This window comes from Bufo gargarizans, chromosome 6 (assembly GCF_014858855.1).
Source record: "Bufo gargarizans isolate SCDJY-AF-19 chromosome 6, ASM1485885v1, whole genome shotgun sequence".
NCBI classification, from domain to species: domain Eukaryota; kingdom Metazoa; phylum Chordata; class Amphibia; order Anura; family Bufonidae; genus Bufo; species Bufo gargarizans.
Genome location: NC_058085.1, coordinates 41,872,344 through 41,944,432, shown reverse-complemented (window position 1 = coordinate 41,944,432; position 72,089 = coordinate 41,872,344). Strand labels below are relative to the sequence as shown.

At 44.9% G+C, this 72,089-nt stretch overlaps 1 protein-coding gene across 1 annotated transcript; it reads left to right on the top strand.

The window, feature by feature from the left end:
* Nucleotides 1–15,806: 15,806 nt before the first annotated feature.
* LOC122941305 (F-box/WD repeat-containing protein 10-like) lies at nt 15,807–45,077 on the top strand. Its single transcript, XM_044298428.1, has 13 exons — nt 15,807–16,437; nt 20,819–20,995; nt 21,387–21,514; nt 23,776–23,895; nt 25,350–25,459; nt 25,537–25,740; nt 31,499–31,620; nt 32,707–32,855; nt 34,107–34,249; nt 34,461–34,619; nt 41,115–41,407; nt 41,558–41,743; nt 43,577–45,077. Exons 1-13 carry the CDS (start codon nt 15,927–15,929, stop codon nt 44,449–44,451), a joined length of 3,177 nt encoding a protein of 1,058 aa, XP_044154363.1. The 5' UTR covers nt 15,807–15,926; the 3' UTR covers nt 44,452–45,077.
* The last annotated feature ends 27,012 nt before the right edge of the window (nt 45,078–72,089 follow it).

Here is a 72,089-nt window from a genome sequence, read left to right as displayed (position 1 = left end):
CAGTAGAAAGAGGGAGGTGCTCATGCCGCTCTACAGAGCACTAGTGAGACCTCATTTGGAGTATTGTGCTCAGTACTGGAGACCATATCTCCAGAAGGATATAGATACTCTAGAGAGAGTTCAGAGAAGAGCTACTAAACTGGTACATGGATTGCAGGATAAAACTTACCAGGAAAGATTAAAGGACCTTAACATGTATAGCTTGGAAGAAAGACGAGACAGAGGGGATATGATAGAAACTTTTAAATACATAAAGGGAATCAACACGGTAAAAGAAGGAAAACTGCTACAAGAGGACATAGTTTTAAATTATAGGGGCAAAGGTTTAAAAGTAATATCAGGAAGTATTACTTTACTGAGAGAGTAGTGGATGTGCAATGAGCAGGACCGTGGTACGGTTAGGCGGACGCCAAAATATGCAGTGGGTCCGGATATGGGTATATGTCTATAGTTTTTTTGTTCGTGACGCCAATTGCAGTGTGCGCAGGGCCCTTTAAGGTGTTACAACTCCCGTACCAGGTTAGGAATGCCAGAGTGGTGTAATGTCTCTGTATAGTAGTAGGTATAGTGTCAACGGTGTCTCCTACCTGGGTACGGCTGGACTCCTGGATCTTGGCTCACTTGCAATAAATGAGTGTGTTGCTAATAGCAGTAATTGAGGAACTTGGTAGTAATGAATGAGATCCAGACTTGGAATATAATTCAACTTTCCTTTACTGGAGGTAGCATTAATCCACATGAGGTACAGCAATAGTCTTGGGTCCCAGCAGGTATTGGCAATATATGGCAGGGATCAATATCTCTTCTGCTGCTATCATGTGCCTGGAGCTCTCTTGCAGGATTAGTTGTCTGCTTATGGCTCTGTAATATGTGGCAGGTATCTATCTTCCGCTCTGTCTATCTTCTGCTGTGTATGGGACTGACTAGCTGAGGAGGAATTTGGCTTCTCCTGGTCTCTGAATGGTTACTCACAGTTGGCTCACAGGGAATGGCTCTCCCTGGAGGGCTGGAGGTGCTGCTTACTTGTCACCAGTTGAGGCTGAAGGCTCAGACTGGGAATGGTGATCTTTGGTCTCAGCCGAGACTCGATCCTGGGTTGGTGTAACGGCACCGTTTCAGCAGACAAGGGGCTAAAATCCGTTTAGGCGATATGCCCCTTTCCGAGAGACAGGCACAGCTACTGCAGAACACCAACCTCCCGAACTGGATACAAAATAGCAATCCAAACTGGAACCTCACAAATAGCTGTCAGTCAGACGAACAGGAAAAGCGTATCCGTCAGCTTACACTCCTGGCAATCAGTCTCCAACAGCATACAGGGAATGCCCCCAATAACGAGACAAGGCTCCGTCTTGAGGGTCAGCAGTGATCTCACGTGCTGGCACACCCAGCCTGGTTTTTATTACAGTTTTTCAAATACAGAACAGATACAACATATCCCCACAATGCATCATGGTTTCCTCCTCTCTGCCTGGGAGACGACCGAAGACAATCCAATTATCTCTCAGGACAAAGGGGAGATCACCAATACACATGTGGAGACAACAGGACAGGAATCACCACCCAAACACACAATGGCACACCCCCACAGCAAACACAGACATTTAACATATCCCCAGATAGCTCAAGTCTGAGTGCATATCATTAGGTGAATGGCACTCAGAATACACGAATACAATAATATTAGCTATCTGGGTGCCCTCACATAACATACAATTTAACCGAACGCATAATAACATAAAATACAATTCTACAGACAGATTTAAGCTGTGCGGCCGGTCTGTTTTCTCCTTTAAAGTTACTATGGGCCATAATCCTGAGGCAAGAGGCTTTTAAACAGCCCTCTCCAAAACCCAGTGGCGAGGTTGGTTTCGCCACACATCTCCCCCCCCAGGGAAGACTAACCAGATACCTGACCTCACGCCGGTCGGTACCTGAGTTAGTCTGGCAGGCCACCCACAACCCAATACTGGACCTGTAGAATTTAGTAGGCTGTCTCTGTCCAGTGAATCCACCAAGGTTATATTGGTAGCTGGTACTCCCGGTCTCTGAGTTGCTCCCTGGCTTGGAGTGGAGGTTGCTTTGTGGGCAGGGATCAGCGGTACTCTGCCCTGGTGCCAGCGTTACCACGGAAGAAGCCTGGTTGGAGTCTGGTTGTTGGAGGGGGAAACCGACTGTCTCCCCTTTGGCTAAACTGCCCTGTTGCTGGGGGACAGGAACAACTGTCCCTACCCCCTGTGCTGTAAGTGCAGAGACCACGGTCCCATCTGCACAGTTGTGGGGCTTACTGTCTCCCCCTGGTGCGTTAATCTGCCGCTGGGGAGAGGGGGTAACTAGCTCCTCTCCCATACATACTTCCAGCCGCTGGGGAGGGCGACCGACCGCCTCCGCTCCCAATACAGTGTCCTGCTGCTGGGGAAAGGAGACTGGGCTCTCTATTCCCTGTAGGACACTCTGCCGCTGGGGGACAGGACCGACTGTCTCTGCCCCCTGTAACTCCACCTGCCGCTGGGGAATGGAGACTAGGCTCCCAATTCCCAAAAAATCATGCTGCTGCTGGGGGGCAGGAACAACTACCTCTGCCCCCTGTAACTCAGCCTGCCGCTGGGGAATGGAGACTAGGCTCCCAATTCCCTGCAGGACCGGTGGAGAGACCTCGGTCCCATCTCCACCGGCCACCTGGGGTTCTTCCCAGTAAACATCAACAATATCCTCCCAGCTGAAGGGCTCTGGACCTGGGTCTGACTTCTTGCTGTCCTGCTGAGCCTTCCCAATGGAGTGGAAGAGATCTCGGTAGTCCTGCTCCAGTTCCCACTCCAGGGTTGCTAGGTGAGCCAGGTCTTGCTCTACCTCATGGGGGTCATCCCACTCATGCCTAGCCTCCCTCTCATAGAAAATGTCCTGAAGTCTGGACTGTGCAGGGCTCCCGAAGTCAGGCTCTGCAAAGGACTCCCATAACAAGCCAGGACCATCAAACTCCTCTCCCTCTGGCTTGTCATGCTCAGCTGTCCAGGGTATAAACTGTGCCACATACCACCAAAGCGCCTGGTATGCATCCTCCAGCCATAGCTCCTGCCATACCCGGTGCTGTAGTTCTATCACCCATTCCTCCAGGGGCTGCTCTCCCAGGAAGGACATCCGCAGGGCCACTTGCTTCTGCAACCGCTGCTCTTCACTGGGGAGACTCTCACCTCGCTGGTATTGTACATTATCCAGGGCCTGGTACCAGATGCCTTTTCTTAATGCATCCCGGCCATCCAGGTCCTCCTCCTCGTATAACACTGCTGGTTCCATCCTGGTGCTTTTAGGGTCGCTGTACTGGGACATGCGTTGCCCTTTGTCACAACCAGACAGCTGAGAAGCTCTGACAGAGGCCTTTCAGAACCTCCTCCTTGAATTTCTGTGTTGTGGTATTCAGCTCCTCCTCTCGTCAGCCTCTCTCAGCTGTCATGTCTTAATTGCTTCCCTTTAAATGCCTCCTCAGAATGCTTTTCTGAGCGGCTTATATTTCCTCCTGGAGTGTGTGTGCACGCTGATCTGTCCTCCTCTTTGCTTCAAAGCTAAGTGTACTTTTATATGTTTATATCTGTTTGCTGGATCCCAGATGACCCTGACTCCCTCCGTGTCTTGTGTAGGGAGCCGGTGGTCGTGTCCCCTCACTATTGTAGGGTGCTCAGGGCTTTATAGTCAAGGTTCGTGGATATGCAAACCTCCACCATTAGGATCTTTGCATAGGCTGAGCAGCCAGGGAAAGTGCCAGGTCTTCTGCAGGGGTCTCCCTTGGTTCCTTAGTTTTTGGATCCAGCGAGTCGTTTATACATGTTGCTTTGCCTTGTTACCTGTACACATTCCGTGACATTATAAGCCGCCAAAACCGTCTTAAGCATGGATCCGGTTTCACTTTTGGCTGAACGCTTCCAGGGTCTTTCATTGGAGGTAGCTGACCTCCGTAAGACTTTGTCTCAGCTTCAAGTGACCGGTTCAGCTTGCGTTCATGGAGCTTGTTCTGAGCCTAAGATCTCGCTCCCGGATACGTTCTCCGGGGGTAGTGAGAATTTTGTGCGTTTTAGAGAGGCTTGCAAACTCCATTTTCGCCTTCTTCCCCATTCTTCTGGTGATGAGGAACGAAGGGTGGGGATCATTATATCGCTGCTCAGGGTAACGCTCAGTCCTGGGCCTTTTCGCTGCCGGAGGGGGCACGGCCCCTCCGTTCAGTGGATGAATTCTTTTTAGCCCTGGGTCAGATATATGATGATCCGGATCGTATTGCTCTGGCGGAGTCTAGACTACGTCTCCTATGCCAGGGTAAACAATCCGCAGAAATATACTGCTCAGAATTTCGGAGTTGGGCAGCTGATACTGGTTGGAATGATGCTGCACTCCGAAGTCAATTTTGCCATGGTCTTTCAGAGGGATTGAAAGATGCATTTGCCTTTCATGAAAGGCCTATTTCTTTGGACTCTGCTATGTCTCAGGCCGTTCGTATTGACAGGCGTCTTAGAGAGAGAGGAGAGATCTCTCCTTCCTGTCATACTCGGTCCCAGGACTGTGCAGCGGTCCCATTCTCTGCGCAGGGGTCTCAGTCGCTGTCAGCCCCTTCTGAGCAGGAGCCCATGCAGCTGGGGTTGATTGCTTCTGACAATAGAAGATTCAGCCCGCATGAGAGGGTTTGTTTTTGTTGTGGAGGTATTAATCATTTGGCAAATATTTGTCCCTCTAGGAGATTCAGGCAGTTCTCTGGGTATAATAAAGAAACAAAGAGGAAAAAATCTTTGAAAAATGTTCCGTCTGTTACTATTGGCAGGATTGAGGCGGAAATTGAAGATTTTCCGTTTGCTTGTAGTTCCCGTTTTGTCCTGCCGGCTAGGGTGGCGCTAGAGAGCAAGAACATTTTTTGTGAGATTTTTGTGGATAGTGGAGCAGCGGTTAATCTCATTGATAATCACTTTGCGATAACTCATGGTTTCCAGGTGTGCGCTTTGAGAAAGGATATTCCTGTGTTTTCTATCGATTCCGCTCCACTTTCTCAGAAGTCATTAAAGGGCATAGTTCACAATATCCGTTTAATTGTGAGTGATGCTCATGTTGAGGATGTGTCATGTTTCGTCCTTAGCGGTTTGCCGACTCCTCTAGTGTTGGGGCTACCCTGGCTCACTAAACATAACCCCACCATTGATTGGCAAGCAAGGCAAATAAATGGTTGGAGTGACTTTTGCAGAGAGAATTGCCTCACGACATCTGTTTCTGAGGTTGCTACTAAGACTGTACCATCTTTTCTCTCTGAATTTTCGGATGTCTTCTCTGAGAGTGGAGTTCAGGATTTGCCCCCGCACAGGGAGTACGATTGCCCTATTAATCTCATCCCAGACGCCAAGCTGCCTAAATCTCGTTTATACAATCTTTCCCAACCTGAGAGGATCGCTATGCGTACTTATATCTCTGAGAGTCTGAGAAGGGGACACATACGACCCTCAAAGTCACCTGTTGCCGCTGGTTTTTTCTTTGTTAAGAAAAAAGATGGTTCTTTAAGACCTTGTCTGGATTTCAGGGAGCTGAACAATATCACAATTCGTGACCCTTATCCGCTTCCTCTGATCCCGGACCTGTTTAACCAGGTTGTTGGGGCTAAAGTCTTTTCCAAATTAGATTTAAGAGGGGCATACAACCTGGTCAGGGTCAGAGAAGGGGACGAATGGAAGACGGCCTTCAATACCCCTGAGGGCCATTTTGAGAATTTGGTTATGCCTTTTGGGTTGATGAATGCCCCAGCCGTTTTTCAGCATTTCGTGAACAGCATTTTTTATCATTTGATGGGAAAATTTGTATTGGTGTATTTGGATGACATTTTGATTTTTTCTCCCGATTTCAAAACTCATAAGGAACATTTACGTCAGGTCTTGCTCATCCTGCGGGAGAATAAACTATATGCGAAACTGGAAAAATGTGTGTTTGCGGTTCCAGAAATTCAATTTCTGGGGTTTCTTCTCTCCGCTTCTGGTTTTCGCATGGACCCCGAGAAGGTCCGCGCTGTGCTTGAGTGGGAGCTTCCTGAGAATCAAAAGGCGCTGATGCGTTTTTTGGGCTTTGCCAATTATTACAGGAAGTTCATTTTGAATTATTCTTCTATTGTTAAACCACTCACTGATATGACCAGAAAGGGGGTAGATTTTTCTTCTTGGTCAGTAGAGGCGCGTAAGGCCTTTTCTGATATCAAGGAGAGTTTTGCTTCCGCTCCCATCTTGGTGCAACCTGATGTTTCATTACCCTTCATAGTTGAGGTTGATGCTTCTGAGGTGGGTGTGGGGGCGGTCTTGTCTCAGGGTTCCTCTCCTGCCAATTGGCGACCGTGTGCCTTTTTCTCAAGAAAACTCTCCTCCGCAGAGAGAAATTACGATGTGGGAGATAGGGAATTGTTGGCCATCAAGTTGGCTTTTGAGGAATGGCGCCATTGGCTAGAGGGGGCCAGACACCCTATTACCGTATTTACCGACCATAAAAATCTGGCCTACTTGGAGTCAGCCAAGCGTCTGAACCCGAGACAGGCCAGATGGTCGTTGTTCTTTTCTAGGTTTAATTTTGTTGTCACGTTCCGCCCTGGAGTTAAGAATGTGAAGGCAGATGCCCTGTCACGTTGTTTTCCGGGAGGCGGGAATTTTGAAGACCCGGGTCCCATTTTGGCTGAAGGTGTGGTGGTCTCTGCTCTTTTTCCTGAATTGGAGGCAGAGGTGCAGGCAGCCCAGTCAGAGGCTCCTGATCTTTGTCCTCCTGGGAGGTTGTTTGTGCCTCTCGCTTTAAGACACAAGATTTTTAAAGAACACCACGATACGGTCCTTGCTGGGCACCCGGGGGTAAGAGCCACACTGGATCTCATCGCTCGGAGATTCTGGTGGCCTGCGCTTCGTAAGTCGGTTGAGGGTTTTGTGGCAGCCTGCGAGACTTGCGCTCGTGCCAAGGTCCCTCATTCACGGCCATCAGGTCCTCTCCTTCCCTTACCCATTCCTTCCCGTCCTTGGACACATCTGTCCATGGACTTTATCACGGACCTGCCTCGTTCCTCGGGGAAGACTGTGATTCTGGTGGTGGTGGACCGTTTTAGCAAAATGGTGCATTTCATCCCTTTTCCTGGTTTGCCCAATGCTAAGACGCTGGCGCAGGCATTTGTTGATCACATTGTCAAGTTGCACGGTATTCCTTCAGACATAGTCTCTGATAGGGGCACGCAGTTTGTTTCCAGATTCTGGAAGGCTTTCTGTTCTCGCTTGGGGGTTCGGTTGTCATTCTCTTCTGCTTTCCACCCGCAGTCGAATGGCCAGACAGAGCGCGTCAATCAGAATCTGGAGACATATCTGCGTTGTTTTGTGGCGGAGAATCAAGAGGATTGGTGTTCTTTTTTGTCCCTTGCTGAGTTTGCTTTAAATAACCGTCGTCAGGAGTCCTCTGATAAGTCACCATTTTTTGGTGCATATGGGTTTCATCCACAGTTTGGGACTTTCTCGGGAGAGGGGTCTTCTGGTTTACCTGATGAGGACAGATTCTCCTCGTCTTTGTCATCTATTTGGCAAAAGATTCAAGAGAATCTAAAGAGCATGAGTGAGAGATATAAGCGTGTGGCTGATAAGAGACGTGTGCTTGGTCCGGACCTGAATGTTGGTGATCTGGTGTGGTTGTCTACCAAGAATATCAAATTGAAGGTTCCCTCCTGGAAGTTGGGTCCTAGGTTTATTGGGCCTTACAAAATCCTGTCTGTCATCAATCCTGTTGCATACCGTCTTGATCTTCCTCAGACTTGGAAGATCCATAATGTTTTTCATAAGTCCTTATTGAAACCTTATGTTCAACCCATTGTACCCTCGCCTTTGCCTCCTCCTCCGATTATGGTTGATGGGAATCTTGAATTCCAGGTCTCTAGGATTGTGGATTCTCGTCTTGTCCGCGGTTCTCTTCAGTACCTTGTTCAGTGGGAGGGGTATGGTCCTGAGGAGAGGATGTGGGTCCCAGTGACGGACATTAAGGCCTCTCGTCTCATCAGGGCATTCCATAGGTCCCATCCTGAGAAGGTGGGCTCTGAGTGTCCGGAGTCCACTCGTAGAGGGAGGGGTACTGTCACAACCAGACAGCTGAGAAGCTCTGACAGAGGCCTTTCAGAACCTCCTCCTTGAATTTCTGTGTTGTGGTATTCAGCTCCTCCTCTCGTCAGCCTCTCTCAGCTGTCATGTCTTAATTGCTTCCCTTTAAATGCCTCCTCAGAATGCTTTTCTGAGCGGCTTATATTTCCTCCTGGAGTGTGTGTGCACGCTGATCTGTCCTCCTCTTTGCTTCAAAGCTAAGTGTACTTTTATATGTTTATATCTGTTTGCTGGATCCCAGATGACCCTGACTCCCTCCGTGTCTTGTGTAGGGAGCCGGTGGTCGTGTCCCCTCACTATTGTAGGGTGCTCAGGGCTTTATAGTCAAGGTTCGTGGATATGCAAACCTCCACCATTAGGATCTTTGCATAGGCTGAGCAGCCAGGGAAAGTGCCAGGTCTTCTGCAGGGGTCTCCCTTGGTTCCTTAGTTTTTGGATCCAGCGAGTCGTTTATACATGTTGCTTTGCCTTGTTACCTGTACACATTCCGTGACACCCTTAAATTGTAGAATCCAAAGAAATGGTGTCTCCTGTAGCTGTCCTTCTGGCTGTAGGAACGATCCCGCTGCTTGCCACCAATGTAACGGCACCGTTTCAGCAGACAAGGGGCTAAAATCCGTTTAGGCGATATGCCCCTTTCCGAGAGACAGGCACAGCTACTGCAGAACACCAACCTCCCGAACTGGATACAAAATAGCAATCCAAACTGGAACCTCACAAATAGCTGTCAGTCAGACGAACAGGAAAAGCATATCCGTCAGCTTACACTCCTGGCAATCAGTCTCCAACAGCATACAGGGAATCCCCCCAATAACGAGACAAGGCTCCGTGTTGAGGGTCAGCAGTGCTCTGATGTGCTGGCACACCCAGCCTGGTTTTTATTACAGTTTTTCAAATACAGAACAGATACAACATATCCCCACAATGCATCATGGTTTCCTCCCCTCTGTCCCGGAGACGACCGAAGACAATCCAATTATCTCTCAGGACAAAGGGGAGATCACCAATACACATGTGGAGACAACAGGACAGGAATCACCACCCAAACACACAATGGCACACCCCCACAGCAAACACAGACATTTAACATATCCCCAGATAGCTCAAGTCTGAGTGCATATCATTAGGTGAATGGCACTCAGAATACACGAATACAATAATATTAGCTATCTGGGTGCCCTCACATAACATACAATTTAACCGAACGCATAATAACATAAAATACAATTCTACAGACAGATTTAAGCTGTGCGGCCGGTCTGTTTTCTCCTTTAAAGTTACTATGGGCCATAATCCTGAGGCAAGAGGCTTTTAAACAGCCCTCTCCAAAACCCAGTGGCGAGGTTGGTTTCGCCACAGTTGGGATCCCTAGAACTGGGAGCTCCTACCAGCACAGCCTTCCCCAAGCAGGGGTAGTTGGCACACACTCTAACTTCCTTTCCTCCCCATGAGGCAGGATGTGGGAACATTCCACACCTCCTCAAAGAGGGGGAAGATAAACTGGAATAAACTATTCAGGTTTAGAAACACTAAACTGACACTAAGGTCCTGCTGACATTGCTGCCACCTGCTGGTGTACATGGAAATTACAGCAAATACATGAAACAGGCTTAGAAAATGCACATTATTGAGGATGTGATATTAAATTACACAGGATGACAATACAAATACACTTAACAGGTTGTAGCGGGGTAAAAGAGTGTAGTAACATAACTCTGGGATGTTACAGATGCATGGAATAGCCTTCCTGCAGAAGTGGTAGCTGCAAATACAGTGAAGGAGTTTAAGCATGCATGGGATAGGCATAAAGCCATCCTTCATATAAGATAGGGCCAGGGGCTATCCATAGTATTCAGTATATTGGGCAGACTAGATGGGCCAAATGGTTCTTATCTGCCGACACATTCTATGTTTCTATGTTTTCCCATTAGGTGGATGCTTGTCTTGTCCGGTAGGTGAAGGAAGATGTCCTCTGGCTCCTGATGCAGACGATTGACGGTCCCAACGCGTGGTCTTTACCTCGCTCTCTCAGAGATGCAGCTGCAAAACTTCACTTTAGAGTTCCCTGTAACTCTGTGTCAGGAACAGTCAGTGTTCAGAACATAATCAGCCAGGCTCTGTGTCTCCTCACCAGTCTCTGCTTGTCCTTCTCACATGACAAACAGACCCTCTCTCCTTCTCAGGGGACACACGTGCTGTCCCTGGAGCTTCCTGCCCCCCTCATTCTTCTGAAAAACCAACAAGACTTCAGCTGCTTTTGCCAAAGACACAGCAACATCTGGTGGCTGGAAGTAGTCATCGCACTCCATTAAACCTTATTATTGCAAATGTCTGTGAAATTCAAAGTATTCTAGGGGCTGGTCCTTACACAGTTATCATTTGCAGAGGCAATAATTCGCTGGATCACAATTTTTTTTTTAGGAGCCGTTCTATTGCCTTGTACACAAAGCAATTATTGTGCACACTTACCAGTTTGCATTAGAATTGGAGCCATTATTTCAAGGAAGAGGGAAAAATACATGTATTTATGTAAGTATTAAATGAAAGACAAGATACAGGTAGGTCAGACAGAAAAGAATAGAAAGGCAGGAGTGACAAAAGAAAAAAAGAGAAAGAAAAAAAAAGGAGACAACAAAAAAGAGGAGGGTGGAGGAGATAGAAAAAAAGAAAGGCAGGAGAGACAAAAAAAAAAAGAATGGTGGAGGAGATAGGAAAATAGAAAGGCAGGATAGACATGAAAAAAGAGAAAGGTAGGGGAGACAAGAAAAATAGAGAAAGGCAGGGGAGACCAAAGAAACAACAGAAAGGCAGGAAAGACAAGAAAAAAATGAGAAAGGCAGGGGAGACAAGAAAAGCGGATAGACAAGGAGTTATAAAAAAAGAGAAGGGAAGGGGTGGCAGAAATGAAAGTGGCAGCAGAGGTAGAAAAAAAGGGAAAGACATGGAAGACTAGAAAAAAAGAGGAAGGTAGAAGGTTTAGGATAAAGAGAAACACAGGAGAGATAGGAAGACAAGAAAAAAGGCAGGAGAGACAAAAAATTAAGGCAAGGAGACAGAAAAAAAGAGAAAGGCAAGATAGACAAGAAAAAAATCGTGAGGCAGAAGAGACAAGAAAAAAAAAGAGAAAGACAGGGCCTAGTGGAGAAAATACAAATGTAGGGGAGATGTGTACAGTGATTTGGCCAAGGAGCAAAGAGGAAATGAAAATAGGGCAGGGCTGACAGGAAGGCAAAAAAGGGCTACAGATAGAAGATCGGGGGATACAGCACTATCAATATACAGAAAACACATGACAGGGATATATGGAGGACATCAGAGGGTTAGAAAGTGGATGTGAATGTGCTGTGTCCACTGAACAGACGTGACTTGGGACTACTCTTAAAGGGGTTCTTTGGGTTCAGAGCCTGGATATAACCTCTTCTTTACTCATTTACTTTGTATGAGAGGAGCTTCGGAGCATTTCCTTGCTCCGATGCTCCCCCTTGCCTTTCATATGAATTGCGCAGCGCAAGGTATTTTTACAGCCGGTGACGTACAGTACCAGGCTTCACATCACTATACTCGGCGGAGACTTCAACTGTAGAGCTTCCCTAGGCTGTTTTAGAGGTGGGTACCACTAGTATACAGTAAAATAGCCCTGCATTGCCTGTAGTGAGTGCTTACCGCTCACACAGGAATCGCTGCTAGCGGCTGGTTCATTACTTGGCATGCCGGGAGTAGAGGGGGAGAGCTCACTGACAGCGCCGACGATATTTATTTCTATATTTCATCTCTTATAACTGTATTGGCCCCACTATATGAGGGAGCAGTGAGGGCAGATGCCCGCCAGCTCACAGCCTGTCTTCCTAGTCAGTGCAGCACTGCAGGATGTCCCTTAGGAGCGGCTGTGAAATCGCTGCTAAGGGACATTTCAGCCAAAGTTTTCTATGAATAAACGTTTTCCCTAAATAAAGTATATTAGAAAAATGTTCCTTATCCCTGTCACACAGTTACAGTTTAAGGGCGCTATCTAAGTTGCTCCGTGGTCTTTGCCCTTCAGCACTTATCTGTCTCATATCTATTGTCTATCTATCTAAAATAGCAAAAAGGCAGCACTCATATATCTATACAAAAAAAAAAAAAAAAGCAGCACAGCAGAAAAAAAGGGTAGATGGTGTGCCAGCGGCTATGGAAACAATCCTATATCCAAAGATTACGTATAACTAGAAATTCCACGGCACTCCCGCAGATTGTAGTTTAAAAAAAGTGTTCTTTAATCACCAACGCAACGTTTCAGTCCTCTCACTGGGACTTTTCTCAGGCAGTGATACATACAAATGGTGCTGGGTACATATATATATATATACAGTGCCTTGCAAAAGTATTCACCCCCTTGACTTTTTTTCGTATTTTGTTACATTACAGCCTTAAATTCAATGTTTTGTTAATCTGAATTGTATGTGATGGATCAGAACACAATAGTCTAAGTCGGTGAAGTGAAATGAGAAAAATATGTAAATAAAACTATTGTTTAGAAATAGAAAACAGATAATTGGCATGTGTGTATGTATTCACCCCCTTTGTTAGGAAGCCCATAAAAAGCTCTGGTGCAACCAATTACCTTCAGAAGTCACATAATTAGTGAAATGATGTCCACCTGTGTGCAATATAAGTGTCCCATGATCTGTCATTACATACACACACCTTTTTTGAAAGGCCCCAAAGGCTGCAACACCTAAACAAGAGGCATCTCTAACCAAACACTGCCATGAAGACCAAGGAACTCTCCAAACAAGTAAGGGACAATGTTGTTGAGAAGTACAAGTCAGGGTTAGGTTATCAAAAAATATCCAAATCTTTGATGATCCCCAGGAGCACCATCAAATCTATCATAACCAAATGGAAAGAACATGGCACAACAGCAAACCTGCCAAGAGACGGCCGCCCACCAAAACTCACGGACCGGGCAAGGGGGGCAATTATCAGAGAGGCAGCACAGAGACCTAAGGTAACCCTGGAGGAGCTGCAGAGTTCACAGCAGAGACTGGAGCATCTGTACATAGGACGACAATAAGCCGTACGCTCCATAGAGTTAGGCTTTATGGCGGAGTGGCCAGAAGAAAGCCATTACTTTCAGCTAAAAACAAAAAGGCACCTTGTGAGTTTGTGAAAAGGCATGTGGGAGACTCCCAAATGTATGGTGGAAGGTGCTCTGGTCTGATGAGACAAAAATTTAATTTTTCGGCCATCAAAGAGAACGCTATGTCTGGTGCAAACCCAACACATCACCCAAAGAACACCATCCCACAGTGAGACATGGTGGTGGAAGCATCATGCTGGGGGGACTGGGAAACTGGTCAGAGATGAGGGAAAGATGGATGGTGCTGAATACAGGGATATTCTTGAGCAAAACCTGTACCACTCTGTGCGTGATCTGAGGCTAGGACGGAGGTTCCCCTTTCCAGCAGGACAATGACCCCAGACACACTGCTAAAGCAACACTTGAGGGGTTTAAGGGGAAACATGTAAATGTGTTGGAATGGCCGAGTCAAAGCCCAGATCTCAATCCAATAGAAAATCTGTGGTCAGACTTAAAGATTGCTGTTCACAAGCACAAACATCCAACCTGAAGGAGCTGGAGCAGTTCTGCAAGGAGGAATGGGCAAAAATCCCAGTGGTAAGAAGTGGCAACTGCTCATAGAGACTTATCCAAAGCGACTTGGAGCTGTGATTGCTGCAAAAGGTGGCTCTACAAAGTATTTACTTTAGGGGGGTGAATAGTTATGCACATTGACTTTTTCAGTTATTTTGTTGTATTTGTTGTTTGCTTCACAATAAAAAAAAAAAAAAACATCTTCAAAGTTGTGGCCATGTTTACATGATGCAAATCCTCAAACAATCCATGTTAGTTCCAGGTTGTGAGGCACCAAAATACAAAAAAGTGTGTGGGGGGGGAGTGAATACTTTTGCAGGGCACTGTAAGTGAAATAAATAATTGATAATTATATGTGATTATCAAAAAATCATCCAAAAAAACATAATTTAAACATTAATATGCACATATGTGATACTTCTCATCAATACAATATTGTTATACATGATCTCCATTAATATTCATATAACATCATAATATCCACCAACCACATAAAACCATAAAGTGTCTTAATTAGTTTTTTATAAAAAATTCATGTGCACACCTGATTAAAAACAAAGTTAAAGGGGTTGTCCAGGTTCAGAGCTGAACCTGGACATACCTCCATTTTCACCCCGGCAGCCCCCCTGACATGAGCATCGGAGCAGTTCATGCTCCGATGCTCTCCTTTGCCCTGCGCTAAATTGCGCAGGGCAAAGGCATTTTTCTGAGTTCCGGTGACATACCGGGCTCTCCATGGGGCTGACAGGAACCCCGGTGACGTCACCGGCACTGATGGGCGGGATTTGGCTCTGCCCTAGCCAGTAAAACGGCTAGGGCAGAGCTAAAGCCCGCCCCTCAGAGCCGGTGACGTCACCGAACACACTGCCGGGCGGAAGTTACCGCCCGGCAGTGTGTTATTGAAAACACAAGAGCCTGTGCCCTGCGCGATCTAGCGCAGGGCACGGGAGCGCATCGGAGCATGAGATGCTCCGATGCCAGGCTCAGGAGGGCTGCCGGGGTGAAAATAAGGGTATGTCCGGGTTCAGCTCTGAACCTGGACAACCCCTTTAAGGACATTGCAGATTACAGAGCAGCATGGACTTTCCTACGATGTAATCGGCGTCAGAAAAACCCGACTGTGCATGCTCCAAGATAAATTAAATGGCCGAGGAGCACAGGAAGCCGTGACGGGGTGGAACGCATACAAAGCCGTCATCTATCTATCTATCATCTATCTAATTGTCTATCTATTTCATATTTATCTATTTATCTATCTATCTATCTCTATCTATTTATGTAATATCTATCTATATATCTCATATCTATCTATCTATCTATCTAATTCTCTATCTATATCTATCAATCATCTATCTATTTGTCTATCTCATATCTATCTATTTATCTATCTATCAATCATCTATCTCCTATCTATCTATTTATCTATCTATCAATCATCTATCTATCTACTGTACCTATCTAATCTATCTATCTATAGGCCCCCTTACACTGCTCAATGGAGTAGACGATTATTGGGAAGGAAGCGTTCCTTTTCCAGCAACCGCCTGCTCGTCAGTGGAGGAGATTGCTGCTATTACACGCAGTGATCGCTAATGCCATCACCTGTTTCCATACAGAATCATTGTTTGTCGGCAGCAGAGGTTGGTTAGACCGCACAATCTGCTGTCAGCAAAAAACGATTTAGGTGACCGCATGAGCGTTTTGCTCGTTGATCGGGTAATCAGCGACCCCTTTACTCCAGCAGATTGTCACTAAGAGCGTTCCTAGGAATGATCTGCCCGGCCACTGTAAAGGGGCCTTATCTATTGCATATCTATCTATCTATCTGCTCATTCTCCATTCACCACCGCCACCTGCATGTAAGCAGCAGGCCCTGTACTTAGTAAACTGCCTGTGACATCACAGTGAGTCAGCTGCTGCTCTACTACGGTACTTACAGCGCTTGCTCGGGCAGGGTGCCTATTGTAGGATAATTGCAGTATACTCGCTGTTTCCTTGGAAGCATCAACAATAGGGGGAACTTTCTGCAAACAGCAGCTGCCCTGAGATTGAATCTGTCGCTGATTTATTGAGCAGAATGGGCATCAATCAGTTCCTGGCCATGCGATAATTAATGCCATTCAAAATTTTCTTTTTTACCTTAATTCTCGAGCACCTTTTGATGGAACATGGAAACCATGGAGATATCAGAGTTCAAGCTGCAATGTGCCCCAGATCTCCGCTGTGAGAACCAGTCCTCACGAATGCCCCTCTGCCATGTGTGTGAGAGGTGTGTGTTGGCCACCAAGCTCGCTGTCACCAAAGAACGGTTTATAAGAGCCGGGCACAGCTCCCAAAGAAAGTTCCTATTTGGGGTCATCCGGAGGTTCAGGAGCCTGGAGCTGCTGCTTTATATGGAGAAAGTGCTGGAGCCTGCTCTGGGCAAGGACTTCACTTACAGCCGGTCCCGGATCAACCCCAGCCTGGCACAGGACTTCAGTACCAGCAGCTCGGATCGGGCACTCAACAAGCACCTGCTGCGCCAGTTTATGACGGAGACCTGGGAATGGTTCAGGAGCGGCTCTTATTGGACCAAAGCGAACTATGCCCTGCTTCTGCTGCAGATGTGCGGCTCCCACCTCCTGCAAAGTGCTGCCAACTTAATCCATGTTCTCATTGCCCAGGAGGGGCAGCAAGCAGGTAATTAGCAGGTGCACCTCCTACGTTTTCCTATAGGATAGGTCTCACTGTGCGCTACCTGCATGCAAAGATGTAAATGTGCGTCCTGTTTTCTGGACTACTTACCACCCATCTCACCCTATGGCTGCATTCACATTGTGTTTTTGCTGTACATTTAGCATGCACTTGAGGAAAGCTGCCAAGGTCCATTAGTCAAACAGAACCCAAAGTGTGTCCGTTTTTTGTTCGCTAGGTGTAAGTCTATGGGAATGACTGTACAGACTTGCATTTGTTTGTACTGGCTTTTTTATTTCTACTTGCAGTGGGTCCAGGGCTCCAGACAAAAAAAAATATCAAGGAGCCAAATTAAATTTTTTTGTTGCCAAATTTAAAATACATATAATTACGGTATAATAAAAAAAAAGATTTCGATACCATAAAAAAGTATTGCGATACTTGATACCACGTGAAAAAAAAAACTACAAAAAGCCACGTGCATTCCAGATTTTATGGAATGTCTGGACCATAATAGAACAGTCCTAACAAATTCTGTTACGGCGTTCACCACATAGGAGATATTTTTAAATATTTTAATAGTTCGCACTTTTCCAGGAGTGGCGATGTGTAATTTTTTTTGTTTATATATTTTAAATGTATGTAAAATTGGGCAAAGGGGTGATTTAAACTTAATATTTAGGTGGTTTTTTTTTTAACCTTTTACTTTTTATTTAATAACTATTTGCAGGATGACAGGCCGAACTGGATGGACAAATGTCTTTTTTCGGCCTTATGTACTATGTTACTATGTATTTCCCCCCCTTAAGGGCTAGAACCTGGGATCTTTTCATCCCTTGTCCTATTTACCCTGATAGAGCTCTATTAGGGTGAATAGGACTTCACACTCTCCCTGCTGCCCTGTGCATTGTACACACAGCAGCAGGGAGCTGACTATGCCAGCCAGGGCTTCAATAGCGTCCTGGCTGCCATGGTAACCGATCGGAGCCCCAGGCTTACACTGCTGGGGCTCCGATCGGAACTGCCACTGCCACCAATGATAATAATACTTGGGGGGGGGGGAGCACTGCACCACCAATGATTCTACTTTATAATACTGGGGTTGGGGGGGGGGGGGGTTCGGTGCACTGCACCACCAATGAATATCGTTTATGCTTAATACAAACGCAGGTTGCGCTGCGGGGGTGCCGGCCATATCCCATACCCGGCACCCAGCCTCTATGACTGCGCGCCCTGATGCCGCACCTGAGGGGTTAATAGCGGTGGATCACAGCGCGCAGTCATAGAGGCTGGGTGCCGGGTATGGGATATGGCCGGCACCCCCGCAGCGCAACCTGCGTTTGTATTAAGCATAAACGATATTCATTGGTGGCGCAGTGGCCACAGCCCCTCCCCTCCTCCTCCCTGCTATCAGCGCATTGGTGGCAGCGGCATCAGTGGTGCAGGGGGGAGGGATTGCCTCCTTCTCCCCTGTGCTGTTGAGAAGAACATGGCACGCGCTGACAGCAGCGCGTGCCATGTCAGTTTGTGAAAGCGGCAGATCAGCGGCGGGTCTAAGCGCAAATGGCGACAAGACTACAAGGTCTTGTCGCCATTTAGCAATTTTAAGTCGCATTGGCAACCATTTTGGTCGCCATCTGGAGCCCTGGGGTCCATGTCTTTTTATTTGCATTTTTTTATCACAGCACGCTCTAGCTATGGAGGCTTTTCACTCTTTTGCTAGCGTTTTTGTGCCAAAGATATCCTTTTTATTTGTTCGTTTTTTTGCCCCTGCTTGCAAAAATGCACGTGTCCATACATGTTACACTTTTACATTGTGTTGTTTTGCCAATAGCTTTTTTTTTAAATAGAGATCCACGAGGAAATGATATCAGAGGAGGGTACATACTTTCCTTTTACATTTTTTTTTAAATACTGGCCTTTGTAAGTGACTCCTGTAATTATTATTATTTTTTAGGCAGTTTTTGCACTTGAAAAAAAAAAATAGCCAAATCAAATTTATTTATTTACCACACGGTAATCAAACGCAGCTTGGCTGTGTGACAAAATTGTGCTATGTCGTCGTATCCTAAATCTTCAATAAGTGTTTCCCGCCTTTGGAACCTGCTCATATCTCAAGAATGGGGCCCCAAATTAAATGGAGAGTAAGGCCTCATGCACACGGCTGGGATGCGGACCCATTCACTTCAATGGGGCCGCAAAAGATGCGAATAGCACTCCGTGTGCTGTCCGCATCCGTTCCTCCGTTCCGTGGCCCCGCAAAAAAAAATATAACCTGTACTATTCTTGTCCGTACTTTGCAGACAAGAATAGGCAGTTATATTAAAGGCTGTCTGTGCCGGACCGCAAAAAAAACGGAACGGTCATGTGTATGTAGCTTAAATTCACTGCTATTAGACTTCCAAAAACAGCAGAGCGCACTCTTCATTCATAGCAGGGACCTGTTCTTGAGATAAGAGCGGGTTCCAAAGCTGCATCTCCCAGAATGCCCTGACGGCTGCAGTCATGCTGCTAGCTGTACTTTTGCTAAAGCTGGAGAGCCCCATGTTGGAGACCACTTGTGTAGGATACAAAGAGGATACTGAAAAACTTAAAGGGGTTCTCCGCTCGTTAAGTTATTCCCTATTCACCGGATGGTTTATAACTATTACTGTAGATCGGTGGGGGTCCTACTGTCGGGACCTCATACCTCTTGGAGCCCTCTGAAATGAACAAAGCTGTGGGTTGGGCGCTCCATTCAGCTCAGTGGTAATTCCGGAGACCGCCGAGTACAGCACTCTTATTTCTGGGACTCCCGTAAAGATGAATGGAGCGGCAATTCAGATGCGTGTCCTGCCCCTCTGTTCCTTTCAGGGGGCTCCTAGGGGTAAGCGGTCCCCATTCTCCAATGATGTTATAGCCTGTCACAACCAGAATACCCATGACGAGGGTATTGGTTATCCCCGTTCGTCCCCTGTATACTTCGTTTCCCCTTATTAACCCCTTACCCCCCAATAGATTTCCAACCCGGCGTTCTACCCCCCATCCATCCGTTAATAAAAACTCGGACACCAGGCTGCAATAAGTTGGCCACAGCAGCCATTTATTAACATAAATTATATAAATAACCATAACCACTTAGTTATCAAAACATAAACATAACCATTACTTCCGGGGAAGGTCCTTGAAGCCCCAAAACTGAGTTGCCCCACCCGGGTGAGCCATCTTGCCTCCAGCCGTTGCCCGCCAGCTCGGAGGCACCACTGAATGGCTGACTTTACTTCCGCCACAACTGCTTGCCCACCATGGGAGTCCAGCCCCAACCGTGGAGCCCTCCCAATATTCTCACCTGCGAATATCACCAACTTCAAGGATCCCCCACGCCCACCACCATAGCCGCCGTGACAAAAACTCTCCCTTGCACCCTGTTTCCACCAACAGCCGATACCAACCCCCTGTATGAAATATACTGGGACTTTCCGATAACTTGAATATTCCCAATAATAGGGTGGGTGGGTGGGAGCTCTCTAACTTCTAAAATGGCAACCTTCTTCCCCACTTTCCCACTTTTAACCCCTAAATCTCCACCCATACACTCAAACTGGCCAATCCTACCCCTCCCATAAATTACCTAGCCCATCCCTTCCAACCCCACTGACCTATCCCTACCCCCCGGGGTCTCACTAAACCAAACCCCCCGTCATGTGGCCTCCCTTAAGGGCTCTGCCCCCCCAGGCCGGCCATTACTTTTAATGAGCTGTGTGTTTTCTTACCAATTAAAAAAATGCAGCAAACATGGCACAACTTTATTTGCTTCATAATGCAAACTGTGAACGCAGCCATAGTAGTCAACATGGGAACCCAAAAGGAACTCAATCTAATGGCATGAAATGTGATCAGTCTCCCTACCTGGAAATCATGAGTTTATGCTGCTATCAGTGCTTGTGGAAATGGCTTTATAAATCTTTAATTCATTGCTCGGTGAAAACCTTTCCCTTGAGAGACCTGGTCTCACTTGACTTTCACTTGGCTCGACAACTGTCAAAAATATTAAAGATCCTTAGAAAAATGCTAATACAGTCACCTTGCATCTGATAATCTTAGTATTTACCTGGTACTCACCAGCCTGAACTAGGGGGAGCACCTTACACATATTTATACAGGTAATACTGAGTTCAAAGGGGCTGTATAAATCAGTATGCAGTGAGCTCCCCCCAGTGGCTGCCAGTATTTTATCATGTAACGGTATGGCTGTATGTAAAAGCAAGGGATTCGGGAGCTCTGTATCAGAAAAAGTTAGATCATGAAATTAATCAGACCAGATTTTATTAATTATTTTTGCAATTTTTAAATTAATTATTAACCCATGCCCTTCCAAGCTGAGCCTTTTCCATATTTGCTCTTCTAGGCACTCAAGAATGGCATGAGGATAAGCTGAAGGAATCTGGTAAAACACGGGACTGCACTCAAGAAGACGACCCATCTCTTATGGTGGTGCCTACTTCCTTCCAGTCAACATCCGGCGTCAGGAAATACAAGGACTTCATTCGCTGCCTACCGGTGCATCTCTCCAAAAAAATTCTAGGTATTTTATGTAATCCATCAAAAGTAGCACTTCTTCTCCAACACAGGATCGGTTGCCTCCATTACTCCAAGCAGTGGCATTGCTAGAAATGACTGGGCCCCACAGCAAATTTTTGAATGGGGTCCCCCTCACCCAGTAATTTTTTCGCAACCCCTTCCTTTCATGCTGCCCCCATTCCTGTGTCTATTAAAGACCAGGCCCGGCAGCTGTTCCATCAATCTTTACTGCCACTGTATTTAATTTCATTGTGTAATACTGTTGAGGGGGCCCTGACAAAATCTTTTAGTCCTCCTCCTGGATGGGCCCCTTCTGGGTCAGGGCCCCAAAGCTTCCCCTGCTTCTCCTATATCTACGCCCCTGACTCCAAGATGTTCTGCCGCTTTCCTTCTAGGATACTTGAAGAAGAAGGAACTCTTTAGCTGTGTTTTTGTGTCTCATCACTGGTGCTACCTGACCAAGGACCTTCTCCAGGACCTGGATGCTGAGACACTTGTCAGGAATGAAGCTATGATCCTGCAGGTACGAGAACTACAACCAAGGATGTCTGGGAACTGGAAATCCAATCTTGTTTGATATGTTTGATGATCACTTCTAGCTTCTATTCTCTTGACAACAGGAAATGACAGAGAACATAGTTGTCAGACTTAATATTCTAATCTGGCTGACACCCTCTGTGACAGTAGCCAACCCTATTTGCAAGACTCTATTTGCTATTGTCCAAATATGTCTACTTAGGGTCTGTTCACACAGGCCTCTGATATATACAGACGTGGACAAAATTGTTGGTACCCTTTGGTCAATGAAAGAAAAAGTCACAATGGTCACAGAAATAACTTTAATCTGACAAAAGTAATAATAAATTAAAATTCTATAAATGTTAACCAATGAAAGTCAGACATTGTTTTTCAACCATGCTTCAACAGAATTATGTAAAAAAATAAACTCATGAAACAGGCATGGACAAAAATGATGGTACCCCTAGAAAACACAGAACATAATGTGACCAAAGGGACATGTTAATTCAAGGTGTGTCCACTAATTAGCATCACAGGTGTCTACAACCTTGTAATCAGCCATTGGGCCTATATATATGGCTCCAGGTAATCACTGTGTTGTTTGGTGATATGGTGTGTACCACACTCGACATGGACCAGAGGAAGCAAAGGAAAGAGCTGTCTCAAGAGATCAGAAAGAAAATTATAGACAAGCATGTTAAAGGTAAAGGCTATAAGACCATCTCCAAGCAACTAGATGTTCCTGTGAGTACAGTTGCACATATTATTCATAAGTTTAAGATCCATGGGACTGTAGCCAACCTCCCTGGACGTGGCCGCAGGAGGAAAATTGATGACAAATCTAAGAGACGGATAATCCGAATGGTAACAAAAGAGCCTAGAAAGACTTCTAAAGAGATTCAAGGTGAACTTCATGCTCAAGGAACATCAGTGTCAGATCGCACCATCCGTCGTTGTTTGAGCCAAAGTGGACTACATGGGAGACGACCAAGGAGGACACCATTGTTGAAAACGAATCATAAAAAAGCAAGACTGGAATATGCCAAACTACATGTTGACAAGCCACAAAGCTTCTGGGAGAATGTCCTGTGGACAGATGAGACAAAAATCGAAGTTTTTGCCAAGGCACATCAGCTGTATGTTCACAGACGAAAAAATGAAGCATATCAAGAAAAGAACACTGTCCCTACTGTGAAACATGGAGGAGGCTCTGTTATGTTCTGGGGCTGCTTTGCTGCGTCTGGCACAGGGTGTCTTGAATCTGTGCAGGGTACAATGAAATCTCAAGACTATCAAGGAATTCTAGAGAGAAATGTACTAGCCAGTGTCAGAAAGCTTGGTCTCAGTCGCAGGTCATGGGTCTTGCAACAGGACAATGACCCAAAACACACCGCTAAAAACACCCAAGAATGGCTAAGAGGAAAAAATTGGACTATTCTAAAGTGGCCTTCTATGAGCCCTGACCTCAATCCTATTGAGCATCTTTGGAAGGAGCTGAAACATGCAGTCTGGAAAAGGCACCCTTCAAACCGGACACAACTGGAGCAGTTTGCTCATGAGGAGTGGGCCAAAATACCTGCTGAGAGGTGCAGATGTCTCATTGACAGTTACAGGAAGCGTTTGATTGCAGTGATTGCCTCAAAAGGTTGCGCAACAAAATATTAAGTTAGGGGTACCATCATTTTTGTCCATGCCTGTTTCATGAGTTTATTTTTTTACATAATTCTGTTGAAGCATGGTTGAAAAACAATGTCTGACTTTCATTGGTTAACATTTATAGAATTTTAATTTATTATTACTTTTGTCAGATTAAAGTTATTTCTGTGACCATTGTGACTTTTTCTTTCATTGACCAAAGGGTACCAACAATTTTGTCCACGTCTGTACCTCTGCCATACAGTGACATATGCTGCCCACAGGCTCCCATGTTGAAAAAACGAATACCGCGCAGTATACATTTTTCGCTGGATGTCTCTGCATGGCGGATTGGGCAGAAAAAAAACCGCACACAACATATACTAAGCACTCTTGGCCTCCATGAACACATTAGATGTATGTGTCGGCTGCTTTTCTGGCACATATGGTAAAAGGACATTCCAATGTGAATGTCGCCTAGAGTCTCGTGGGGCCTATGTCATTGTGGCAGGGTCCGGAGATGATTTTATTCTATAGAAGATGCTTTTAGTGATTACATTCCTACTTCTGTAAATTAATAGTTTATTATTTTCCATTATTATTTTATTTAATACAATTTTTTTCCGACAGGGAACCTCATATAAGGGGGTCAGCATTTCATATGCCAAAATCCAACCAGTTCCGGTACCGAAAGTTGGTGAAGATGGGAGCACTTTACCAAGGCTTGAGAAGTACTACCAAGGGACAAAGGTGGGAATGCCTGGGAGGAGGTGGGAACAACGATTAAAAAAGGATGATCTCTCAGCAGCACAGAGGATTTTAGGAGACAGGTGTGGGGGGCAGTTACAGGGGTGCAGGAAAGTAACAGACAGTTGAAGGAGCAGGATCTTGCAGCAGAACAGAGTGGTTCAGGAGAAGAGCCTACTGATCTTGTGCGAGCTGACAGACAGCGGAAGGAACGTTTGTTCACAGAAGTACAGAATATTTCAGGACAGGAACGTACTAATCTTGTGGAAGGAGCTTTTTCTCGTAGCAGAACAGAGTATTTCAGGAGAGAAATATGCTCGGTTTGTGGAAGGTAACCGTAAGTGGAAGGAGCTTTTGCTCACATCAGTACAGAGTATTTCAGGAGAGAAATGTGCTGATCCTGTATGGAAGGTAATCGCCAGTGGAATGAGCGTTTTCTCACAGCAGCACAGAGGATTTTTAGGAGAGAAAAGTGCTGCTTTTGTGGTAGGGGACATAGAGTTATGTAGTGGAAGGAGCCAGGGGCGTAACTATCATAGCGGCAGACCACGCGACTGCTATGGGGCGCAGGGCAAGAGGGGGCCCAGTCTTAGTTGGGATTATCTCCTCTTCTACTGGAGGTGAAAACTTGGTCAGGACTCTACTCTCTAAAGGAACAACTTTTAGCAAATGAAGCAGTGAAAAAATGGCCCAATAGTCATTAATAAGGGTTTAGGCAGAAACCCTTCAGTCCTGTGTGGGGGGCTGGTTTGATCCTTGCTATGGGGCCCTTACTTCTCTGTAAGGAGCTTTTGTTTACAGAAGTACAGAGTATTTCAGGAGAGGAGTGTGCTGATCTTGTGGGAGGAGACATACTGTGGATGGAGCTTATGTTCCCAGCAGCACAGAGTATCTCAGGAAAGGAGTGTACTGATCTTGTGAGAGATGACAGACAGTGGAAGGAGCTTTTGTTCACAGCAGTACAGTGTATTTCAGGAGAGGAGTGTACTGATCCTGTGGGAGGCGATACAGTGGATGGAGCTTTTGTTCCCAGCAGCACAGAGTATTTCAGGAGAGGAATGTGCTGATCCTGTGGGAGGTGATACAGTGGATGGAGCTTTTGTTCCCAGCAGTACAGAGTATTTCAGGACAGGAGTGTGCTGATTCTGTGGGAAGTGATACAGTGGATGGAGTTTTTGTTCCCAGCAGTACAGAGTATTTCAGGACAGGAGTGTGCTGATTCTGTGGGAAGTGATACAGTGGATGGAGTTTTTGTTCCCAGCAGTACAGAGTATTTCAGCAGAGGAGTGTGCTGATCCTGTGGGAGGTGATACAGTGGATGGAGCTTTTGTTCCCAGCAGCACAGAGTATTTCAGGAGAGGAGTCTGCTGATCTTGTGGGAGGAGACAGACTGTGGATGGAATTCAGGGGGGGATATACAGCTATATGTTGGTAGAATGACATTTGATGTCCTGCAGGCCGGAGATTGTCTGGAGGCAGTGTACGCAGAGGTGGAGACCGAAGCCGTGTCCCTGGAGGAGAGGAACCTGTTCTGTGGATCCTACAATGTCCTCATTCTCACAGGACAGTAAGTGGACATATAGATTAGCCCTGGGGTGGCGCAGTATTTTTTCCACTACCCTACATTTTTTCTCTACCCTTTAGAGGTGACCCCCACAGAGTGATTCATTTTGATGGTGGGCGGTGGGTGGCTGTTGGCTCGAGAGATCGCAAGGTTAAGCTGTACGACATGGCAGACATGGCGCAGATCCCACCGCTGATCCAAGGGCACGCCGGGAGCATCCGTGTGGTGCGGCTGTGTGAGGAAAGAGGCTTCGTTTTCAGCGGAGGGTTTGATCTCAGTATAAGGTATGACAGAGGAACAGAATGACAGCTGTCAGATGCGGCCATGTTGTCCCTAGGCCAATAAGCTGAGAGGGTTGAGTCATTTACATGGGCATGCATCGGTGGAGGTAGCACGCCATGGATGGTGTTTCTTAGGGAATTTCATAGCTGGTTTGTCATCATAACAGATTCCCTATGAGCCACTAACCACTGGTTTATGCTCCCCGGCCATTTATTTAGTATGAAATCTCCCATCGGTCTCAGAGACACAGGTTGCTGCTGTGTGCCCATGCTTTACACTGCATGTCTGCTCCATCAGACCAAAGCTATAATTGTGAGCTTAGACTCTGTTTCCATCTTGTCCCTGGCTACATCAGAGGTACACATCGGGGGTATTCTCTTGGCTAACATCAGCCATTGACTACCATTGTATAAAAACCACTACAGGTGGGAGCTCCCCGTACACATCAGACTGCCGTCCGCACCCTCTGTCCTCAGCAGGTTCAGCCGACAATGCACTAACGTGTAGGATGGCCTTTAGCTGCATTGTCTTTAAGAGTCTGGGACTAAAATCCTTTAAAACGAAAGGAAGATTCACATCTCCGTCAAAGGACATCTGTTCTGGCAGACTACCGGAGCATAGCCGGATACCACCAGCGGTGTGCGGCGGTATCCGGCTATGCGAGCTACATTAGGCTCCAATAGTCTCTCCGCTCTCCGCAGTTTGTACCAGAGATGTGAACATAAGCTTAAAGGGGTTGTCTCACGTGGCATTTATCATGTAGATGCAGTTAACACAAGGCACTTACTAATGTATTGTGATTGTCCATATTGCTTCCATTCCTGGCTGGATTCATATTTCCATCACATTATACATTGCTTGTTTCCATGGTAACGACCACCCTGCAATCCAGCAGTGGTGGCCGTGCTTGCACACTATAGGAAAAGACGTCAGCCTCTCTGGTGGCCCGGACAGTGAGGGCGCACATAGGCTGGTGCTTTTTCCTATAGTGTGCAAGCACAACCACTGCTGCTGGATTGCAGGGTGGTCGTTGCCATGGAAACGAGCAGTGTATAATGTGATGGAAAAATGAATCCAGCCAGCAATGGAAGCAATATGGACAATCACAATACATTAGTAAGTGCCTTGTATTAATTTTCTCTACATAATAAATGTGGTTTGCTGAAGTGAACAAACCCCTTTAACCACCTCCGGACCGCCTAACGCAGATTCGCGTTCCGGAGGTGGCAGCTCTGCGCAGAGTCACGCATATATGCGTCATCTCGCGAGAGCCGGGATTTCCTGTGAACGCGCGCACACAGGCGCGCGCGCTCACAGGAACGGAAGGTAAGAGACTGGATCTGCAGCCTGCCAGCGGTGATCGCTCGCTGGCAGACTGGAGATGTGATTTTTTTAACCCCTAACAGGTATATTAGACGCTGCTTTGATAACAGCGTCTAATATACCTGCTACCTGGTCCTCTGGTGGTCCCTTTTGTTTGGATCGACCACCAGAGGACACAGGCAGCTCAGTAATAAGAAGCACTAAAACACCACTACACTACACCCCCCCCTGTCACTTATTAACCCCTTATGAACCACTGATCACCCCATATAGACTCCCTGATCACCCCCCTGTTATTGATCACCCCCCTGTCATTGATCACCCCCCTGTAAGGCTCCATTCAGAGGTCCGTATGATTTTTACGGATCCACTGATACATGGATCGGATCCGCAAAACACATGCGGACGTCTGAATGGAGCCTTACAGGGGGGTGATCAATGACAGAGGGGTGATCACCCATATAGACTCCCTGATCACCTCCGTCATTGATCACCTCCCTGTAATACTCCATTCAGACGTCCGTATGATTTTTACGGATCCACTGATACATGGATCGGATCCGCAAAACACATGCAGACGTCTGAATGGAGCCTTACAGGGGGATGATCAATGACAGAGGGGTGATCACCCATATAGACTCCCTGATCACCTCCGTCATTGATCACCCCCCTGTAAGGCTCCATTCAGACGTCCGTATGATTTTTACGGATCCACTGATACATGGATCGGATCCGCAAAACACATGCGGACGTCTGAATGGAGCCTTACAGGGGGGTGATCAATGACAAGGGGGTGATCACGCATATAGACTTCCTGATCACTTCCCTGTCATTGATCACCCCCCTGTAAGGCTCCATTCAGACGTCCGCATGTGTTTTGCGGATCCGATCCATGTATCAGTGGATCCGTAAAAATCATACGGACGTCTGAATGGAGCCTTACAGGGGGGTGATCAATGACAGAGGGGTGATCACCCATATAGACTCCCTGATCACCTCCGTCATTTATCACCCCCCTGTAAGGCTCCATTCAGATGTCCGCATGTGTTTTGCGGATCCAATCCATGTATCCGTGGATCCGTAAAAAATCATACGGACGTCTGAATGGAGCCTTACAGGGGGGTAATCAATGACAGGGGGGTGATCACCCCATATAGACTCCCTGATCACCCCCTGTCATTGATCACCCCCCTGTCATTGATCACCCCCCTGTCATTGATAACCCCCCTGTAAGCCTCCATTCAGACATTTTTTTGGGCACAAGTTAGCGGAAAATTTTTGTTTGTTTTTGTTTTTTCTTACTAAGTCTCATATTCCACTAACTTGTGTCAAAAAATAAAATCTCACATGAACTCGCCATACCCCTCACGGAATCCAAATGCGTAAAATTTTTAGACATTTATATTCCAGACTTCTTCTCACGCTTTAGGGCCCCTAAAAAGCCAGGGCAGTATAAATACCCCACATGTGACCCCATTTCGGAAAGAAGACACCCCAAGGTATTCTGTGAGGGGCATATTGAGTCCATGAAAGATTGAAATTTTTGTCCCAAGTTAGCGGAAAGGGAGACTTTGTGAGAAAATACAAAAAAAATCAATTTCCGCTAACTTGTGGCAAAATTTTTTTTATTCTAGGAACTCGCCAGGCCCTTCACGGAATACCTTGGGGTGTCTTCTTTCCAAAATGGGGTCACATGTGGGGTATTTATACTGCCCTGGCATGTTAGGGGCCCGAAAGCGTGAGAAGAAGTCTGGGATCCAAATGTCTAAAAATGCCCTCCTAAAAGGAATTTTGGCCGCTTTGCGCATCTAGGCTGCAAAAAAGTGTCACACATCTGGTATCGCCGTACTCAGGAGAAGTTGGGGAATGTGTTTTGGGGTGTCATTTTACATATACCCATGCTGGGTGAGAGAAATATCTTGGTCAAATGCCAACTTTGTATAAAAAAATTGGAAAAGTTGTCTTTTGCCAAGATATTTATCTCACCCAGCATAGGTATATGTAAAATGACACCCCAAAACACATTCCCCAACTTCTCCTGAGTACGGCGATACCACATGTGTGACACTTTTTTGCAGCCAAGGTGGGCAAATGGGCACACATTCCAAAGTGCACCTTTCGGATTTCGCAGGCCATTTTTTACACATTTTGATTGCAAAGTACTTCTCACACATTTGGGCCCCTAAATTGCCAGGGCAGTATAACTACCCCACAAGTGACCCCATTTTGGAAAGAAGACACCCCAAGGTATTCCGTGAGGGGCATGGCGAGTTCCTAGAATTTTTTATTTTTTGTCGCAAGTTAGTGGAATATGAGACTTTGTAAGGAAAAAAAATAAAATAAAAAAAATCATCATTTTCCGCTAACTTGTGACAAAAAATAAAAAATTCTAGGAACTCGCCATGCCCCTCACGGAATACCTTGGGGTGTCTTCTTTCCAAAATGGGGTCACTTGTGGGGTACTTATACTGCCCTGGCAATTTAGGGGCCCATATGTGTGAGAAGTACTTTGCAATCAAAATGTGTAAAAAATGGCCTGCGAAATCCGAAAGGTGCTCTTTGGAATATGTGCCCCTTTGCCCACCTTGGCTGCAAAAAAGTGTCACACATCTGGTATCGCCGTACTCAGGAGAAGTTGGGCAATGTGTTTTGGGGTGTCATTTTACATATACCCATGCTGGGTGAGATAAATATCTTGGTCAAATGCCAACTTTGTATAAAAAAATGGGAAAAGTTGTCTTTTGCCAAGATATTTTTCTCACCCAGCATGGTTATATGTAAAATGACACCCCAAAACACATTCCCCAACTTCTCCTGAGTACGGCGATACCACATGTGTGACACTTTTTTGCAGCCAAGGTGGGCAAATGGGCACACATTCCAAAGTGCACCTTTCGGATTTCGCAGGCCATTTTTTACACATTTTGATTGCAAAGTACTTCTCACACATATGGGCCCCTAAATTGCCAGGGCAGTATAAGTACCCCACAAGTGACCCCATTTTGGAAAGAAGACACCCCAAGGTATTCCGTGAGGGGCATGGCGAGTTCCTAGAATTTTTTATTTTTTGTCGCAAGTTAGTGGAATATGAGACTTTGTAAGAAAAAAATAAATAATAAAAAATCATCATTTTCCGCTAACTTGTGACAAAAAATAAAAAGTTCTATGAACTCACTATGCCCATCAGCGAATACCTTAGGGTGTCTACTTTCCGAAATGGGGTCATTTGTGGGGTGTTTGTACTGTCTGGGCATTGTAGAACCTCAGGAATCATGACAGGTGCTCAGAAAGTCAGAGCTGCTTCAAAAAGCGGAAATTCACATTTTTGTACCTTAGTTTGTAAACGCTATAACTTTTACCCAAACCATTTTTTTTTTGGCCCAAACATTTTTTTTTTATCAAAGACATGTAGAACTATAAATTTAGCGAAAAATTTATATATGGATGTCGTTTTTTTTGCAAAATTTTACAGCTGAAAGTGAAAAATGTCATTTTTTTGCAAAAAAATCGTTAAATTTCGATTAATAACAAAAAAAGTAAAAATGTCAGCAGCAATAAAATACCACCAAATGAAATCTCTATTAGTGAGAAGAAAAGGAGGTACAATTCATTTGGGTGGTAAGTTGCATGACCGAGCGATAAAGGGTGAAAGTAGTGTAGTGCAGAAGTGTAAAAAGTGGTCTGGTCATTAAGGGGGTTTTAGCTAGCGGGGTTAAAGTGGTTAAAGGGGTTGTCCAGGAATATAAAAAATGGCAGCTTTCTTCCAAAAACAGCATCCCCCACCCCTCCTGGTATTGCAGCACAGCACCATTGGACTCAATGGGTCAGAGCTGCAATACCACAAACAACCTGTAGACAGGGGTCGTGCTGTTTTCGCAAGAAAGCAGCCATGTTTTTCTAATCCTGGACAATCTCTTTACCTGTTCCTCTGTCCTTTTCCTATTCTTTACACTGCGGCGCTGCCTGTTCAGTAAGAAGCATATGCTCAGCAGGAAGTCCGCATGTATAGGGCTGATTCCTCTTACAGCAAGTGCAGAGTGATTGTAAAGAATGAGTAAGGCTAGGTCTACCCGATGACATTTGTCGCGCGACAGATAGTGCACAACTACACTGCAACATTTGTAGTGCAACATTTTGTTGCACCAATGTCGCGCAACAATTTTTATAATGGCAGTCTATGGTGTCGCACTGTAACATGCAACATGCTGCGACTGCAACGCAACAGTGGCTGAAAAATCCATCTCGAATGGATTTTCTGCATAAAGGCTCTTTGACACGGGCCAATAATAATGCTCCTGTAAAAGGACCCTGGCATATGGGCGCTGCAGTATGTGCCATGTGAATCCACCCCAGTATAGCCCTGTCTGGTGTCTGTCACTTACCTGTGGTCTGATGGGGGATCTGTAGTGACGACGTCTATACTTCTCTGTCTTGCAGGCAGTGGGATCTGCACAGCGGAGTGTGCCTCAGGATCTATCACGGACACATGAAGACCATAACATGCCTGGACCTACAAGACGACGTGCTGGTTTCTGGAGCTAAAGACGGACTGGTAAAAGGTCAGAAAGGACCTGGAGTAAAATAATAGCACAAATGAAAATGAGCATAGGGCGAATAATATAATACATAATAATAATCATGGGGCATGTCCTCCTCCAATGCATCTAAAACATAAAAAACACAGCAAATGGTCTTGATTAAAAAAAATATAAACTCCTTCCGTTTTGTGTTCACAGCTCCTATGCAGACTTAGAGCTCATGCACACAGCCATTGCTGTTTTTGCAGTCCGCAAAAAAAACACGTATGACGTCCGTGTGCATTCCACATTTTGCGGAACGGAAGGGTCTGCCCCTAATAGACCATTCCCAACCTTGTCTGTAATGCGGACAATAGTAGGACGTGTTCTATTTTTTTGTGGAAAGGCCATGCGTACATACGGACACAGAATACACAAGGGTTAATTTCCGTCTAATTGCGGACCTATTGAAGTGAAAAAACGGAATGGACACGGAAAAAATGTGTTAGTGTGCATGAGCCCTTATGTGTCCATGGTTACTGACAACAAACAAGCCCTGTGTGGTCTGATCCTGCCGTCATCTCTACTCCCTTCGTCTACCATCTGCAGGTCAACATGAAGACGCCAGAGGGGGTAGACGAAGGGTGAAATCACACTCTGCAGATTGGGTTTTGAAAATGGCAACCGCGTGTGGCGGAAAAAATCTGCATGCTGAAGATTTCAAATATTGCAGATTTGTTGATTTTTTTATTTTTTATTTTCCGCCACTGATTTCACCCCTTCAATGTATAGGGTGAAATCCACACGTAAGATGTGTCCATTTTCCTGCAAATCCATGATGGAAAAAGTCTGCCACATGTGGACACCTATCTGCTGTCATTAAGGGGTTAAAATTGGCTTGAAAACTGCACGTCAGCGCCATTTTCATTCACATCACTGCATGTGGCCGTGCCCCGCATAGGAGCTGCCGACTCAAAGCAGCAGATTTTTTTTTTATCAGGACTCTTTACAATGCTGCTTCATTCTTTTGGTTGCAAAAGTCTACATACCCTTTACATAGTCAGGGGTATTCGCTGACCGTGGCGTCTTCCGATTTCACCCACTGATTGATTTCTCTCTTCCTTCTAGTGTGGGACATCACTACCGGGAAATGTCTGCGGACATTTAAACATAAGGACCCGGTTCTGGCTGTAAAAATGAGGGGCCAGTTAGTGGTGAGCGGCTGTGAGAAGGGTCTGGTCAAAATCTGGCACACCGAATCCGCTGCATTACTCAAGGTGGGTGAGAAGATGGTACTCACCCGTCATAACTTCATGCAATTCAGCAACGACTTTTCTGTTCTGTCTGTAAAGCATCATATAATGCAAAGCTCTGCAACTTTCTAATATACTTTATGTTTCATTCTCAAGATCTCTGTTTGCTGTGAGTGAATGCAGATGTATACTCGTTTACATTGCTGTGGTGTACATTAATTGGGGGCAGACCACTCCAGGGGGAAGAGGGGCCCAGCACTGAACTCCTTCCTTTACTGATGTCAAAATGCTGCATTTTCATGCAGCCACCACTAGAGGGAGCTCAAACACATGATTACAGCTTCTAATTTAGTCAACTGTAACTGCATAAACACCTATACACTAGGCTCCCCCTAGTGGTGGCCTCGGGCAGCCAGCTTTCTAACAGAAGAGAAGCAGATTTATCAGTGTGTTTATGGCAGTTGTCTGCTGAGAAATATGGTGGTCTGAATGAGCGCTATGTACATGAAGCACCTGTTCCACTTTTTCTGACATATAAGGCAGGGTAGGGTAAGGCCAGGTGTGAATGACAATCTGCTGCAGCTCTTTTCGTGTAACTGTCACAGATTTAAACTGAGCATGCGTGCCCACCTCAGTGAGATGGACAAGATATAAGGGAAAAACAAACAGCAGGTGGCGCTATACAGATACATTTTATTGAATAGCTCACAGCAGGCTATATTAAATTTTTAATTACATGCAATTACAAAAGTATTCAGATCCAGGTGCTGGTTTGAAAAATAAGGAATTTTTTTTGGGCACAACCCCTTTAATAATAAATAATTTTTATTGCCTGGGACTGATTGACGGACGTGTACTGGGGAACTGGGTGGGCCCATACTAAGCTTTGCTATGGGGCCCTATGAGATCTGTTTACATCGCTGACATCCAGTGTCTGAACACTGTAACACCCTTATGGATTGCAGTGGGTGAAATCCACAGTGAAAATCAAAGCATGTGGATGAGATCCCCTATGCTGATGCTGCGGATTTCAGACTGTGTATTGGAGCACCCCCCCCCCCCCTTTTTTTTTTTTTTTTTGAAATGGACCATGCACTTGTGTAAGCATAACTGAGGTCAGGATGGATGTTTACTGACAGCAAGCAGAGATCTTACAACAGCTATGGATTTTTTTTCTACAAAGGTATAAAGAAAGTTGCAGCATTTCCAGTGATTAGGTATGTTAAGAGTATTTGTCCTTCGTGCCCTCATATTCTGCTTTTTTCTATTCATTAGACGTTACCAGGGCACCAGGCAGCTATAAAATGCCTGTCTTTTGACCGGTGGCACTTGGTATCAGGGAGTTCAGACGGATACGCCATTGCCTGGAGCATGATGGGAACTTTTCAGAAACGATTAATGACCTTCAGGCATCCAAAGTAAGTCCGTCTGAGGGTACAAATATTTATCAGAGGGGACATGCCCACAGCAGCCAGCAGAAAGCATTCAATTTCCCTACAGCGCCACCATAGGGGAAAGAAGCATTACACACTTTCAGCTGGCTGTGACTATGGGCTACACATGGTACACAGATGGGGTTGCGATACATGCTGTCACAATGTAGACTGGTTCTTGACTGTATTCTTGCAGGGAGGTGATGTGTCTGGAGCTGCTCTACCTCAGGGTCATTACAGGATGCGCTGACGGCAAAATCCGGGTATTTAATTTCCTGAATGGAGACTGCCTCCGAGTGATGAGAGCCAATAGCCGGGCCGACCCTGTGGCTGCACTGTGTATTCATGACAACAGGTAACAACAATGTTCCAGAACAAGGCTAACCTTAACCCTTAGGATACCGGAAGTTTTTTTTTGTTTTTGCGTTTTTATTTTTCTTCACATTTTAGTAAAAATTTTTGGGGGGTAAGAGAAGCAATAAAAAAATGGCAAATCGGCCATGTTGACTCTTTTTTTTTTCATTACGCCATTTGCTGTATTGGAAAAATATTTTAATATTTTAAGTATGGGCAGTTTTTGGATTCGGTGATGCCAATGATGTTTATATTTTTTGTTTATGTATTTTTTTTATTCTACGGAAAGGGGGATGATTTAAACTTTTATATTTTTTTATATATCTTTTTCTTTTTTTTATAATTTTGAAGCTCGTATTTGAGCCTACAAAATTCTTTATTTATTTTTATTTTTTTTATTCTGAACAATCATGGATCTTTTAGATCCATTATTTGTGCAGAATTGCTCATTAATTATGTTAGCCTTCCACCTGCTGGCCAAAATAAAAATTGCAGCTTCAACACCCTGGGTCACAGAGACCCAGCACATTAAATTCAATTACCGGCATCCTCATTGGCCGCAGAGAAAGCCGGTAAGAAGCCCAAGCTTCCAGGTTTTTCATCCTTTGGATGCCGTGATCTTACTTGATCACGGCATCTAAAGTCTTTAATGACCGCGATAGGCATCATTGCCGATCACAGTCATTAGCCGTGGGTCTCTGCAGTTTGAAACAGCGGAGAACCACTGGCCACTGCACACACGAGCGGGAACTATGTTTGCACTTTGCTTCTGGTAGCGAAGGAGTTAAAGAGGCTGCACAGGATTAGTTCGCATTAGTTCCAATTTTTGCATTAGTTCCAATTTTTTTTCGGATCGGATGGTGACCAATTCATTTTAATGGGGCCGCAAAAGATGTAGACAGCCCACTGTGTCCTGTCAGTATCCGCACGAACATGTCCTATTCTTGTCCATTTTTCAGACAAGGATAGGACATTTCTACGGTAGTTTGAAAATAAATGGCGGCATGCACTCAGTCGGGATCCGTGTTTTATGGATCCGCAATTTGGGGACTGCAAAACACTTACGGCCGTGTGCATGAGCCCTTAAACATGGCTGCTTTCTTCCAGAAACGGCACCATACTTGTCCACTGGTCATGCGTTGAATTGCAGCTCAGCCCTATCCAATTCCTTGGAACTGAGATGCAATACCAGACACAACCCATAGGCTGTATGGCACTGTTTGTGAAAAAAATAAAATAAAATAGCCATGTTTTTGTAATCATGTACAATCCCTTTAAGATACACACATTAGAAAAAAAACAATCCCCTCCCCCAGCGGGATCAGCTGACCAGCTCACATGTATTGGGTTGTGTTGAAGAAGGGTCGGGAATGTTGTATTTCCGCATTCCTGATCCTTTGTCCCCATTTTCCTCTCGCCACTAAAAACACATGCACACTCGGTAGCTCTACACATGCATGCTGACAGCTATAGGAGGTGTATGGCTAACTTTACACATGTTAATCTCTGACCATTTCAAGATCTCTGCTTGCTATTAGTGAACTGCAGCCACTGGCACACTTACCATGAGCATGTCACTGCTGCTATGGGGTAAGAGGGATACAGACATATAAAGGGCACTGTTACAGAGCTAAGATTCAGTCTTGTTTTGATATTTAAATTAGACACATGGTTGAGTGAGTAACATCACACTGCCATGTGGTTCCATAGTCTTTCTGTGCTTACATCACAGGTACAATGAATTTGGGGTAGGCAGGTGTTAATATAATCAATACACTTAGCCACTGGGGCATTCCTTACCCAGACCAGAACCCTGTAACAGGCATGGTGTAAGTTCACATTCTTAGTACTGTCTACCAATAAACTTCCATGTAGAGAGGGGAAATGTTGCTTCAAATAAATAAATAAAATGTAACCTTCATTTATTATATAGTAAATTTTAAAGCCTAGGCAGACGCATTATCCCGGTTTAATTTCCCCCTCTTTTTCCAAGTCATGCCCGAAGTCGATCCGCTCAGATGTCCCACCCCGGCATTCAATTCCCTGACCATGGACTAAGTGCTCTAGTCTCCTCACCAAGGGGCCTGGCACAGCAGTCCCTCGCCCCAAATACAGCCAGGAACTACCAATCGGGCCTGAGAACCTACCAGGATTTTTCCAGTCTGCACCCACAGGGCGAGTTAGCGGACATCCCGTACATCATGGCCTTTATCGCGCATAGTCATCACCATTTACATCTCTCCCATAACACCATCAAGTTGTACCTTGCTGGCGTCCAACACCACACCATGCTCCACAACCCGGGAGAGGGCTCCATTTTTTCATCGCATGTGGTCAAGGCCACCTTGCGTGGGGTCCAGAAAGGCAGGGTCAATCCCCCGTCCCGTAGACAGGCAGTCACAGGCGAGATGTTCTGAAGGATGTCATCAGCCCTTGATGGCGACCCTTTTGGGCCCTTCTCCAGCTTGGTCATCAAAGCTGCTATGTACCTGGGCTTCTATGGGTTCCTTAGGCCAGGTGAATTCACTTGCAGTTCAGCTGGGCGCAGCGGTCTGTCAAAAGAGCAACTAGTGTGGAACCAGGGCCACTATACGCTTAAGTTGTTGTCCACTTAGACAAGCCAGACAGGTCCCCCAATTGAGGTAAAATTCTTCCAATCTGGCAATAATTGGTGCCTGGTACAAGTCTTCAAGCAGCTCATGCACGACATCCGTGAAGCTCCCCTAAACAGCCCACTGCTACCTCATCTTAATGGCCCTCTCACCTCTGCGTAATTCACGTGCCATATCTGTACACTTGCCTCAGGCTTAGGGTTTGACCCCAGTTCTATATCTGGCCATTCCTTCCGCAGCTTCCAAGCACAGGGTCCCCGCTCATGTCATCCGGAGAATGGGACGCTGGCGCTCGTCATGTTTCACCAGGTACATACCAAACCCGCAGATAGAAATTTCGCAAGCTTTTCAGTCTCTGGTATTATGATTCAATAAAGTCCTTGAATTACCTACTTTGGTTTCCTTTTTGCCCCCTTATAGGCTGCTCTCGTACCCGGCTCCAGGCACAACTCAGCCGGTTAGGTTTCGAGACGGGCACGCCTGCCCGAGTCCAACTTTTAGCCACGACCACAAGTTAGTAAGGCTGAAGCTCAGCCTGCATTTGTGGGAGGGGCTTGAGCCTATATCAGCCCCTCTCACTCTCACCTGGCAGGCGTTCCGGTTATCGACCCACCCTCCCATTCCCCTTATTTTCTAATCTTCTCCACCAGGGCAGCCCCCTTATAGGCTGCTCTCGTACCCAGCTCCAGGCACAACTCAGCCGGTTAGGTTTCGAGACGGGCACACCTGCCCGAGTCCAACTTTTAGCCACGACCACAAATATGGACATAGTCCATGTTGCAACCAACTGACTTCAATGGGTCTGTGGTCTGAATTTTGTGGCCAAGTATAGAACAAGTTTAACCGTTTGTGGAACGTACACATGGATGCAGAAATCATCCATGGCGGTGTGCAACTAGTCCTATGCCAGATGCTAAATGGAGCACCCACCCTGATAAGGGTGAACTCTGGACCTGACACTGGAACTTCTCCCTTCTCTAACTAACTAGCAAAGCCCTCAACACTATTTCTCTGCTCCTTCACTTTTCGCCAGTGAACACAGCACGGCTGCTTGTATCTAAGGCTACTTTCACACTAGCGTTCGGGGCTCCGCTTGTGAGTTCCGTTTGAAGGCTCTCACAAGCGGCCCCGAACGGATCCGCACAGCCCTAATGCATTCTGAGTGGATGCGGATCCGCTCAGGATGCCTCAGTCTGGCACCGTTTGTACAGCGTTCGGGTGTCCGCCTGGCCGTGCGGAGACAAACGGATCCGTCCAGACTTACAATGTACGTCAATGGGGACGGATCCGTTTGAAGTTGACACAATATGGCTCAATTTTCAAAACGGATCCGTCCGCCTTTGACTTTCAATGTAAAGTCTGGACGGATCCGTCTGAGCAACTTTCACACTTAGAATTTTTTCTAAACTATAATGCAGACGGATCCGCTCTGAACACAAGTGTGAAAGTAGCCTAAAGGGAAAAGGCAGTGGCGGTATGCACCGATCACAGTGTTTTTTTTTTAATATCTTCTGTTTCCGCCTCCCATCAGGAAGGTCACACCTACTATCCAATCAGGGGGGAGAATGCACTACAGAAGACTAATAACGCCTCCAATTGGTTTGTTTCGAGTGACCTTTCAGAGGGCTGGAGTTGTAATACTATGGAGACCAAGTGCGCGTCTCCTCACCGCTCGCTTTCTTACAGTGTTATTTATAAAACCATCGGAGCCAATGGATCTGCACAGGGTAAGTATCACGAGTTACAACAAAATGCCCACACTGATTGAAGCAGATCCCGATTCAGGGTAGGATACAAATACATATCTGGGTCTGCCCAAATCATTTCTATAGCATTCAATTGTCAGTCCAGGCTAGAGTTGTCACCTGGCTTATACTCCACCGGCATTTTATTAAATTTTTTTACCAGACCATTGACCTGCCATATTTTCTCTGCACTGCTTAGGAGTCCCTGCTCTGTGTCCGTATATGGCTTAGGAATCCCTGCTCTGTTTCCATATATGGCTTAGGAGTCCCTGCTCTCACTGCATACATGGCTTAGGAGTCCCTGCTCTCACTACATACATGGCTTAGGAGTCCCTGCTCTCACTGCATACATGGCTTAGGAGTCCCTGCTCTGACTCTGTATATGGCTTAGGAAACCATATATGGCTTAGAAGTCTCTGATCTCACTGTATACATGGCTAAGGAGTCCCTGCTCCGAGTCCATACATGGCTTAGGAATCCCTGCTCTGACTCCGTATAGGGCTTAGGAAACCATATATGGCTTAGAAGTCCCTGATCTCACTGCATACATGGCTAAGGAGTCCCTGCTCCGACTCCATATATGGCTTAGGAATCCCTGCTCCAACTCTATATATGGCTTAGGAATCCCTGCTCTGACTCCATGTATGGCTTAGGAGTCCCTGTTCTGACTCCATATATGGCTTAGGAAACCATATATGGCTTAGGAGTCCCTGCTCTCACTGCATACATGGCTGAGGAGTCCCTGCTCCGACTCAATATATGGCTTAGGAATCCCTGCTCTGACTCTATATATGGCTTAGGAGTCCCTGCTCCGACTCCATATATGGCTTAGGAATCCCTGCTCCGACTCCATATATGGCTTAGGAAACCTTATATGTCTTAGGAATTCCTGCTCTCACTGCATACATGGCTGAGGAGTCCCTGCTCCGACTCCATATATGGCTTAGGAATCCCTGCTCTGACTCCATATATGGCTTAGGAGTCCCTGCTCCGACTCTAAATATGGCTTAGGAAACCATATATGTCTTAGGAATTCCTGCTCTCACTGCATACATGGCTTCGGAGTCCTGCTCTCACTCTGTATATGGCTTAGGAAACCATATAGGGCTTGGGAGTCCCTGCTCTCACTGTATACATGGCTTAGGAGTCCCTGCTCTGTGTCCATATATGGCTTAGGAGTCTATGCTCTCACTGCCTACATGGCTTAGGAGTCCCTGCTCTCACTCCATATATGGCTTAGGAGTCCCTGCTCTGTGTCCATATATGGCTTAGGAGTCCCTATTCTCACTCCATACATGGCTTAGGAATCCCTGCTCTGACTCCATACAGTATATGGCTTAAGAGTCCCTGCTCTCACTCCATACAGTATATGGCTTAGGAGTCCCTGCTCTGTGTCCATATATGAAGTCAGTACTTCTGGGAGTCCTATTTGTAGAAACACTTGTTCGCAATAATCTGCCCAAACGTCGGACAGTCTAAAAGGGCCTTTAGTCAGTATTTAGCCTGTAACAGGATATGTATCCAAATTAGTTCAACTGCATTCTACAGGGACCACCCAACCCCATCTAAAGGGCTTTAAAGGTTACAATTGATTCATTTATTTAGAGCTACAGTTCTCCTCTTTCTCTATAAATGAGCCTGTGCTAATCTGGAGGGTGGGCATGGGGCAGGGGGGATGTTGGCTAATGCTGAACTCATTCTCTTTCTTAACATATTCCTGCAGCCACCACTAGAGGGAGCTCAGTGCAAAGAGATGATACTGCTTCCTTTGAATTCAGTGGTAACTGTATACATACCTATGCACTGAGCTCCCCTTAGTTTGATGGGAAGCATACGGGAGACAAACATTGACAAACATTGTTCAGAGTGAGCCACATATTTTTAAAGTACCTATAACACTTTTTCCAACATAGACATAGGGGAAAGCGGGCAAAAGTGTGACCTTTTAAATAAATGATTACTCCTTGATCACAAATCTCCGACAATATCTGTGTTTGCCCCTGACTGCAGCTTTCTGGTTGACCCAATCTCTGACTATCTGTCTGGTTCTGGCATCTGACTGTGATGTCTCTACTGTATTATTGACAGACATGTGTCTTCAACACGTTCATAGATCCAACCTGTCTCCCTAAACTCTAGGATGGTGATCAATGTACTGACGAGCATCATGATCTTCCAGTTTGAGGAGGTCTCATGGGATTACTCACAAGCTTCAGAACGAGTGCATGTTCTGAAAGAAAGGCAGCGGTTCCAAGAAGCCCCCTTCAGGGTGAGACCGTACAGTTATGTGCGTGCTCAGAGAATGAAACGCGTTGGTTCCAGCAATAAGAAAATCTACCAGCAGGAAGAAGATGACAATGATCAGAGGACAAAGAGCCAGCTGTCCCACCATGCTCGAAGCCTGTCTGCAAGAAGTATGAAGAGAGCACATGGTAAGAGAAGAGCTGTACTTCTTATACTGATGTATAAACTAATATATAAAAAACACACGTCTATATCTAATACACATACACCTCCTCCACACAAATCAGTACGTGGATGACGCATACCATTTTTAGTAATCATACTCTGCTCTATTCCAGATTTACATATGGACTCCTTAAAACCAGCTACTTGGCCAGAATTAAGAAATTATCGCAGAAGCTTTGCATACATTGATCTGCAACCGGAATTTTACAAAAAGCCTCCATCTGCATGCAGACCCCGAACAACGAGTCCAGAGCTACGTAGTAGAACAGGTTCTGCCTTAAAGAAAAAGGATGATTCTGGTACCAAAAATATTATTATATTTACTAATTCAGATCCACTGGCTTATCCACAGGGGGCCGTATTATAGTAGTTACATTCTTGTACATAGGAGCAGTATTATAGTAGTTATATCCTTGTACATAGGAGGCAGTATTATAGTAGTTATATTCTTGTACATAGGAGCAGTATTATAGTAGTTATATTCTTGTACATAGGAGCAGTATTATAGTAGTTATATTCTTGTAGATAGGAGCAGTATTATAGTAGTTATATTCTTGTACATAGGAGGCAGTATTATAGTAGTTATATTCTTGTACATAGGAGCAGTATTATAGTAGTTATATTCTTGTACATAGGAGCAGTATTATAGTAGTTATATTCTTGTACATAGGAGCAGTATTATAGTAGTTATATTCTTGTACATAGGAGCAGTATTATAGTAGCTATATTCTTGTACATAGGAGCAGTATTATAGTAGTTATATTCTTGTATATAGGAGGCAGTATTATAGTAGTTATATTCTTGTACATAGGAGGCAGTATTATAGTAGTTATATTCTTGTACATAGGAGCAGTATTATAGTAGTTATATTCTTGTACATAGGAGGCAGTATTATAGTAGTTATATTCTTGTACATAGGAGCAGTATTATAGTAGTTATATTCTTGTACATAGGAGCAGTATTATAGTAGTTATATTCTTGTACATAGGAGCAGTATTATAGTAGTTATATTCTTGTACATAGGGGGCAGTATTATAGTAGTTATAGTCTTGTACATAGGAGCAGTATTATAGTAGTTATATTCTTCTACATAGGAGGCAGTAATATAGTAGTTATATTCTTGTACATAGGAGCAGTATTATAGTATTTATATTCTTGTACATAGGAGCGGTATTATAGTAGTTATATTCTTGTACATAGGAGGCAGTATTATAGTAGTTATATTCTTGTACATAGAGGCAGTATTATTGTGGTTATATTTTTGTACATAGGAGGCAGTATTATAATACCTGTTATTCTACATAGGGGCAGTATTCTAGTTGGAAAAGTTGGTTTAAGATGGCTGTTTGTGGTCCAGGAAAATAGCTCATGTGACGGCTGCCTTTTCCGTGCTGAGGCTTGTTTAAGTGAAACTCACTGCATCATAGTGATCTATAATGCTGTGAGTTTCAGCCTTATTCGGGTCTAATTCACTTTTTTTCATTTTAATAGATTAAATACAGAGCAGATACAGAAGGGTTTTGTGTACCTTGTGAGGACTTCTGTGGTCGGTGGTACTTTCTCGTGGTTTTGCTTGATGTGACCATATTAGGTCAATACAATATAAGCAGCAAGCACCATGGCAATGCCTCAAATTCCTCCCTTTTTTACACTGACATACTTGTTATAGTATTGATCATGACCTCGGCGAAGGGAAGCAAAAATTCCATTTGGAGTGAAGTTACATTTGACGAGCTAGTTGGGCAGCTGTTCAAACTTAACATCCAGGTGGTACTTCTCTGCCAGGGGAACTATCTTGTCTGCCATTTTTTCCTCCAGAATGACACTTACGGGCAGGAATAAAAAAACAGGTGTACTTTTCTGTACCCAAATAAGACAGCGAGTTTGGCACAGACGGGCTGTGGTCGGTCCGGTAAATGCAGTCGTCTCATGAACCACATTCCTAAACTGTGCACCGCAGTCTGAAACCGCTCTTAATATTAGTTATTCGAAGTCTCCTTTAACTGCTAGTGGGCAAAAATGACACTAAGTTTGGGGTAACAAAGGGTCATATAATATACACATATATGTATGTGTGCTTCACTAGTAAAATCCATATGCTAATTTCTTGATTACTTGTATAATAATTGCAGATGACGAATCAGGCTACGGATCTCCAGGTCGAAAATCTGCTCTTTCCATAAGTGAGGGCACAGCACTGCAACGGATGAAGCAGCGTGGACCCCACACACCCATGAGCCCCAATCAAATCCTTCTAAAAGTCAGTACTATCCAGAATTTACAGAAGGCAGATGTAGTTGGATCGAATATGGAGTACAACTCCAGGATCCGTGACACATGGGGGGTTACACTAGCTGGTGATGAACAAAAGACATTTATCTCGCCTTTCCTCCAAACCGAAAGCCAGAACCTTCACCCTGTGACTCTTCTTCAGCACTTAAAGTCTTCTGCTGTTCCTGTAGACATGAGGACAGTCCTAACGGCCTTCCAGATAAGAAAAGTGGGGCTGAAGATGAAGGAGTCATTGCACAGTCCAAAGGTTCATTCCACTATCCCATGCCCTATTATTATTCGCCCACAGACAAGCTGTGATTACCGGAAGAAAGAAAAACACAATGTCGTCCTTAGAAGATCAACATCGGCCCTTGACGCCGGCGTGAAGCAGATTGGCCTCTACTCGAGTTGCCAGTCGGTTCAGCCCATGCGGATGATCATGGGACAAAATATCAAAATAAATATCCCAAAATGGAAGGCGCCAGAGCAGGTCGTGAACATCGACCCATACCGAGAACGCGGTTCCTTCCAACTCCTTACCATGAAGCAACTGAAGGAATTTCAAATGCAAAAGATGACACAGCAGAAAGAAGAGGACGCTCATGTGCAGGCCACAAAGAGCAAAGAAAGCAAGAAGGCATGGCTGAAGAAGATTAAAGGGAAAAATATAGACGATTTCACCAAAGCTGGAAAGATTGCTGCGCCGGAGTTCGGGCCGGATGTGTTTCTATAATCAGGGATCAATAAGCAAATCCACTGCACAGTACAAACCAAAGCCCACTATTGTTTTGTGAAGGAAACTTTAATTATTTTACTGCATACATGATAGCATAAACTTTGCTGATAACATAAAATTTGCTGAACTTGTGGACTTGGTTTGATTTGCAGATTTTACTACATGCAATGTAAAGGGTAAAATCCACAGTGGATATCCGCAGCAGGCAAATTTATGCTGCAGATTATTTCACTCTCATTCTCATCCACTTTGCTGGTACCGTAAAATGCTGCAGGTTCGCCAAATGCAGGTTACCTTTAGGGGCTAAGTTCGTTGCGAATTTGAGCTACTGCAAAGGTGGAAATTCACAGTATACTTAATCCATTACAGTGAAATCTTACATACTCCAAGCTGGAAAATGAGCAGATTAGAGATGATGGCCATTATCCATCTAACCTCCACCTCATTGTGGCCTCCCTTGCATGCCGTCACCTGTGGAATACTCATGCCTCAGTTTTAATATAATGGATCACAATACTATAGGATAAGGATTGGTGAAGGACACATCATTTATTGGATATTTTAGAAATGCAGGATGTTATTTCATGCACGGTCAGTTCGAATAAAGATAAAATGTGAGTCTATTGACATTTTTATGTGGTCTTTTATATGAAATGTTGTTAATTATAAATATTATAAATGTCTAATTTAAAAAAGACAAATATAATGAACGATTTATTAAATTATTTGGTTCTGTTGTTTCTATTAAAAGTATATGATCCCCATTTAACAGCACTTGACAATTTCTATATATTGTCTGTAGATTATCTGCTTCAATAGTTAAAAAGGCTTTCTAGTGACTAGAAGTTGAGAATCCATCCTGCAAACAAGTCATTAATATCGGATTGGTGGGGATCTGACACCCGAAGCCCACTGATCTGCTATTATCACCGCCGGCTCTGGGAGAGATCTTAGAAGTTCAGATAGACGGAAAACTCAGGAGTCTATCTGACAGATCTCTCTTGTTTTCACAGTTGCTAGCAGGTTTCCACCCCTTTGCAGATGCTGCTCATTATCAGTCAGGTGGCTCTTTATATGTTCCGCCTCCCACTTGTTTCCCTGTGGCTGATAGTTCTTCTGTGGAGTGCTCTGCTTGTGTGGTGGTTCTCCTGTTCCAGTTACATCTCAAGCTAAGTTATTTTCCCTTTTCTTAGTGTGTCTGTTCTGACTAGGCCTCAGGGAGACACTAGCTCCTTCAGTTTGGAAGTAGCCGGTTGCCTCTTTCCCTGTTCACTAAGCTGAGGGTTTGGTGCGGTGTTTCAGCAGTCTCAGGTTCCTGTGCATGTGCATTTCTACTTTTGAGATTTGTACATGTTGTTAGCAGCTTAGGGAGAGTATCAGGGATTGCTAGGAGGTGACCTCTTTGTTCACTAGGTTTGGGGCCTAGTCTGTTGTTGTTTAGTTGTGGTTCCCTTTGGTTGTCTTTCCTTCCCCGTACTTCCCGTGACAGCTATTTTCATTAGCTGCTCAAAACAACACAGTGGATGGAGCCGAAGGTAGGAAACTCCGTCCTCATTCTACTGCCAGCATGACGGAGGTGCTGGTTTGTTGGACTCACACAGATCTGGTTGATAATCTGTGGAAAGGAAAGGTAATGAAAACCTAGACACAGAAAACATTCCTTTATATCACCTTGTAAATACATCACTTAACCTGTACTGATCCTGAGTCACATCCTGTATTATACCCAAGAGCTGCACTCCCTATTCTGCTGGTGGAGTCACTGTGCACATACATTACACATCCTGTACTGATCCTAAGTTACATCCTGTATTATACTCCAGAGCTGCACTCACTATTATGCTGGCGGAGTCACTGTGTACATACATTACTTATCCTGTACTGATCCTGAGTTACATCCTGTATTATACTCCAGAGCTGCACTCACTATTATGCTGGCGGAGTCACTGTGTACATACATTACTTATCCTGTACTGATCCTGAGTTACATCCTGTATTATACTCCAGAGCTGCACTCACTATTCTGCTGGTGGAGTCACTGTGTACATACATTACTTATCCTGTACTGATCCTGAGTTACATCCTGTATCATACTGCAGAGCTGCACTCACTATTCTGCTGGTGGAGTCACTGTGTACATACATTACTTATTGTAACGGATCCTGGGTGTGGACCCACCGGACTGACCTTATGATGGTATGGAGCTTACCCTTGGAGAGGGCCCTGAGATGTCAAATGCTGATCCCAGAGGTTAGTGCAAATACCAAGGCAATAAGTCCTTATAACGTGATCCGAGGTCAGGGCAGGCGGCAATATGACAAAGTCTGTATAACCTGATCTGAGGTTAGGGCAGGCGGCAATATGGCAAAGTCTGTATAACGTGATCCAAGGTCAGGGCAGGCGGCAATACAGAGGATGAGGTCTATAACAAGCAAGGTTCGGTACACAGGAAATAGAAGGACGAGGCACCTTCACACAGGGCTAGACTAGCTCTGAACCTTTTTGTTCAGGTCCCTTTCAAGTGGGGAAGGCACCTTATAAACACAGTGACCCCCAGCCTATGGCTGGGAAAGACTACGATAAGAGAGTGGGAGCGTGTATGCGCAATAGCCCATAAGAGAGAGGCAGCGCATGCGCACACACCCTAAACACAGTGCTGGAAGACTGGCGCTGGGAGCGCGAGCTCTGACTAGAGCAGGAGTAGGATGCCGGTGGCAGAAGCCGCCGCCAGCAAAGCAGCAGATGAGAGTAACCCAGCGTCTGGCTCACAGGTGGAATCGGAGAAGTGGGCACATAATGCCGGGCAGTGGCGTGTGTAGAGAAGTAAGGACCCCATAGCAAGCATCAAACCAGACCCCCCACACAGGACAGAAGAGTTTCTGCCTAAACCCTTTTCAATGACCCTTGGGCCATTTTTCCACTGCCTCAGTTTCTAAAAGTTGTTCCTTTAGCGGGTAGAGTCCTGACCAAGTTTTTATCTCCAGTATAAGAGGAGATAATCCCAACTAAGACTGGGCTCCCTCTTGCCCTGGGCCCAATAGCAGTCGCATGGTCTGCCGCTATGGTAGTTACGCACCTGACGCCGGGCTTACAGTACCCCCTTCCTCTAAGCTGGTCTTTGAAAAAAAATAATTCAGAAGAAGGGGAGCATTAATGTTCTCCATTGGTTCCCACGATCTCTCCTCAGAGCCATATCCCTTTCAATCCACTAGGAACAAGTTCTTGCCTCTACTTTTCTTCATGCCCAGAATACCTTTGACCTCGTAAATGTCCTCAGAACTGATAGGAGTAGGGGCTGGAATGGGTTTCTTGAAGAAGCGATTAATGATGACAAACTTAAGCAAGGAGACATGGAAAGAATTTGGAACCCGAAGTGAGGCAAGCAACTTTAACTTGTAGGACACAGAATTAATTCTCAAAATAACTTCAAATGGACCCAATTTGCACGAAGGCACCTTGAGCCTAATGTACTTGGACGAAATCAGGACGTAACTGAGGAGAACTTCTACATCTCTTATAAGCAAACTTTTTGATCCATACAGATGCTTTCTTCAAGGCATTCTTGGTTTCCTTCCAGATTTTGGAGAAATCTCTAGTGACCTCATCAGCCACAGGAATACTGGAAGTAGATGACACTGGGAGTGGGATATTAAGTTGCTTGCCATAAACAATAAGGAAGGGTGATTTCTTGGAAGCTTCACTGACGTGGTTGTTGAAAATTCTGCCCAAAGCAGAATTGACCTAGTCGTCATGATGTAGGTTAGTGAAATGACGCAAAAAATTTGTAAGGAGCTGGTTGACAAGCTCTAATTGACCATTAGACTATGGATGATATGCTGATGAGAACTGTTCAGTAACTTACAGAGAGCCCTCCAGAACTTTGATGTGAACTGAACGCCTCTTTCAGAGACAATACGAAGAGGAAATTGCTAAGACAAAGGAGCATCCCTCGGCACAAAACACCAACTAGAAGATACAATATACGTAGGTTCTTAATATTTAATGTGCAGATACATATAACGCGTTTTGGAAAGTTTGCTCCCCTTCATCAGATAAAAACTGCATATACACACACAACATAACACATCATACATACAGTATATATTGTGGAGGTTAGCTGTACAAATGGTAGGCAGTCGGCAGGATTGGATGCAACAAAAGGGATTTATTGGAAAAAACACAACACAAATTGTTCCAACAGGATGGCTTGGCTTCAGCCCATCAAACTTCAGTCACATAAAGCACTTATCTTCAGCCCTCATGTGTAATATAACAGTTCAATTTTTAAACAGGAGTCACCTTTGTGCAGAGTCTTGTCTTTCCCCTTCTCTGGAACACTGTGGAGAGGAATGCTCCCAAGTCCTCTGCAGACCAACACCCACCACACATTGACAGTGTGTTTTTTAAATTAGCTTCCAGCTGGATGAGGTAGTGACCTTCCCACCCAAACTCTTCAGTCACTCCTAAATCCCGGACCCAAATTCCAGCTACCACAAACTCAGCGATCTAACATCGCATTAGGCTCCTGAGGCACCTCATTCAGTACAGTTACATTTTCCCATGCATGTTTCAGGGTGGAGTCTCGTAACTAAGAAGTCCCAAAGTTCTCCCGTGACACTTCCAAGTCCGGTACATTCTGCTCAGGGTTAGATGCCTCACCCTTATCCCCAGCCAATATTGCAAGGGGAAAACTGTCTGATACCTCATTGGTCACCCCTACATTGGTCACCCCATCTGTTTGGGCTTCTTCCCCTAAAGGAATTGGGCTGAAAGAAGGTGAACATGCAAAAGGCGTATCATTACAGTGGGAATGAGACCAGAGTTCCCAGAACAACGGAAAATCACGTCCCACAATCAATGGATGTAATAAGTCTGGTACCACACCCACTTCATGGGTCACTGTCCCGCAGCCAGTCCCTACAGTCACTTTGGCCAGCGGATAATGCTTAGTGTCCCCATAGATACAAACCACCCCCACTCACCTTTCAGGGATGACCAGGTCATGGGGTACGGCAGCACACAAGAGGGTGACCAGGCTACCTGAGTCCAAAAGGGCCACAACACTAACCCCGTTTACCTGGAGTTGACGCTATTGGGAACCTGGTTCCTGCAGGGGTGTAGCACTGCAAACAGTATGAGCAAACATGGAGAGGCGGCGGGTGGCACCACACTCCATTGGCTCCTCACCCTGGGAACAGTGTGCTGCAATATGCCCCGGTTGCTGACACTTCCAACAACGGACCTCAGGTCCGCCTTCGAGTGGGGCTTCAGAACGGGAGGGTACCTTTCTTGGAATGAAAAACCTCTTTCCCTGGGGTGAGCCACCCAGGCTTTGTCTGTTGGCTCGGTCCTCCTGCTCAGAAGCAAAAATGGCTGTGGAGGTTGCTCTCTGTTGACGACCACCAGAGGATCCCACGAACTGATGTAGTTTACCTTCAGGCCTAAGACAGGTCTCGGTAGTCGTAAACTGCTCCACAAGTGAAACCAATTGATCCAGGGTTTTGGGGTCTCCTTGAGCAACCCAGCGGTGAATGTCCATAGGAAGTCCACTCACATAGCGGTCGAGCACGATTCGTTCGACAATGTCTGCTGGATGAGGTGGAAACACAGGAGATGGAGTATGGGAGTGACCTTCCCACCCAAACTCTTCAGTCACTCCTAAATCCCGGACCCAAATTCCAGCTACCACAAACTCAGCGATCTAACATCACTGGTTGCCATTTACCTCCGGGATTTACACCACTGAGAGCAGCAGCCTCAGTGACACATACTTACCATCAATAACCTCACCCCTTGGATGCTTACAATATATATACACACACACACATCAGTTTACTTTAAATGTCAAAAAAACGCCAAAAGCGGGGTCAGAGGGTAAAAGGGGCAGTCTCTGTGTCCCTCTGTGTATCCTCAAATAGAACCAGCCAAGTAGAAATCAAAATACATAAATTGGGTTATTGGGTTTTAGATAATGATAGACATTGGTGATTCAGTGGGTTACAACTTAAAAATAATAATCAGGGGCATGATTATTTAAAATGAATGGCCAGCAGCGATGTGCGGGGAGCCGGAACGATCGCTAGACGACTAGACATCCAACACTATGGATTACGCTGTTAACTGGCTCAAGCAGCGGGAACGTCTTATCACACAATGCATCCAAATGCAAAGTGCATCAAATCCGGATATGACTTTAAAACTGGTGTGGGGGATCGTCTCTTATCCGGGGGTAATTCTCAAAGACTTTGCTACGGACACCAGATTGAAGTTCAAACAATGCTTTATTTTCCAAGCACAAAACAGCAACCAAAACATAAATCAAAAACATAAATCCTCAGCCGCCTGGTCACTGACTAAACAGTCTTTTCCTCTCTATCGGGATCTGGGTCTACCACCCAGCTCCCCAAAACACATCACCAGTGCTTACCCCACACACAGGGTTAGAGGGTCCCAGCTCCCACAGGCCTCGACACAGCCTGCTCCTTTCCCAGACTGGGAGCCACACCCAAGTCCAGCAACAGGATTAAATAGCATCCCTGGACATGGGCATATTCCAAAATCCCACACTGGAGCATGGGGAACATATTGCCTGTTCCCAGTCAAAGCCCGCCCGGACTAGCTGGAGCCAGCTAAGCTAACTATCTTGGTGTCCACCAACTCACTTGGTAGCCACCTATATCTAGGGCCTTTACTCCACCATGGCCGGGCCCCTTGGTGACACACTCTTTCATGCTTCCCCGGGACTTTACTGCAACCATCACTATTCACATTGCCACACTGGACAAACCTTATGAAGGTATTGACGAAAAATCACTAGCCTTATTGTTTTATGATCTAGAAAAATATATGATCAGGGAAATACATCACCAATTGGATGCAAAATTCTTGGAAATATACCTTGCAGAAGGCCTGGTCCCTAGGGGCCTGCGCCTAAATTTTAAACACTCTTTTGAGGACGACATTGATTTCTGCAGGGATTGGGATGAGTACCTTCTAGACTGTGCCAGCGGACTTATGTATAGACTGCTGATCAAAAGGAAATCCCTGACATCAGATTTGCCATAAAGACCACCAGTCTTACCCCAAACAAGACCATATGGTCACATCGCTTGTGATCTCACATGCAAAAGAGACCTTGAATAAAAAAGTTGGCAAACTTACTCGGGATAGGACAGATTTTAAGACCAATAACATAAAATTGTGGCTCAAAGATCATGTAACAACTGAACTTGTACACATAGAAAATGCGCCCACTATGGAGACCCAACCTGGACAGCGGTCTACCATACAGGCTCGCAAAGCCATACAACATAAGTCATGAACTTCACAGGCCAAACCCCAAAAGATGGTCACCTTTACAAACAGTAATAGATGCAGCACTCATAATAACAACCAACACAAACCCAAACCTTGCCCATCTCAAAGTCCCATTTACCCCACTCTATTCCTAATCATAGTTGTCATCTTTCCATTCTACACACTCCCACCATCCAGCCATCCCCCGACGTCTCTTTTTTCACACTATTAGCAACTATTCAGTCCCCTGCACCCACATCTCCTAAACTCATTTTGGATGCTGGCAACATCCGTCCATCTGAAACCTCCACCCTCGATTTATTTGGTCAAGACTTCCTTCCCAATTGTGCCCCTTTGAACCTTCCACCTACCTCGTTTTCATCGTCCAAACACCTACCTCCTCTAAACACATCGGTATCATCTACCCCAACAGACTTGGAATTGGACTCCCTTATCACCCTTCATGCTGCATCCTCCTGCCAATTGCCCACTACACATAGCTGTCATACAAATAAGGATACTGACCTAGGCCATTTGGACTCGTCAAACACCATCTCACTCTCAAATTTGGGTCGGACTTTTTTTTTATCTCTATCACCCATCCCCACTCCAACCACAGTTTATCCCATCCTAAAAAGTCCCAACACAGTAACAATCACCAATTATTTTCATACGTTAGGTACCAGACCAGTGAAAAGAAAAAATTTAGGGGTTGTAGAGGAGGTCAAGGCAAAACTAAAAATCTAATACCAACTAATCTGCACAACCATCACTATTCACATTGCCACACTGGACAAACCTTATGAAGGTATTGACGAAAAATCACTAGCCTTATTGTTTTATGATCTAGAAAAAAATATGATCAGTGAAATACATCACCAATTGGATGCAAAATTCTTGGAAATATACCTTGCAGAAGGCCTGGTCCCTACACAATGGAAGCGCTCATCTCCCTGTGCCCTGCTGGCGCCTCCTGAAATTTTGCACCTGGAATAACGCCCCCCCCCCACCCCTACGCTATACCACTGGGTGCACATTTCTTCTACCAGCAGACATTGCCTGTATTACTAATACGAAGAGGAAAGCCAGGGAGACGGAATTTCTTAGCAAGTTGAGTAGCTGATGGAAGACCCAACAGAGGGGTGAACTGCGCCATTTTAGAGAAGCGGTCCACGTCTATCCAAATGATGGAGCAACCAGAAGTAGGCAAATCCGTAATAAAGTCCATGGCTATCTGTTGCCAGGGAGCCTCAGTATGGGGGAGAAGAAGCAGAAGACCAGCTGAACGATGCTTAGACGGCTTAATCTGTCCAAAGGAAGGAAAAGCAGTGACAAATTCCTGAATATCCTTCCATATGGAGGACCACAAGTAATGTTGGGCAATGAATCTCAATGGCTTTCACTGCCCACCATGACCAGCCAATTTAAAAGAGTGAGAAGTGACCTCTGACCAAGATGCGCTTCCTGACGGACTCTGGAAGTCCTTCCTGTCGGGATCTCAGATAGCTTGACAGGACAAGCAATAATTTTGGCGGGATCAATCATATTTTTGGGCTTCTTCTCCTGGTCGGTAGAATCAAAGGATCTGCCTCGTTGTTCTTGTGTGCAGCACAAAAGTAGAGAACAAAATCAAAAGGGGCAAAGAACAGGGACCATCTGGCTTACGATGATTAAGCCTCTGTGCTGACTGCAGATAGGTGAGGTTCTTATGGTCGGTATAGATCACAACTCGATAAACTGCTCCCTGAAAAAGGTATCGCCAGTCCTCCAGAGCCATTTTAATTGCCAACAACTCCCTGTCCCCAACCAAGTATGTAGTTGCGCTCTAGAGTAGATGATGCATCCACTTCCAGATAGATCTGCTCACTGGCATCTGGTCAATGAAGTACTGGAGCAAAGGATAAGGCCTGTTTCAAAGAATTGAATGCAGTTTCAGATGTCTAGTTCTTGGGATTTGCTCCTTTGAGTCATGACACAGATGGGAGCAGTCAAGAAAGAGAAGTGTGGGATAAATTGGTGGTAGTAATTTGCAAACCCCAAAAAACGTTGAATCGCCTTCAGACCAGACTATTTTTCAGGATCCATTTGAAGACCAGTATCAGATACTATATATCCTAGGAAAGGAAGTAAGGATTGTTCGAAGATGCATTTCTTGAGTTTGGCGTACAGATGATTTGCTCTTAATCTTTGCAAGACCAGGCGGACCTGTTTCTGGTGGGAGGCCAGATTTGAGGAAAAGATCAGAATATCATCAAGGTAAACAACTACATAGGAATAGTGGAGGTCTCTGAAAATGCAATAGACGAATTCTTGAAACACGGCAGGGGCATTGCTTAGCCTGAAGGGCATCACTCGGTACTCGTAGTGACCGTCACAGGTGTTAAATGCGGTCTTCCAACATTTCAGATGACCCACTAACCCAGGAGATCAAATTCAATATTCCAATAGTGTGCTGACTGTAATTTCCTGTTTCTGGTCTTATAATTAAAATATAACCTTTATTTTCCTTTTATTAAATACTATATTCCACACAAAAAAACACTCTTGTTAAAATGTATATGGAGGGCTTGGACCTGTGGGCTCAGTGTCTATATTATTCTGAATTAGTCAGGAGGACACTCTCTCATAGACATTCATATATGGACTCTCTATATTTGGTCTGTGTAATTACGCTTCAGTGCCTGTAGGTGTCAATCACACCGCACTTTATAACAAATGTTGCTGTTATATTGTCCCTCACTGACAATTTCACAGTGGCTGTATTACTTGTATTCTTCTAATCTGGCCCTCATAAAGGTTCGGCGTCTGCAGGTCGCCTCTCCCTAATCCATTCTAAGCCCTACCATTATTATTAAAATGTTAAAGACACAGCTCCCCCAACATGTTTCACCGCAAACGCAGCGTCTTCAGGGGAATGGAGCTACTATCAACACGAGTGCTTTCCATCTGCGATCTTTTATGTCAAAGGGGTGGGTCTCATTTGGGAGCCACCTATCGCATTGCAATCTCGTGTTGATTGATGTCCTCTAACGGCCAATCACATACTTTCCTTCAGGGTGGGCTCTGCGCTTGCGTCTGGTGTTTGAAACTTTTTACACAGCGGGAGGTTAGTGCGCATGCGTTGGGAGATAGACTCACTCCCGGCTACGTCCCCAAGCTCAATGCGCACGTTCTGAGACTTTGAATTTCTCCTCATTTCTCAATTGCCTCCCCATGTCCTCTGCGCTTGCGCTCAGACTTAGAGCTGCCGAATCGTGTGATTTCACCTATCTTACCATCGGCTGTGTCCGGACTTAGAAGTTATTTTCCTCCTTATTGCATACACCCGCGCATGCGTTAGTACTTATACTATGGTATGTCTATATATCGCTTTAATGTGCATGTGTTGGTACTTTAAATTTCCAATGGTATAATAGAACTGTATCTTCCATTATGTGGTGCATGCGATGACACTTATATTTTCTCATTTCTTTCCAATAGCATAACGTATATGCCGGGACTCGGATTGTGTTCCACTGATGTTTATCAGGCTTCTACATTCGAACTTTGACCCCAAAGGCCTTCAATCCATCAGTTTCCATGAATTCCATGGGGATGGTACATACATAACCACTTCAGCCCCGCTAGGTGAAACCCCCTTCATGACCAGAGCACTTTTTACACTTCTGCACTACACTCCTTTCACCGTTTATCGCTCGGTCATGCAACTTACCATACAAATGAATTTTACCTCCTTTTCTTCTCACTAATAGAGCTTTCATTTGGTGATATTTCATTGCTGCTGACATTTTTACTTTTTTTGTTATTAATCCAAATGTAACGATTTTTTTGCAAAAAAATGACATTTTTCACTTTCAGCTGTAAAAGTTTGCAAAAAAAACGACATCCATATATAAATTTTTCGCCAAATTTATTGTTCTACATGTCTTTGATTAAAAAAAAATGTTTGGGCAAAAAAAAAATGGTTTGGTTAAAAGTTATAGCATTTACAAACTATGGTACAAAAATGTGAATTTCCGCTTTTTGAAGCAGCTCTGACTTTCTGAGCACCTGTCATGATTCCTGAGGTTCTACAATGCCCAAACAGTAGAAAACCCCCACAAATGACCCCATTTCGGAAAGTAGACACCCTAAGGTATTCGCTGATGGGCATAGTGAGTTCATAGAACTTTTTATTTTTTGTCACAAGTTAGCGGAAAATGATGATGATTTATTTAATTTTTTTTCTTACAAAGTCTCATATTCCACTAACTTGCGACAAAAAATAAAAAATTCTAGGAACTCGCCATGCCCCTCACGGAATACCTTGGGGTGTCTTCTTTCCAAAATGGGGTCACTTGTGGGGTAGTTATACTGCCCTGGCAATTTAGGGGCCCAAATGTGTGAGAAGAACTTTGCAATCAAAATGTGTAAAAAATGACCAGTGAAATCCAAAAGGTGCACTTTGGAATATGTGCCCCTTTGCCCACCTTGGAAGCAAAAAAGTGTGACACATCTGGTATCGCCGTACTCAGGAGAAGTTGGGGAATGTGTTTTGGGGTGTCATTTTACATATACCCATGCTGGGTGAGAAAAATATCTTGGTCAAATGCCAACTTTGTATAAAAAAATTGGAAAAGTTGTCTTTTGCCAAGATATTTCTCTCACCCAGCATGGGTATATGTAAAATGACACCCCAAAACACATTCCCCAACTTCTCCTGAGTACGGCGATACCAGATGTGTGACACTTTTTTGCTGCCAAGGTGGGCAAAGGGGCACATATTCCAAAGTGCACCTTTCAGATTTTGCAGGCCATTTTTTACACATTTTGATTGCAAGGTACTTCTCACACATTTGGGCCCCTAAATTGCCAGGGCAGTATAACTACCCCACAAGTGACCCCATTTTGGAAAGAAGACACCCCAAGGTATTCCGTGAGGGGCATGGCGAGTTCCTAGAATTTTTTATTTTTTGTCACAAGTTAGCGGAAAATGATGATTTTTTTTTTTTCTCTTTTTTCCTTACAAAGTCTCATATTCCACTAACTTGCGACAAAAAATAAAAAATTCTAGGAACTCACCATGCCCCTCACGGAATACCTTGGGGTGTCTTCTTTCCAAAATGGGGTCACTTGTGGCGTAGTTATACTGCCCTGGCAATTTAGGGGCCCATATGTGTGAGAAGTACTTTGCAATCAAAATCTGTAAAAAATGACCGGTGAAATCCGAAAGGTGCACTTTGGAATATGTGCCCCTTTGCCCACCTTGGCATCAAAAAAGTGTCACACATCTGGTATCGCCGTACTCAGGAGAAGTTGGGGAATGTGTTTTGGGGTGTCATTTTACATATACCCATGCTGGGTGAGAGAAATATCTTGGCAAAAGACAACTTTTCCAATTTTTTTATACAAAGTTGGCATTTGACCAAGATGTTTATCTCACCCAGCATGGGTATATGTAAAATGACACCCCGAAACACATTCCCCAACTTCTCCTGAGTACGGCGATACCAGATGTGTCACACTTTTTTGCAGCCTAGATGCGCAAAGGGGCCCAAATTCCTTTTAGGAGGGCATTTTTAGACATTTGGATCCCAGACTTCTTCTCACGCTTTAGGGCCCCTAAAAAGCCAGGGCAGTATAAATACCCCACATGTGATCCCACTTTGGAAAGAAGACACCCCAAGGTATCCAATGAGGGGCCTGGCAAGTTCATAGAATATTATTATTTTTTGCATAAGTTAGCGGAAATTGATTATTTTTTTTTTTCTCACAAAGTCTCACTTTCCGCTAACTTAGGACAAAAATTTAAATCTTTCATGGACTCAATATGCCCCTCAGCAAATACCTTGGGGTGTCTTCTTTCCAAAATGGGGTCAGTTGTGGGGTGTTTGTACTGCCCTGGCATTTGAGGGTCTCCGCAATCATTACATGTATGGCCAGCATTAGGAGTTTCTGCTATTCTCCTTATATTGAGCATACAGGTAATGAGATTTTTTTTTCCGTTCAGCCTCTGGGCTGAAAGAAAAAAATGAACGGCACAGATTTCTTCATTCGCATCGATCAATGTGGATGAAAAAATCTCTGCCAAAAAAAAAAAAATGGAGGGGAAAGGCGTCTGCCAGGACATAGGAGTTCCGCCCTACATCCATACCCACTTAGCTCGTATGCCCTGTCAAACCAGATTTCTCCATTCGCATCAATCGATGTGGATGAATAAATCATTGCCGGGATTTATTATTATTTTTTTATATATATATATACAAAGTGCTTGCCAAAGCATAGGAACGCCGCCTCCTCCTCAGCTCGTATGCCTCGGCAAACGTATCTGTTACTGCAGAGTAGAAATCTCGTCTTGCAGCGCCGCATACACCGACTTGCGTGTAATCTGACAGCAGCGCAATGCTTCTGTCAGAATGCACATCAGTGCTGCAGCTAGTCAATCGGTTGGTCCACCTGGAAGGTAAAAAAATAAAAATAAAAAAATAAAGAAAAAACCAGGCCGCAACGCAATAATTTTATTAACTTTGCAACAGAACATATAAACTTTAACTTTTTTAACTGAACATTAACGTGTTTGCTTACTGGTGTGTTTTGTTTTTTTTTTGTTTTGTTTTTTACCTTTATAGAACAAACCTCTCCTTCCCCATGGGTCAATGTGCAAAGCGCAAATCGCCCAAAGATGTGGCGAAGTGCGTTATGCACTTTGTCCCATGTGAAAGGAGACGTTTGCAGCAGCAGTGAGTGAATGGGCCCTAATAGCCCTGTGTGCCTGTCCTGGTGAGATGATCCCTATGCTAGGTGTACCTGTGAGTGGTACTTCCGGAAACACTCTCCAAAGCATAGAGCAGGGTGGTCAGGACAGTCAGGACAGAAATAGCGGGTGTCACGCCTTATTCCACTCCTGCTACAGACACGACATCTTTTTCGGGGTGACTGTTGGGTTGAGGTACCAGGAACGACATTGGGGAAATGTCGCTCGTGTAGACGGCTAACTACACTGGTGGTTGGGGCCACGGAACCTCCTGGATACAGGAGGTTCTCGATGATCTCTTCCTAAAATTTGAGGAAGGATCCAGTTCTCCCAGCCTTACTGTAGAGAACAAAACTATTGTACAGAGCCAATTGAATTAAATATACAGACACCTTCTTATACCAGCGTCTGGTGCGTCGGGAAACTAAATACGGAGACAACATCTGGTCATTGAAGTCGACCCCTCCCATGTGGAGGTTATAGTCGTGGACTGAGAGGGGCTTTTCAATGACACGGGTTGCTCGCTCAATTTGTATTGTCGTGTCTGCGTGAATGGAGGAGAGCATGTAAACGTCACGCTTGTCTCTCCATTTCACCGCGAGCAGTTCTTCGTTACACAAGGCAGCCCTCTCCCCCCTTGCAAGACGGGTGGTAACGAGCCGTTGGGGGAAGCCCGCGCGACTAGTTCGCGCGGTACCACAGGCGCCAATCCGTTCTAGAAACAAATGCCTAAAGAGGGCCACACTTGTGTAAAAATTGTCCACATAAAGATGGTACCCCTTGCCGAATAATGGTGACACCAAGTCCCAAACTGTCTTCCCACTGCTCCCCAGGTAGTCAGGGCAACCGACCGGCTCCAGGGTCTGATCTTTTCCCTCATAGACCCGAAATTTGTGGGTATAGCCTGTGGCCCTTTCACAGAGCTTATACAATTTGACCCCATACCGGCCGCGCTTGCTTGGGATGTATTGTTTGAAGCCAAGGCGCCCGGTAAAATGTATCAGGGACTCGTCTATGCAGATGTTTTGCTCTGGGGTATAAATATCTGCAAATTTCTGGTTGAAATGGTCTATGAGGGGCCGAATTTTGTGGAGCCGGTCAAAAGCAGGGTGGCCCCTGGGACGGGAGGCGGTGTTGTCACTAAAGTGCAGGAACCGCAGGATGGCCTCAAAACGTGCCCTGGACATGGCAGCAGAGAACATGGGCATGTGATGAATCGGGTTCGTGGACCAATATGACCGCAATTCATGCTTTTTTGTCAGGCCCATGTTGAGGAGGAGGCCCAGAAAAGTTTTAAGTTCGGAAACTTGGACTGGTTTCCACCGGAAAGGCTGGGCATAAAAGCTTCCCGGGTTAGCGGTGATAAATTGGGTGGCATACCTGTTTGTTTCGGCCACAACTATGTCTAAAAGCTCCGCAGTCAAGAACAGCTCAAAAAATCCCAGGGCCGAACCGATCTGAGCCGTCTCAACCCGAACTCCAGACTGGGCAGTGAAAGGGAAAACTACAGGTGCGGCTGAAGTTGGGGACTGCCAATCAGGGTTTGCCAGCACCTCTGGGATTCTAGGGGCTCTACGGGCACGTCTTTGCGGTGGCTGCGACGAGGTCACTACTGCACGTGCCACCGTACCAGCTTCAACTGCCCTTCTGGTGCTCGCTACTTCACCAGGTTGTACGGCAGTGCTGGTACTAGGTCCAGGGAGGGCTGGGCTGCTGGTGTATGCCTCACCACGTAATCCGACAGCACCAGCCCCACTCTGCTGCTCTTGAAGCGGATCCTGCGCAACCTGCGGTCTAGCGACACGGGGCCGGGTACGCCTGGTGCTATCAGGGACCTCAGCCTCCTCGTCCGAACTTTGGGTCAGAGAGCCACTGCTTTCTACAGGTTCGTATTCATCAGATGAGGGTTCCCACTCCTCATCCGACTGGGTCAGAAGCCTGTAGGCCTCTTCAGAGGAATACCCCCTGTTAGACATGTGGGCAACTAAATTTAGGGGTATTCCCTGAGACTACCCAAGAAAAAAAAAGCAAGCCTGTCTTACAAAGGGGAGGCTAGCGAAGTACCGGAGGCCGCTGCGGTTGATAAAAAATATCAAAACTGATTTTTTTATCGCCGCAGTGCGTGTAAAGTGAATGTGCAGTGATCAAAAAAAAATTTTTTTTTTGTCACTGCGGTGGGGCGGGTGTGGGCGAACGCACGTGTGGGCGACCGATCAGGCCTGATCGGGCAAACACTGCGTTTTGGGTGGAGGGCGAACTAAAGTGACAAAGTTTTGATCACTTCCAGATACTATAAAAGTACAAATGCTGATTAGCGATACGCTAATCAGCGAATAAGGGACTGCGGTGCGGTGGGCTGGGCGCTAACTGATCCCTAACTACCTAACCAAGGGACCTAAACTATACCTAAAACCTAACGGTCAATAACAGTGAAAAAAAAAAGTGACAGTTTGCACTGATCACTTTTTTCTTTTCACTTGTGATTGACAGGGGTGATCAAAGGGGTGATCAAAGGGTTAATTGGGGTTCAGGGGGGTGATCAGGGGCTATAGTGTAGTGTTTGGTGTACTCACTGTGAAGCCTGCTCCTCTGCTGGATCCAACCGACGAAAAGAACCAGCAGAGGAGCAGGCAGCCATATAACAGATCATATTTACAAATATGATCTGCTATCTGGCACTTTGATTGGATTTTTAAAAAATCAGCAACCTGCCAGCCACGATCATTGGCTGGCAGGTTGCTGACGAAATACTTCTGTGCGAAATGCCGGCGCGAACTGCGCATGCGCGCGCGCATAGTCGCGTCATCTTGCGTCTCGCGAGATGACGCGTATATGCGTGACTGTGCGCAGAGCTACCACCTCCGGAACGCACATGTGCGTTAGGCGGTCCGGAGGTGGTTAAAAAGAATCTCAGATTGCAATTTCAAAACTCCAAGGTATTCTTATATATATAGATATCTACATCTCTAAAATCAGTTATCATATCTCCATGGTATGTTATTATTTTTCCTTACATGTGTATAAACTGAAGGATTTTTAACTAGTTTTTTTTTATCCATATAGATATTCAGAGTTAGTTCTTATTTCTTTTTTTATTTCATTTTTTCAGATAAATTCACCTCCAACCTTTCTGGGATATCTACATTGTCCATTATTCATTTTTTAGAGACCCAGAGACCCATCTCTTAGATTCCCTGAATGTGCGATGGCCTATGTTTTTCTGGACTAATCCTTGTGTTTGACTAATTTTTATATATTTCTTGTAGTAGTTACCTACAGATCATTGAGAAAAGAGTACAAGATATGTATTTTCCATAGGGGTCCATTAGGACTCTCTTCAATTATTTATATTTTCATTCTCATGCTCAAGGTATCATATAAATGCTGTGTATGTGAAACCCTCATTTAGACCAATTGGACTCATTGTATTAAGTCGCTGAATCCATCTTGCTTCATTTTGCAAGAGTTTTTTTTTATCAAGGTTGCCCCCTCTGGGGCCCATAGATAATTTCTCTATGCCCCAAAAGCGTAGAACTGATATTTTGTTTCCATGTACATACAGTCATGTGAAAAAATTAGGACACCCTTTGAAAGCATGTGGTTTTTTGTAACATTTTTAATAAAATGTTATTTCATCTCCGTTTCAACAATACAGAGAGATTAAAGTAATCCGACTAAACAAAGAAAACTGAAGAAAAGTCTTTTCAAGATCTTCTGTAAATGTCATTCTACAAAAATGCCTATTCTAACTGAGGAAAAAGATAGGACACCCTTGCCCCTAATAGCGAGTGTTACCTCCTTTGGCTGAAATAACTGCAGTGAGACGGTTCTTGTAGCCATCTACCAGTCTTCGACATCGGTCTGAGGAAATTTTACCCCACTCCTCAATGCAGAACTTTTTCAGCTGTGAGATGTTTGAGGGGTTTCTTGCACGTACAGCCCTTTTCAAGTCACCCCACAGCATCTCAATGGGATTCAAATCTGGACTTTGACTTGGCCATTCCAGGACTCTCCATTTCTTCTTTTTCAGCCAATCTTTGGTTGATTTACTAGTATGTTTTGGGTCATTGTCATGTTGCATGGTCCAGTTCCGCTTCAGCTTTAATTTTCTAACTGATGGTCTCACATGTTCTTCAAGCACCTTCTGATACACAGTAGAATTCATCGTGGATTCTATGATGGTGAGCTGACCAGGTCCTGCTGCAGCAAAGCAGCCCCAAACCATGACACTTCCACCTCCATGCTTCACAGTTGGTATGAGGTTCTTTTCTTGGAATGCTGTGTTTGGTTTACGCCAAACATGTCCTCTGCTGTTGTGTCCAAATAATTCAATTTTGGACTCATCTGTCCAAAGAACATTATTCCAGAAGTCCTGGTCTTTGTCAACTTTATCTCTGGCAAATGTCAGTTTGGCCTCGATGTTTCTCTTGGAAAGCAAAGGTTTCCTCCTTGCACACCTCCCATGCAAGTTAAACTTGTACAGTCTCTTTCTGATTGTAGAGGCATGTACTTCTACATCAACAGTAGCCAGAGCCTGCTGTAGTTCTCGAGATGACACTTTAGGGTTTTTGGAGACCTCTTTTAGCATCTTGCGGTCTGCTCTTGGGGTGAACTTGCTGGGGCGACCAGTCCTGGGCATGTTGGCAGTTGTTTTGAAAGCCCTCCACTTGTAGACTATCTTCCGGACAGTGGAATGGCTGATTTCAAAATCTTTTGAGATCTTTTTAAATCCCTTCCCAGACTCATAGGCTGCTACAATCTTTTTTCTGAAGTCCTCTGACAGCTCTTTTGCTCTCACCATGGTGCTCACTCTCACTTCAACAGTCAGGAGCACACCAAACTAAATGTCTGAGGTTTAAATAGGGCAAGCCTCATTCAACATGCAGAGTAACGATCTACTAATTATGTGCACCTGGTGTGATATACCTGTGTGAGATCTGAGCCAATTTAAGAGGGAATACATGTGAGGGTGTCCTATCTTTTTCCTCAGTTAGAATAGGCATTTTTGTAGAATGACATTTACAGAAGATCTTGAAAAGACTTTTCTTCAGTTTTCTTTGTTTAGTTGGATTACTTTAATCTCTCTGTATTGTTGAAACGGAGATGAAATAACCTTTTATTAAAAATGTTACAAAAAACCACATGCTTTCAAAGGGTGTCCTAATTTTTTCACATGACTGTATGTGTCTTGCAATAGGTGTATCTTTATCGGTTTCTATCGAGCTTAAATGGCCCGATATCCGACGTCTCAGTTCCTGGGTGGTTTTACCCACATACAACCTGGGGCAGGGACATAATGCTATATATATAACTCCTTGTGTTTTACATGTGATCAATTGTCTGATCTCATACTCCCTTTTGTCAGCAGGATTTGTAAATTCTTTAATCCGTGGGATATACTTACAAAAGGAACAGTCTCCACATTGGTATTTCCCTCTGTTTAAACTATTATCTATTTCTTTCTCCTTTAGGTAGCTGTGCACCAATTGATCCTTAAGGTTGGGACCTCTTCTGTATGTCACACTTGGGTTGATGGTAAGTACCATTTTTAAATCTCTATCTGTCTGTCTTATATGCCAGTATTTCTTTAGTATATTATGTATCTCTCTATTATAACCATCAAAGGTTCCTATACACCCGATGATCCAATTGAGGGATCGAGAAAAATGGGGATACAGCAAGTAGTAGATATGACAGTAATAGAGGATAGACAAATTATTAATCTGTCTGCACATGTATTGACAACAGCACAGAGAACACTTCTGAAATGTCTTCCAGTTTAATCGTCAGTGGTACCGCCAGATACTAGGTACAGCTATGGGCACGCCAGTGTCGTGTACCTTCGCTAACCTGTATCTGGCGGTATTCGAGGAGACCTACATCTTCTCCTTGGGTAACCCCTTTCTCACGTACATCCATCGTTTTCTGCGTTATGTGGATGACGTGTTTCTGGTCTGGTCGGGCAGCGAAGGGCAGTGTAGGCAGTTTGTGCAGTATCCTAATGATACTAACAAGATGAACATGAAGTTCACCCTCAACTTCGGGGGCATGTGTCTGGACTTTCTCGACGTGCATATCTCCGTTGTTGATGGTACGCTGTGTACCACGGGTTTCCGCAAGCCCACTGCCACTAATTCGCTGCTCCACCAGACCAGCTTACATCCTCCTGCCGTCAAAGACGCGGTCCCCTTTGGGCAGTTTATACGGATGCGCAGAATTAACAGCACTGATGTAGACTATTTTAGGCAGGCTCACCAGCTCAAGGAGAGGCTGCTTGAGAGGGGCTACCCAAGGAGGACTGTGGTAGATGCACTCCATCGAGCGGCCCTTCACCCTCGATCTAGTCTCCTTAGTGACAGGATACATGACGATAATAGAGACAGGTTTGCTTTTATTTTTAAATTCAGCCCTGCAGCCGACATAGTCAAACGGGCCATTTATAATAACTGGGACCTTCTAAAAAGTGAACTGTCTTTGGGCGCAGTGGTTTCCAGCAGACCTCTTATCACCTTTAGGAAGTGCCACACCTTAAAGGACAGGTTAGTTCATAGCGTTCTTCGATCTCCTAAACGGTCGAATTGGCTACAGAGCAGAATTCCCCTAGGCAACCATAAGTGCGGAACTTGTTCCCTTTGTCATCACAACTCGCAAGCTAAGAGTCTGTCGCTAGGGGGTATCACACATAAAGTCACACAATTTATCACGTGTCGCACATCATACGTGGTCTACGTTGTTTCATGCAGCTGCAACAGGTTTTACATCGGCAAGACAATCAGGCCCTTACTTGAAAGGGTGCGTGAGCACCTTAACTCCATCCGCACTGGACGAGGTTCGCCCCGCTTAATCGAACATGTCCATTCTACCCATAATGGTGATCCCTCTGGCATCTCCTTTGCTGGCATTGAGACTGTGGGACCCATCCTACGGGGTGGGGATCGCCACCGTCTTTTGCTGCAACGGGAGGCCAGATGGATTATCAGGACGGGAGCTATGGGACCCCATGGCCTCAATGATAAGAACGACATGGCAGTTTTTCTATGACTCCATTATCCCGCAGTTAGTATTGGGTTTATAACTAAACCCCTTTAATACCTCTGGTTGCGTCCCTATATTCTCTCTCCTAAGCAACTGTGTGCTTCTTATGTATTATCCATATATTCCCTCATGTACTCCTATGTTAGGCTTCTGGTAGTTGTCGCCTCAATAGGAGACGCTTATCGGCATTTCTGCAGTAATTGCAATGTTTGTATATTATACAGTATGACTTGATTACCTCCCTGTGCCTCTCTCTGTTTCTTCGCAGCTGCGCATTTGGGGAGCGTCTGGGATCACCATGGTGATGACTGGCAGCTTTCCTTTAAAAGGTACGTCCGTGCGCCTGCACGTCATAGCTGGTCTGAGGAAGCGTGACTTCTGCGCGAAACGGCCGTCACCGCTGTTGCACATCGTGGCCATCCTGCTCCCCTGCCTGCGCAGCATGCCATCTGATCTGCAATATAGCAACTATTAAGAGCAAGACCTTTGGTGAGTGCCGCGTCTCGTCTATTTCCTTGATTTGACTTCTCAATAGAGGCCTAACTTTTTCACCGGTTCCACAGAGTGATAAATTCCTGTGGATAAAAGATATTAATCTTTTTGCGCGGAAATTGGCCTTGCATAAGGTCCATAAACAGGAAGAGTGGGACCTAAGAAAGGTATATGAAAATGAAAAGAGATGTGTTCAGACATTGGAAGATCTACTTAAAGAAAATGAGGGACAATATATTGCTCCAGATCCCCCGTTCTCATCTTTAAAACCTAAATTAAAAATCACCCCCTCTTTTGCACAATTTAAAGAGATTGATACGTTTGTAAATCTTGTAACACAGGATATCAAGTCTCTGAAAATGAGAAAAGACCACATTATATCCAATTTAAGCACTCAGGAACTAGAAGCCCTGGAAGAACTCAAGAAAAATTAAAATATTATAATTAAGCCTAGTGATAAGGGCGGAAACATAGTCATCCAAAACAGAGATGACTATGTTGAGATGGTACTGAGATTGTTGCGGGATAAAAAAACGTATCAAATACTCCCAAACGACCCCACTAGGGCCTATACAAATGAACTAAAAACTCTACTTTCTGATGCCAGATCCAGAGATCTGATATCAAAGGATGAATTTGTGTACCTCCTAAAAAAAGACCCCACCATCTCCACCTTCTATGCATTACCCAAGGTGCATAAGGAAAAAAAATTACGATTCCGGGGAGACCAATAGTGTCTGGGAATGATAACCTGACTCAGGGTATAAGCCAATATGTGGACCAGATATTGAGACCATTCGTCACCACATTACCATCCTATATTAGGGACACAAAAGATCTCCTTCTGAAAATTAATGAAATTATAATAACATCAAATACCATTTTAGCAAGTTTGGATGTCGAATCCCTATACAGTAATATAAAACATTCACTAGGCCTCAATGCCGTTCACCAATTTTTGAGCACAAGAAGTAGTAATTTTCACCAACACAATCACCTAGTATTATCTATGTTGGAATTCGATTTAGAGCACAATTTTTTTATTTTTCAAGGACACTTCTACAAACAGGTCAATGGGACCGCTATGGGGACATCATGTGCCCCTACTTATGCAAATTTATTTTTAGGGTGGTGGGAGAATGATATAGTATTCACGGAGGGGATGTCGTCATATACCTGTCACATCCTCTTTTGGGGCAGGTATATTGACGACATCCTCATCCTCTGGGATGGTGGACAACCACTGTTCAAAGAATTCACTCAAGTGTTAAATAATAATAACATAGGGATGAGATACACATACGAAATACAGGAGAGAGAGATAGTCTTCCTGGACCTGAAAATTAAAATTATGGAAAATGGACGTCTTAATACGGAAGTACACAGAAAGCCAACTTCCACCAACAGCTACCTACACTGGACGAGCTGATATCCGGAGCCACTCAGGAGAGGAATACCTACGGGTCAATACCTGAGGGCCAGTAGGAATTGCTCTGATGAAGGAACATTCGAAAATGAGAGCAGGAATCTTCTCGAGAGGTTTAAGAAAAGGGGATATCCATCAGCCCCCCTAAAGAAAGCCTATAATAGAGCAAAGACTGTAAATAGAGAAGATCTTCTGAAACCCTCACCTCAAAAAAAGAATGACATCATCCGGTGTATAGGAACCTTTGATGGTTATAATAGAGAGATACATAATATACTAAAGAAATACTGGCATATAATACAGACAGATAGAGATTTAAAAATGGTACTTACCATCAACCCAAGTGTGACATACAGAAGAGGTCCCAACCTTAAGGATCAATTGGTGCACAGCTACCTAAAGGAGAAAGAAATAGATAATAGTTTAAACAGAGGGAAATACCAATGTGGAGACTGCTCCTTTTGTAAGTATATCCCACGGATTAAAAAATTTACAAATCCTGCTGACAAAAGGGAGTATGAGATCAGACAATTGATCACATGTAAAACACAAGGAGTTATATATATAGCAGTATGTCCCTGCCCCAGGTTGTATGTGGGTAAAACCACCCAGGAACTCAGACGTCGGATATCGGGCCATTTAAGCTCGATAGAAACCGATAAAGATACACCTATTGCAAGACACATATGTACATGGAAACAAAATATCAGTTCTACGCTTTTGGGGCACAGATAAATTAACTATGGGCCCCAGAGGGGGCAACCTTGATAAAAAAAACTTTTGCAAAATGAAGCAAGATGGATTCAGCGACTCAATACAATGAGTCCAATTGGTCTAAATGAGGGTTTCACATATACAGCATTTATATGATACCTTGAGGATGAGAATGAAAATTATAAATAATTGAAGAGAGTCCTAATGGACCCCTATGGAAAATACATATCTTGTACTCTTTTCTCAATGATCTGTAGGTAACTACTACAAGAAATATATAAAAATTAGTCAAACACAAGGATTAGTCCAGAAAAACATAGGCCATCGCACATGCAGGGAATCTAAGAGATGGGTCTCTAAAAAATGATTAATGGACAATGTAGATATCCCAGAAAGGTTGGAGGTGAATTTATGTGAACAAATGAAAGAAAAAAAGAAATAAGAACTAACTCTGAATATCTATATGGATAAAAAATCTAGTTAAAAATCCTTCAGTTTATACACATGTAAGGAAAAATAATAACATACCATGGAGATATGATAACTGATTTTAGAGATGTAGATATCTATATATATATATATATATATATATATATATATATATATATATATATAAGAATACCTTGCCGATGGTAAGATAGGTGAAATCACACGATTCGGCAGCTCTAAGTCTGAGCGCAAGCGCAGAGGACATGGGGAGGCAATTAGGGCTGCAACGATTAATCAATGTAATCGATTATAATCGATAACTGGATTCGTTGTCGACGAATCCAGTTATCGAATAATCGCCGATTCGTTGCTATGCGGGCGGGCGGTCACTGCATCTTTATTTTACCTTTTACAATGACGCTCCAGTAACAGGCAGAGCGGACGGCGGCGTAACGTCACTTACTCATGTGACGTGCCTGCTCCGCCTCCTTCATTCATAAAGTGGGCGGAGCAGGTGCGTCACATGAGTAAGTGACATTACGCCGCCGTCCGCTCTGCCTGTTACTGGAAGGTCATTGTAAGGTAAAATAAAGATGCAGTGATTAGTCAGACTAAGCAGCGGGGCCGGGGCTGTTATGGGGAGGGGGATCGGTCTATGGCACTGCTATGGGGAGGGGGGTCTGTGTATGGCACTGCTATGGGGAGGGGGGATCTGTGCACTGTTATGGGGAAAGGGATCTGTGCACTGTTATACGCATAATAGTGCACATATCCCCCTCTCCATAACAGCGCCACCCACAGATCCCCCTCTCCATAACAGCGCCACCCACAGATCCCCCTCTCCATAACAGCACCACCCACAGATCCCCCTCTCCATAACAGCGCCACCCACAGATCCCCCTCTCCATAACAGCGCCACCCACAGATCCCCCTCTCCATAACAGCGCCACCCACAGATCCCCCTCTCCATAACAGCGCCACCCACAGATCCCCCTCTCCATAACAGCGCCACCCACAGATCCCCCTCTCCATAACAGCGCCACCCACAGATCCCCCTCTCCATAACAGCGCCATCCACAGATCCCCTCTCCATAACTGCGCCACCCACAGATCCCCCTCTCCATAACAGCGCCACCCACAGATCCCCCTCTCCATAACAGCGCCATCCACAGATCCCCCTCTCCATAACTGCGCCACCCACAGATCCCCCTCTTCATAACAGCGCCACCCACAGATCCCCCTCTCCATAACAGCGCAATCCACAGATCCCCCTCTCCATAACAGCGCCATCCACAGATCCCCCATAACAGCGCCGTCCACAGATCCTCCCCATAATAGTGTCGTCCACAGATCCCCCATAATAGTGTCATCCACAGATCCCCCATAATAGTGTCGTCCACAATTTGTTTTAATATGGCCTTTGAACATAATTTTTCAAGTAAAATCATATAAACCTCTTTGTTTTGTAATTTTGTCGTTTTAATCGATTAATCGTAGAAATTAATCGGCAACTAATCGATTATTCAAATAATCGTTAGCTGCAGCCCTAGAGGCAATTGAGAAATGAGGAGAAATTCAAAGTCTCAGAACGTGCGCATTGAGCTTGGGGACGTAGCCGGGAGTGAGCCTATCTCCCAACGCATGCGCACTAACCTCCCGCTGTGTAAAAAGTTTCAAACACCAGATGCAAGCGCAGAGCCCACCCTGAAGGAAAGTATGTGATTGGCCGTTAGAGGACATCAATCAACACGAGATTGCAATGCGATAGGTGGCTCCCAAATGAGACCCACCCCTTTGACATAAACGATCGCAGATGGAAAGCACTCGTGTTGATAGTAGCTCCATTCCCCGCGTTTGCGGTGAAACATGTTGGGGGAGCTGTGTCTTTAACATTTTAATAATAATGGTAGGGCTTAGAATGGATTAGGGAGAGGCGACCTGCAGACGCCGAACCTTTATGAGGGCCAGATTAGAAGAATACAAGTAATACAGCCACTGTGAAATTGTCAGTGAGGGACAATATAACAAAGACAGAGCCTAGGACGCAACATTTGTTATAAAGTGCGGTGTGATTGACTATGTGCCTGGTGTCGGGTGACACCTACAGGCACTGAAGCGTAATTACACAGACCAAATATAGAGAGTCCATATATGAATGTCTATGAGAGAGTGTCCTCCTGACTAATTCAGAATAATATAGACACTGAGCCCACAGGTCCAAGCCCTCCATATACATTTTAACAAAAGTGTTTTTTTGTGTGAAATATAGTATTTAATAAAAGGAAAATAAAGGTTATATTTTAATTATAAGACCAGAAACAGGAAATTATAGTCAGCAGACTATTGAAATGCGGTCTTCCATTCATCTCCTTGATGAATACGGATGAAGTTGTTGGCCCCGTGTTGGTCCATTTTAGAGAAGATTTTATCCCCCTCTTAGACGAACAAACAGCTCCGGGATAAGTGGTAGAGGGTATTTGTTCTTGACCATTATTTTGTTAAGACCCCTATAGTCAATAAAAGGACGGAGTGATCCATATTATTTTGTTACAAAGATGAAGCCAGTGCGGGCCGGTGAGCATGATTTTCGGATGAATCTTCTGTCCAGATTCTCCTTAACAAATTGAGACATAGCTTGTGTCTCTGCTGGTGACAAGGAATGAATACGACCACGAGGAGGTGAGGAAACAGGGATCAGGTCAATTGGGCAGTCACATGGCCTATGTGGAGGTAACGTCTTTGACTCCTTTTTATCAAAGACGTCAGAATACAAGTAAAAGGCTGCAGGCAAGCCCTGAAGATTTTGTGGTATATAAGGTGACCAAGCAGACTGAACAGAAGTAAGGCACCTTCCAAAGCAGGACTGTCCCCAACGAAGCACCTCTCTAGACCTCCAATCCAGGACGGGTTTATGGATTTAGAACCATGGCAGTCCCAAAAGAAGAGGGTGAGACAGACCCGGGAGTATCAAAAACGAGATCTTATCGGAATGAAGAACTCCACAAGCTCTGTGGCAAATTGCAAAGACTCAGACAGAGTCCTTCCATTGATGGATGACACCATCAACGGTTTCTAAAGGAGTCGGAATGGAAGTCAGTGTCGATCCACAAGAAATTACCTGCCAATCCCCAATTTAGGAGTGCCGTCTCCATGAACCGAATATCTCCAAACGACAGAATAACTGTCAGAGGTAGAGAGGAATTATCTTAACCTTGGGTTGCCTCTCCAACAAGCCCTAGGCATGGAAGTTTCCCGGCTTCAGGAGACAAGAACGAAAGAGATGATCGGCACCACCACAATAGAAACAAAATCCATTAGCGCGGCGGTGCACATGTTCCTGCTCTGTCATCCGACTCGGTTGACCTGTATTGGCTCTGAGGCTGGAATATGACGAATATAACTACTAATACCATGCCTCCCAAGTGCCCCTCTTTGTGACCCAAGTCCCTCTTTGCTCCTTAAATGTCCCTCTTTTTGACCTGGGGAATTAATGCATAAATGTTCATTAAT

What these genes read in the sequence shown, in the direction of transcription:
- LOC122941305 (XM_044298428.1), top strand. Translation starts at nt 15,927, where the DNA reads ATGGAAACCATGGAGATATCAGAGTTCAAGCTGCAATGTGCCCCAGAT. An exon ending in GGGTTTGATCTCAGTATAAG is followed by an intron (nt 25,741 to 31,498) that starts GTATGACAGAGG and finishes TCTGTCTTGCAG; the next exon opens with GCAGTGGGATCTGCACAGCG. An exon ending in AAAGAAAAAGGATGATTCTG is followed by an intron (nt 41,744 to 43,576) that starts GTACCAAAAATA and finishes TAATAATTGCAG; the next exon opens with ATGACGAATCAGGCTACGGA.